Raw genomic sequence first — 71,590 nt, forward strand, 5'->3', positions numbered from 1 at the left:
CGCGAAAGTGCTCTGGTAAATACCAGATATTAACACGTACAATTCAGTGTCTGTACTTTCTGTGTCCCGTGCTTCACACTGATTATCTTATTTAATGTTTACAACAATATTATGAAGAAGATTCTGTCATTCACATTTCTCAGAAAAGCAAACTGAGATTTGGATTTTAAAAATGTGCCACCAAAAGGTCCACTTAGAAGTGGGATTTAAACTCAGGAAATTTGACTCAGCAGCCTATTATTAAATCAAAACTACTTTCTTTCTCTCCTTCCCGGTCCCCACCTCTTTCTTATCTTCTACATATAAATATATATATATAATGTTGAACATGTTTAAATAAGAAACCTCAGACAAACAACCCTGTTGCCGTTAGAACCTAAGGATTAATTTCCTCAAAGAGATTCCCTTTTCTTAAATTGCAGAGAATTTATTTCACATTATAGATTTGTGTGTGTGTATATATACATAGATTTATATGTCTATAAATTATACATAAATTTTTACTACAAGGTGTATTTATTTTTTATGTGTCATCCCCAAAGCCGTATATTAAACTCCTTTATAACAACATTGTATCTCTCCTCCTAGACACACCCCCGATAGCTTGCATTTCTATGCAGAAGTGCAATAACAGTGTGCCTTAATTAGATTCAAAACAAATCAATAAATACGTATCGAGTAACCACAGAAAACACTATTCACCATTTTCTCTTTCATCCAAGGAAATGTAACATACCCAGAAAGATAAAATTCAAGATCATTTCCAACGTTGTTGGTAACTGGAACCATTGATGGAGGCTCACAAATAAATATCCTTATTTTTTAATTAAGTGGTGAGAATATTTTAGACTGATACGGAGGGGGAACATATGCTATTCAACTACAAATACTCCCCCAAACTTGCATGCCCAGCCACGCTCGGCAAGTGTAGTTCTAATAATCCATTGACTTCCATGGGGAAAAAGTGCAGACAGGGATGAAGCTGGTGTTGCCCCCATATGTCATGGTGGCTAAAGATCAAGGGAAATTATAAAAGTAAAAGTAAGGACCTATGTATTCAATATGTAAGTATTGATTATCAGTTGAAGGGAGTCATTGGGATTATCAGGGAAGGGAAGACAAAGAAGACAGGATTCTAGCCTTTTGCAAGCTCACCATCAAACTGGGGAGAAAGCACCCATAGAACAATTCCTCACATCTGCCCGATGCTTTGAACTTTATAAAGCCCCTTCACACGTATTATCTATCTTAGGCACAACAGAGTGAAAGGTGCATTTCTCTGTGGGTAGCGTGAACATGATGGCTCGTGAGACTTTTCCTTCCTTCAATTCCAAGAGAGCCTAGAGAAAGATTTGAGCAGCCTGGATCTGACTGTGACCAGGCGAGGCTTTGTTCCTTGGCTATCTTCTGGCACAAGAGGCAAAACAGAAGGCCGTATGCTATTACACACAGCGGTCTATTAGTCAATGGTCTAGAATCCTCCACCCAAAGCATGGGATCCATCCAAAGCCCTCCAAGCATCAATTAAACTTTTCTTTTTTTTTTTTTTTTTAAAGATTTTATTTATTTATTTGACAGAGATAGAGACAGCCAGCGAGAGAGGGAACACAAGCAGGGGGAGTGGGAGAGGAAGAAGCAGGCTCATAGCGGAGGAGCCTGATGTGGGACTCGATCCCGGAACGCCGGGATCACGCCCTGAGCCGAAGGCAGGCGCTTAACCGCTGTGCCACCCAGGCACCCCAATTAAACTTTTCTTGAGTGTGCGCTACAGCCAGCTATGATGTTGGAAGATGGGGACCCAAAGTGAATAAGACATTCTCCTGCTGTTCAAGGAGCTCAGAGTCCAATGGTAGAGACACACACGTGAACAACGACAATACGGTGTGGTTGGTTGACAGAAGTAGAACAGGAGAGGGTGCCACTCTGCGCTGAGGAGTCAAGAAGCTGGGCAGACAAGGGGACATTTTCACAGGGTCTCGAAGGCTCTACAGGAGATGGCCTGGTAGAGCCGGAGAAAGGCATTCCAGATGGTGACAACAGCATGAATACACAGAATAGTACTAACAAAGCATTCTCAGAGCTCACTCAACAGCTCAGGAGTTAGGAAGGACAAATATCATGATCCCCATTTTATAAAGGTGGAAGGGGAAGACCAGGACATTTCACATTCCTAAGCATTAGTAGCGTTGGGCTATTTACCTCCAAGTCCAGTGCTCCTTTACCTAAGATAGACATGAGCTTCTGAAAACATGGAAGAAATGCTGTTCCCGAGAGGAACATCGTACTGTTTCCAAGTGGGAGCTGGCGATGGAAGGAAGGGCAGTGAATGTTCATGATTTAATGGGGCTTAGTCATGTTCTGCCTGTGGGTAGAGGGCTGCGGGTCTCTGGTTGGTTGTGCCAGCTGCTAGCCTCCAAATCCAGGTGTCATAGAGGAGAGGAGGACCACTTCATCAACAGTGCTTTCATTATCCCCAGAAGGGGCCGCGCTCTGAAATAAAAGTCAGTGTTGACTCCATGACTTTGTTGGTTTGGGCCTCTGTCCAGCCAACAACAAGTCCATGTTATCCATCATTTGCCTCCCCCTGAGCACTTGAAGGCTCTTCTTCAACTTCATTGTTAAACAGCCATGTGCCTTCAATGCTTTCAAGATCTGGACATCTAGCTAGACAAAGGACACACTTTCATACCAGTTAATGCAAAAATGAATCAAGCTCCTTATCAGCTGTGCTGAAGTATGATTGTTAGAACATGAACTCGGTCATGCATGGATAACATCGGAGCTGTTGGATTTTGATACCACTAAATCAGAAATAACTTGTTAAAATGATACTTTGAGGGACGCCTGGGTGGCTCAGTGGGGTAAGCATCTGCCTTCAGCTCAGGTCATGATCCCAGGGTGCTGGGATCGAGTCCCACGTTGGGCTCCTTGCTCAGTGGGGAGTCTGCTTCTCCCTCGGCCTGCTCTGCCTGCCACTGCCTGCTTGTGCTTGCTCTCTCTCTCTGACAAACAAACTCTTTAATAAAAAAAAAATGATCCTTTGAATGGCTAAAATTAACAACTCAGAAAACAACAGACGTTGGTGAGGATGTGGAGAAAGGGAATCCGTCTTGCACTGTTGCTGGGAATGCAAGCTGGTGCAGCCACTTTGGAAAACAGTGTGGAGATTCATCAAAAAGTTGAAAATAAAGCTACCTTATGACCCAGCAACTGCACTACTAGGTATTTATCCAAAGGATACAAACACAGTGACTCGAAGGGGCACATACACCCCAATGTTTATAGCAGCAATGTCCACAATAGCCAAACTATGGAGAGAGCCCAGATGTCCATCAACAGATGAATGGATAAAGAAGATGTGATATATATATATACACACATATATATATATAATGGAATATTACTCAGCCATCAAAAAGAGTGAAATCTTGCCATTTGCAACAACGTGGATGGAACTAGAGGGTATTATGCTAGGCAAAATAAGTCAATCAGAAAAAAATGAATACCATATGACTTCACTCATATGCGGAATTTAAGAAACAAAACAGATGAACACAGGAGAAAGGGAGGAAAAATAAGATGAAAACAGAAAGGGAGGCAAACCATAAGTGACCCTTAACTCTAGGAAACAAACTGAGGGTTACTGGAAGGGAGGTGGGTGGAGGATGGGGTAACTGGGTGATGGGCCTTAAGGAGGGCACTTGAAGTAATGAGCATTGGGTGTTGTATTCAACTGATGAATCACTAAATTCTACCTCTGTGACTACTAATATGGTATATGTTAATTAAATTGAATTTAAATTTTAAAAAGATTTTTAAATGATCCTTTGGCTCAGAGTAATTTCCCACTCCATAAAAGCTAAATCAGAGGTGGTGTTCTTCTCAGTTTGGTACCGCAGGAGGAAAATCCCATAGCCCTTTCCCTCCAAAACCCAAGATTTTTGCTTAAAATTTTACTTTCTGGACACCAGATAATTATAGCAAGGCTCTCTTTCTCTTTGGTTTTGTCCAACTGCGAAACTTGCTCCAAAGCTAAAAGTACTCCCTAAAACATGCCACCGTCACCCGCACAAGTAAGCAGACCCTCCCACATTGCTTCGAGGAGCCCCACCACACAGACTTTACCGGCAATCCCACCAGACCTCTCCCAAAGTGGTCTAAGAGTTTGCTCCTAATATTGGAGAATGAGTTGAAATACCATTTTTAAATTGCTCACCAACTAGGTAATCCATTCTGCGATAGGCAATGCCCGTCAATTATTTCAGACTCCGAACACGAGGCCCGCGGTTTGCATGCTTCCAAGTTAGACTTCCTGCCTTTCAATAAAAAAAAAAAGCAATTCTTGTATTCTCCTAGAGAAGGGTAACATCAAGTTCATACAGCAGCTAGAAACGTGATAAATCCACCAGGGCCGCAGTGATTCCTGCCTAAACTAACAATTCATTTCATTGCTACAGCTCACTGCTGTTGTCATCACTTACGTGTCTCTAATTACCTGACATCTGTTTTATGTTTGAAGTTTACAACACTTGCCCACTTTGGCTGCACTAGTTTACATCTAACACCAAACACATGTTTATGTTTACCACATACCAGTTCTGCATTCTTGGACTTAAAATTATATCAATTTATAATCCCATTAATGGAAAACTTATGAGAAGGGTCCAGCTTCTTTAATAAAACTAGAAAGAACAACCATTTGGATGCTGTTAAGTACAAGCCCATACCCGAGGCTAAATGCTTCAATTAGATGCACCCTGTTCAGATAAGCGGGCTTCGTGAACCGCTCTCTTGGCTGCCGAGTCCAGACTATGGGCCTGGAGCAGACTCGTGATCTTCCACGTTCCCCCGCATGCTGAGGTCCCCGCCGTCAATGAAAAGAGAAAGTGCGATCAAAGAGAATTTGGGTGCGCTTTGTTCAAAATACAGCAAATTTGAACTGGCATCCTTGGAGTTGGCATTTTGAAGGTCAAGTTTGTGAACAAAAAAAAAAAAAAGTTTTCAACTTGGAGAAAGAAAGGGGAGCCGGAGGAGCAGTGCGTTACCAGCTGGCAAGAGCCTCCCCATATATAGCTCCCTAAGACAGGGCTGGATACGTGTTTGGACATCTGTATCTACTGCTGTACGGTTTCCAAAGAAAACTGCAGATAAGAACGTTATTTGGATCTTGGGCCGTTTCGGAAAGGTTTCAGCTCTATTTAAAAAAAAAAAAATACTTTGGGAACCGTAAGAGATTACATTCGGCTCCCACATGCCTCCTTCCACTTAAAGGCGAAACTGCCTTTTCCCTTCCACCTATTTTGTGAATTTCAATCCTTCCGGTAAGGGCTGGACCGAGAGTCTTGCTCTCTTCTGGAGTCCCACGTCTATTAACAGGAAACTTGATCTTCAAAACCAGTAAATAAACAAGAAGCTTGATGACCTTTTGATGATCCTTCTAAGTAGCATTCCTTTAAAACAAAAAATAGCCTTCTATCTAGAATAAACTGGGGAGAGATTACTGGTCTAGCAGTCCGGATGGTAAGAGCAGTAGGGTATCGAGGGAAATACACTAGGCAGGCTGAAGATTACTAAGTATTGCATGTTTTGTCAACACCTCACCTGGACCGGCATCGGGCTGTAGGGAGCTTTCTGCAGGTACATAAGAATTTTAGGGTGGGAGGGAATGAGGGGGACCAGTGTCTCTCTATTGCATTCAGCAGCCTGAGCCCTGGGACGTCACATCAAGGCTCTTGACTCATGCTTGCAAAACAATATCAATTTCTTGCACCTGGGCTCCTTTCCTTACACCCTGGGGATTTAACTACAAACCAGAAGATCCTTTAGGAGCCTAAGGCCCTCTTAGAAATCCTGCTTTGACCCAAGAGACCGTCCTGTTTGATACAAGATGGGATCATTTTATCTTGGCCTGTGCACCGCTCAGCAGGCTCTCGGTTCAGTTCAAGCTCGAGCTTTACGATAGTTTATGAAGGGCGGCCAGGACCCCCGCAGCACCTCAAGAGCACCCTCCCCACTGTCCGCTCCCAGTGCAGGTACACGCACATGCGCACACAGGCATCGTTCTTTCAGAACCAGATCAGCACTCAGCTACCTGCGACACCTGTCAGGGGAAGCCAGCCATAATGAATCGACCCACAGTCGTGGCCTCATCTGCATGGGAGGCTTTCTCTGCTCTTGGCATGACCACCTTTAGAGTCACACTACAAAGCGGGACCCCAAGGAGTACCCTGATGACCTTTCTCGCCGCCAAACTGTATCCTGTTTCGCTGGGCCATTTAGCAAGGCCTTCTCTGTACACTTCCAAGCGACAGCTTGATGGAGGAAAAGCAACGAGGATCTAAGACAGAAGCCTGGTGCTGCCCCAGCTCACCCACCAGCTCAGTCAGCGGCCACGGGGAAGCGCAGTGGCCTTGCCCTTGGGTTCCTAACTGCGAAATGGAGTAGTCCACTAAACCAGCCGTTCCCAGACTCTTGGATTCCACAGCAAATTTTTATTTTTTATTTATTTATTTGTTTTTAAGATTTTATTTATTCATTTGACAGAGATAGAGACAGCCAGCGAGAGAGGGAACACAAGCAGGGGGAGTGGGAGAGGAAGAAGCAGGCTCATAGCAGAGGAGCCTGATGTGGGACTCGCTTCCAGAACGCCGGGATCACACCCTGAGCCGAAGGCAGACGCTTAACGACTGAGCCACCCAGGCACCCCAACCACAGCAAATTTTTAAAAGAAAGTTTTTTGAGGGACACCTGGGTGGCTCAGTCAGTTAAGTGCCTTTGGCTCGGGTCATGACCCTGGGGTCCTGGGATCGATCCCTGCATCAGGCTCTCTGCTCCGTGGGGAGACTGCCTCTCCCTTCCCCCTCCCCCTGCTTGTGCTCTCTCTCTCTCTCTCTGTCAAATAAATAAACAAAATCTTAAAAAAAAAAAAAAAGCTTTTTTGGAAAATATTTTGTTTTATCTCAAAAACATACTTAAAAAAAAATCACATACTTAGAGAAGATAATTTACACCAAAGAGAGAGAAAGAACAAAATCTCAGAGTAAAGACTAGTATTTTAAATGGAATAAAAGTCGTTTTTGGGAAAACCCACATTAGCCTTAATCTGTCCTCTGAAATTGAGAGCAATAGACATTCTAGCCTGGAGCGAACACGAAGATAGCTTCCAGCATAGAATCCTAGGGAAGGGAAAGTGAAAAGCAAACCTTTAGGACAGAATCAGGGCAGCTCCTTTAAAGCTGGGGAGGATGCTTTAGAAGTCAGGAGAATTTCAGGCCCCACATGTCAGCAAAGGTTTTGCAATCCAGTAAGACTTTAAGAAAAGGATTTAAAAACCCATCTGTTTGCCTTGGGGGACTCCGAGCAAGAGCAGTTTCAAGCTGATAGGCTCATGATATGATGCCATATTCATTAGGCAATAAAGGAGACAACAAATGACTATGTTTGAGGATTGCTCTGGTCTCTCATCTATACAGCTTTGAGGAAACTCACTTTATATACCCCAGCTGGAACGGCTCCTCCAAAGCCATTCCCCAGATTGAATAGTTGTTCATTATGTCTTCAGGGAGGGTTGCATCTGTAGTCACGAATCCCCATGAAAATTTGTGGGAAAATATCCCTGCTCTTTCATTACATCTAAAATGTGATCACCCGATATTAAAAAACAAAAGAGCAGTTACATTTTAAAGGTGAACTACAAAACTAAATTGAGAGTTGACTTAATCCCATTTTTATGGGCTGATTAATGTCCCGAGTAACCAGGCTGGGAAGGAAAGTTAATGCTTGTTTCCTTTAATGGAATGCCCCATGCTTCTTGGCTTTAATCAAGACGGCACATCGCTGCCACTGTGGATTCCTACAGAACAAGATTCAGAGCCATTCTTGGAACGTTCTTGTGCCAAATGGACCCCACACTATTTACTCACCAAAATTCCTACCATCTCTGCTTCAATCCGTTAGAGGGGAAAATAAAATAAATCGGAAGTTGGACATTTACTCATAAGAGGCTAGAGAAGAATGTTGGCTAATCGTGTCTATTTGTAATAACTGGAAATCCGAGTTATGTTGAAAAGATATATTAACTCTGCCTCAGTAGTAAGAGTAATAAGCACTTATTGGAGAGCAAAAAAATCGTACCAAGCGCTTAGCGTATTTGTTCCTTAGGTTGCCCTCGGATGGAGCAGATATGAGTCTCAGAGAGGTTCAGGAGTAGACTTAGGCTTGCCTGACTCATGACGCCACGTGCCCCTCCGCGTCCTGGCCTCTCTGACTGCACGGTCTCCAGCTACCCTGGCAGGTGGTCAGCTAACCTTCCTGCCCTTGTGCAAGGGTTTAAAGAAGTCATCCTTCCATTCACTCATTGATTCATCCTTCCATTCACTCATTGATTCAGTCATCTGGACTTCTTCAGAGCTCCTTCAAAAGCAGCAGGGCTAAAGGCAACTTCCTCCACTCTTTCTCCCCCTCCAAACCCTGAGACATGTGATTATTTTATTCCCCATCCCTTGAGTAGATATCTCAGTAACCCAGAAAGTCACAGTCACGCCCATTATGAAAAATATGGATTATCCCCATCGTATTACCAAAACATTTTTATAGCACTTTTCGTGTCAAAGAACTGATGGGAATATCAGTTCGTTTGTTTGACAAATAATGTCAGGCGGATGGTAGAGGGAGGGAAATAAATTATTAAAGGGGAAATTTGGTTTGGGAGAGCAGCATTTATAGAGAGTGTCCAGACCCACAAGCCATAGAAATGGCTCACCCATGCTTGTTATAGAATTCAAAATGGCGACACGTTCCTGATTGTAGACTATTTTGGTTTCCAGTAGCTCCTGGGTTACACTACACTATTAAAAAGGTGCCATCTTCCAACATATCTATCCTTGAATTCTGAATCTTTTTCTCCCCATTCCAGTATCTTCAGTGCACCTGACCCCAGCTCCTTCCTTTATCTTCCAACCCTATTAAAATGTACTTGCAAGAAAGAATAGGACCTATCTGTGTTAAGTATGACTGATAACAAACCAAAACGTTAGCTCTTGCCTTAGAATTTTTATTACTAGGGATTCAATGTCTTATCTAAAGGAATTGTTTCCAAAGATCCGACATTTGCCCACAGGTAAGGAGACTTGAACAGGGGAGAGTAGTAGAGCTTCTGGAATTACAAAACACACAGTCCCTGACTGTGCTTTCCAGTACCGTCCAGTGATTTAGTTGCCTCTAATCAGGGGAGGCCGTCCTGGCGGGAACAAAACCAGAGGGTCTAGGCTTCACCCTCCTCCCAGACTCAGCCTGGCCGCCAACAGAACCTCCAGCAAAGACCTAGCCAGGAACCAGGACGGATGCTTTGTCGAAGCCTCTAACTGCCCCGGAAGTGAAGGCATCCGCTCGAGCTTCAGACGCCCAGCAATCTAGCAGCCAGGTTGGGCAAGATTTGGAGCAAAACCCGACTTGACCACCAGTGCGCCCTGCCATTGCCCTCCCAACTGGTTGTATTAAAACTGTGGAGGATGGGAAGAGGTCACATCAGCATTTTTAAAAATGAATGCTACCCCTTAAAAAGAACAACAGCTAATAATAGCTAGCACGCATTGAATATTTACTAGATGCCAGGCATTGTTCTAAGCATGGATTATCTCATTTAATCCTCACGACAGGTCTTTGATGTTGGCACTATTATTATCCACACTTTATAGATCATAAAACTGAGGCTCAGAAAGGTTGGGGGGCTTTCCCAAAGGCATGCAGTTAGAAGGTGACCATTTGGATTCAAAGGAAACATAACTAAATTCAAGGCCTAGCAATTCTACTAAGTAGCTGTGTGACCTTGGGCCAGTCACTCAACCTCTCTGGGCCCATCAGAAAAAGGCATTGACTAGCTTACCTCTGGCTTTACTTGGCTCTACAGTCTGATGAATCTAAGCTCCTGTGAGAAGTCTCTCCTGCCACCCCTGAGAACTAAAAATTCATTCATTCTCTTGGTAGGAGGTGTGAATCAGATCCTCTTCTTTCAAAGCCCAGTGGAAACCCAGGCATGAAATACATCCTGTAAATGTTCAGTTGTGACCGTTATTACTACTACTGTAATGGGAAACATCAGCACTAATTTCCCCAAGCCACTTCGGGGGTTTGTCTTATCCCTGGATCCTTTTTCATTCACCATTTAGATGACAGCAACGGAAAACGTTTCATTATTCGTGTGCAGGCATCCGGCTTGGAGTTGTCTCCCCACTCCCCAAACTGCCTCTACTCCGTCGGCCCTAGCGATGGACTATTTATCTCCAGGATGACTGCCTTTAAGTCCTAAGTTTGTAAAAAGGAGAAAGATAGCTCCATTCCCTTCAAGCTCACGGTCAATTGTCTGATTCGTTTTCTCATCTGCAACTTTTTCTTCTCTCTTTCTCAGGCAACATTTCTACTTGCAGAGTCTTACCCGTAAAGTTGCCAGACGGCCTTTGGCTACCTGTGAGGCTCCTACGGCCAAATACCTTTCTTTTCTGACTTTGGTACCAAAAGTCTGGAGTAGATTGGACATTATTTTAATGGCCTGGTTTGAGGGTTGTGGGGCGTTTGTTTGTTTGTTTTGTCTTTTTGCCTGAAGGAAGCATCCAAGTAGAAGGGTCTAGAATGTCTCACGTGAAGCAAACGCAGTGGAGTCCATCTGAAGCCCCTCTCCCAGGGAGTGGGGGAACATTCGCACTGCCTGGCCCCCCCGGCTGATTACCACAGAGGTACGACGACTGTAACATCCACACGCACAGGAAAGCACATCCTGGTTCTTTTCTCTGGGGTGAAGCTTTGTCCAAACCTGCTGAAAGGTAAAAATAATGAAAAAGGAGAGAACATTCCAGAACGAGAGCGCCACCCAAAATGATATCCTGCTCCCAGAAAAAGAAAACTTCTGGAGCAATTCACAGAGCAAGAAGAAATGATCCGTGGCCACAAATGAAGACTACCTTCTCAGCCGGCAGGTCAGCCCCCCAGAGCGCGTGCTAGGGAACAGTCAGATTTGCAGAGGAGAGGAAACAATGATTAGTGGGATCCCCGAATCTGAAGTATTAAGTAAGATACAGCCCTTACCAAACTCCAATTTTTCAGGAACAGGTATGACAGAGTCTGTTGGAAGTCTCCAAAAGATTGAAAGATTTGAGTCAGAAGAAGCAATGGAAAACTCAATCTATTGGGTCTTCATGCTCCCAGAATTCTAAAACAGGATACATAAATGTGGCTTCTCTGGAAGAGAACAAGACCAAAAGTCAGAATAAAATCACTGACGTCTGAAACCACTCGAATCAAAACTGCTACAGCTAGAAGCTTGGGCAAGAAGACGGGAGAAGAGTTCCCACAGATCCTCACAGGACATCAACCAGGACTCTTACAGACGGCTGATTAGTTCAGTAAACCAGTTCTAAAAAAAAGAAATGTAAATGTGTTGGGCACTTTTAACCTCCCTCTTGTACTGTTAATTCTGTGTGAAACTGAACCGAATCTGGGCACATGGGTATCCCATTCTGTCAGTCTTCGATTTGTCCAGATCAGCTGGGGTCTCTCCACTGGCCCCTCACCATCTCCACACCAGGCCTGACCAGAGCGAGTTTCCTCTTGGGAGCCCCATCTAGCAGCAGCTCTAATCTGGAATTTATTTTGCCCTCGTGATGGTTCATCGTATGTGACAACTTGGCTGACTCACAGGGAGGCTGGATATTTGGTCAAATAATATTTCTGGGTATGTCTGTGAGGGTGTTTCTGGATGAGACTGCTTGAATCAGTAGACTGGAGTAAAGCAGATTGTCCTCCCCACTGTGTCTTCCTGAATCGTGCAATATTTGCCCATTGGTGTCTAGCTTATTTCACGTAGCGTAATGTTTTCAAGATTCACCCATGTCATAGCAAGTGTCAGAATTTCATTCCTTTTCTAGATGAGTAATATTCTATTGTGTGTATGTGCCGCGTTCCGTTTATCCATTCACCCACTGCCAGATGCTTGGGTTGCTTCCACCAGGGGACTATCGTGAATGTTGTCGCTGTGCACACCAGCATACAGGGGTCTGCTTGGGTCCCTGCTTTCAGTTCTTTGGGGTACATACCGAGGAGTGGAATTGCTGGGTCATATGGTAATTCTATGTTTCACTTTTGGAAGAACCACCAAAATGGTTTCCACAATGGCTGCCCCATTTTACACCCCCACCAGCAATGCGCTAGGACACCAATTTCTCCACATCCTTACCAGCATTGATTTTTCACCTTCTTGTTGTTGTTGCTGCTGTTGTGGTTGTTATCGTTATTGGTAAGAACGGTCATCTGAATGGGTGTGAATACCTCATTATGGTTTTGACTTGCATTTCTCTATTGGCTAGAGTGACATTGAGCCTCTTTTCATGTGCTGATTGGACATTGGGCAAACACTTTTGATTTCTCACTTCTCTGAGGTATTAGGGCACCAGGGTTATGAATTTACTCTGAGAGGTTTTTTTTTAGGTTTGCAGTGAGAACTGGCTGAAAATACCATTCTCCTTGGGCCTGCAGTCTCTAAATAATAATAAAGAAGCACAACACGATACAAAAGGACTGAGAACCTCTATCATGAGTCTTCCCTTGCCATCATTTTATCAGATATATGAATGTATTCTACAAATACGTATGCCCTCCTGCCAGGTACTATTTTAGGTCCTGGAGGTACACAGGGTGATCAAGTCAGAAATTCTTTCCTGGGGCGCCTGGATGGCGCAGTCGTTGGGCGTCTGCCTTCAGCTCAGGGCGTGATCGAGCCCCACATCAGGCTCCTCCGCTATGAGCCTGCTTCTTCCTCTCCCACTCCCCCTGCTTGTGTTCCCTCTCTCGCTGGCTGTCTCTATCTCTGTCAAATAAATTAATAAAATCTTTAAAAAAAAAATAAATTCTTTCCTCATAGAGCTTTTATTCTAGTAAATAGGCCACAGAGATAAAGAAAAACATGTCAGTTACCAAGAGTGGGAAATTAATCCAAAAAAGTGGTTTCCCCCTCTGTGGTATATAGCCTCTGGGATAGCTCAGGGGTCCCTCCCTTCTGAACTCTATCTCCTTGTGGAGTCCCCTTCCCCTGAGTGTGGACTGGAACCCAGTGACTTGCTTCTAACAAATAGAATACAGCAATACGGTGGCTTATTATTTCTGAGATTCCATACAGAAAGGCTATGGCTTCTGTTATGATCATCCCCCCTTGTTCTCTTGTGGGCTCACTCTGAGGGGAGCCAGCTGCCTGTCGTGTGTCCCCTGAGGGAGAGCCCCACGCAGAAAGGAGGTGATGCCTTCAGCCAACAGCCACACGAGTCACCTTGGAAGCAGATCCTCCCCAAATTGAGCCTTGAGTTGACAGCAGCCCTGGCCAACTCCAGGGCCGCAGACCTGTGAGCATCTCTGAACCACAGGCAGCTGTCATTATTCCTGACCTATAGAAGCTGCGACATAATAAATGTTTGTGGCTTTCAGTTGCAAGTTTTGGGGTTACTCGTTACTCAGCAAAAAATACCTAACACATTCCTCAGGCTCTTAAGCTACAGCGCTCTGATGTCTACCTTGAAAACTGGGTCAAAATAAACTATATTCTTACAGCCAGCTAGGAAAGGATCGGAATCATGGAGAAATAGCCAAGGAACAGTCTGGTCTTCCCATGAATCTAGTACCCAGTGCCCTGCTCTGGGACCAGGAAGGAACAAAGCAAAGTTTCCTGCTAATACCCTCTTCTTGAAAGAATCTGGTTGAGGGGCAATGGATTTGGTGCTGTCATCCATGAAGCTATGAATTCCATCACAGAACAAAACCCCTTGGAGTGATGCTTCAAGGTATCTTATAGTCGATGAGACCATGATTTGTGTGACTTCCCTTTCCACTGCCAGGTACGGGCTCCATATCCTCCTTTTTCTCCAGGGCAGGCTCCTTTCCTGTAGCTTCCTACAGGAAAGGATCGGCCCCAGAGAGCAAGGCTTCGTGTCTCCAGGTGCTCCTCCAAAACAGTGTCCTCCAAATTAGGGTCAAGGGTACATAGGGTGGCAGGAAAGGAGACAGGAAGGAAATGCTGTATTTTCTATTTCATTTTATTTTAGCTTAATAGTAAGAAGTTGCTTCACTATTATATACAATATTACGAATTGATGATAGTCATATATATAATTTGTGAACAAATACACATATATTGGAGGATATTCAAGCTTCATGGGCTGATTGGATACACTCTCCATTACTGTCTGAGCAGATGCTGTAAACCGGAAGTTCTCAAAGTGTCGTCCGGTCTGGGGACCCTACAAGTCTCCAAGACCTTTTTGGGGTTCTACAAGGTCAAAACTATTCTCCTATTAAGATGTTGTTTGTATTTTCTTACCCTCATTTTCTCACTAACGTATAATGGAGTATTCCAGAGACTTCGTGATGGAGGCTAGTGCCACAGACTGAATGCAGATGCAGATATGATGGGGCTCCTGGGGGCTCAGTCGATTAAGTGTCTGTCTTCGACTCAGGACATGATCTCAGGGTCTTGGGATCAAGCCCTGCATTGGGGGCCTCGCTCAGGGGGAGACAGCTTCTCCCTCCACCCCTCCCCTTGCTTGCGTGTACACGCGCTCCCTCCCTCTCTGTCAAATAAATAAACAAAATCTTTAAAAAAAAAAAAAGCAAATATGAGAATTTAGCCATCTTCTGTTAATCCATACACTAAAGAGATTTTCAAAAATATACACAACCACGCTTTTCACTAATCTTTTGTTTTGGAAAATGCAGTTACTTTTCATTTAAAATTTAAAATGGGCTATTTATAATAACATGTAATCAGTAATATTATTGTGATTTTTAATAACTTAACACATATTTTCTAAATTTCTCATTTAAGTTTCTAATATGATAAATGTCTATAGATTGATCTCCATTATCTAAAGCTCTTTTTGGTCTTTAATAATCAGGAAAGTTCAGGCTTCTGCTTAAGATACAGAAAGCTGTAAAGAGCATTGCTATGTCACGTCCAACAACAACCACAAAGGTCAGGTAATCTGCAAATTCACAGCTTTTCCTGAACCTGTCAGAAAGCTGGGGTTTCAGGGCCACCAACTAACTGGAAATCTGAGGAAAGAAAGCCTACAGGAGGAGAAAAGGTGGGTACTCGATTGCCTGGGGCGGACGCCACCGGGAACCTACAAGCTGGTGAGGAGAATTCAGCTAAGTGGCTGATGAATCGCTAAAGGCTGAATACGGGTTACTGTGAGGATAGAAACAAGAAGACGCTATACCCACTCACAGGCTCCTCTCCAGACGTCACTCCGTACTCACAAGAAAGACTGCGGGCAAGAGTGGTACCGGCCTGGGGAGGGGACAGTAGCAGCAGAAAGAAAGGACAAAGATCCTTCTTCTCTTTCATAGAAGCTTCACTGCTCCAGAAGGACAGAAAACTGTCATCTTCAGGCACTGGTGAAGACCCATGAAAGTGAGGGCAAGGCAAGAGAAAACACCATTCAGGATAAAACTGTAAATTAGGACTTGAAGGAGCCTTCCTCAGTGTCATAAAGTGCTTTCTTAATCTTTTTTTACTTTTTGAGAGAGAGAGTGTGTGTGCCAGCGAAGGGGGGGGGCTTGCGCAGAGGGAGAGGGAGAGAATTTTAACCAGCCTCTGTGCTGAGCACAGAGCCTGACGCAGGGCTCGATCTCACGACCCTGAGATCATGACCTGAGCTGAAATCAAGAGTCTGACACACCCGACTGAGTCACCCAGGCTTCTTAAAAAGTGCTTTCTTAAAAAAAAACTACAGCTAGGGGTGCCTGGGGGGCTCAGTCGGTTAAGCGTCTGCCTTTGGCTCAGGTCTTGGTCTCAGGGTCCTGGGAATCGATTTCCGCTTCAGGCTCCCTGCTCAGCAGGGAGCCTACTTCCCCCTCTTCCTCTACCCCTCCCCCTGCCTGTGCTCTCTCTCTCTCTCAAATAAATAAATAAAATCTTTTTTAAAAAAGAAAGAGAGAAAGAGAAAGAAAGAAAAGAAAGAAAAAGAAAGAAAGAAAGAAAGAAAGAAAGAAAGAAAGAAAGAAAGAAAGAAAGAAAAAAAGAAAGAAAGAAAAGAAAGAAAAAGAAACTACAGCTCCCAGAGTGCTGGACTGACTCAGTCAGTGCAGCATGTGACTCTTGATCTCAAGGTTGTAAGTTCAAGCCCCACACTGGGTGTTGAGATTACTTTAAAATAAAATCTTAAAAAAATAAAAATAAAAAAATAAAAAACCCTACAGGTACCATCACAGTTAATGGTAAAAGGCGTAATGTTTTTCTTCCCCAAGGTTGGGAACAAACAAGAATGTCTGCTCCCACCACTCCTATCCAACATTATAATGGAAGCCCTAGTCAAGGAAATTGGGCAAGAAAAAGAAAAAAGGTAATACAGACTGGAAAAGAAAAAATAAAACTGCCTCTATTCTCATATGATATGACTGTCTATGTAGAAAATGATAAAGGATCTACCCAAAAAAAACCCCAAAAAACAACAAAAAAACCTACTGGACCAAATATGTGAGGTTAGCAAGGTCACAGAATACAAAGAAAATACTTCAGAAACAATTATATTTCTGAGGGCGCCCAAGTGGCTCAGTTGGTTAAGGGTCAGATTCTTGATTTCAGCTCAGGTCATGATCTCAGGGTCCTGGGATCAAGCCCCTTGGTGGGCACTGCGCTCAGCAGGGAGTCTGTTTGAACTCTCTACCTCTCCCTCCACCTCTCCCCTGCTCACTTGAGCTCTTTTTTTTTTTTTTAAAGATTTTATTTATTTATTTGACATAGAGAGAGACAGCCAGTGAGAGAGGGAACACAAGCAGGGGGAGTGGGAGAGGAAGAAGCAGGCTCCCGGCAGAGGAGCCCGATGTGGGACTCGATCCCAGAACGCCGGGATCACGCCCTGAGCCGAAGGCAGACGCTTAAGGACTGAGCCACCCAGGCGCCCCTCACTTGCGCTCTTGAAAGACAGACAGACAGAAAGAGAGAAAGAAAGAAAGAAAGAAAGAGAGAGAGAGAGAGAGAGAGAGAGAGAAAGAAAGAAAGAAAGAAAGAAAGAAAGAAAGAAAGAAAGAAAAGAAAATCTTATTGAAAATTGCATTTCTATATACTAGCAATGAACACGTGGAAATTGAATTTTTTAAAGTTTGTAGAGCGTCCTAAGACAAATATGTTGCAGAATCATTGCTTTAAAGAATGTCACTAACTAGACACTGTTGCTTCTGACCAGACTCTTCAGGGGGGAGAAATGTTTGGCTCTCCTCCACTTTTTACCATCAACTCCATCCACATTTGGAAGAGCGGGATAAGCTTTCCTTCAAAGCACTATCTCCTTGGTTCTCCAGAGCAGTGCTTCAAACTAACTGTAACGTCAGACCCTTTTTTCCCAAGCGATCACAGACGGTATTTGGTAAAATACAATAAAGATAAGTTACTAGTTGAAATCAAATTTAAAACAAAGATACACAAGATGAAGTCCCGTCTTTCCTTAGATTCTATGGACATTAAATTATTCCATCAAACTGCTTAAAAGTTTCTCGATGCTTGCTCTCAACAAACCAGTAGAGAACAGTTTGTGGACCAGCCGCCACCGCGGACCACACTTCAAGTCACCTTGTCTGAGCGTTTTGCCAGCAGAGACAAGGACAAGGGAAGGAGCAGAAACAACAATGACTAGGAGCTGACAGTGCAGGAGGGGCCGGGGTCTAACAGATGCTGGGAACAGAGCCCTTGTTGGAGACCCTGCATTTCTTGACACCCTGGTCTGAGCTCTCGACACTCTAGATCCCAGATTTAACCGCCCCTTAGAGGCTCACATGTGACCCTGGGGCTTATTTCATTAAATGTTAACCTGTTCCATTTGTTTCCCTTTTCCACACCCACTCTTCTAATATTTCTTTATGTTTTCTTTCTTCCCCCTCATTCTTTTTGTTTCTTTCCATCTCTCCCACTCTCTCTCTCTCAACCGTAGGGTATAGTAAATCGAGAAGAATCGGTCTGCATAGCCCATGAAGACTTCTTTTTTTTTTTAAGATTTTATTTATTTATTTGAGAGACAGAGAACCAGCAAGTTCATGAGCGGGGAGAGGGGCAGAGGGAGAAGCAGACTCCCCGCTGAGCAGGGAGCCCCATGCAGGACTCGATCCCAGGACCCCGGAATCACAACTTGAGACAACGCCGCGCTTAACCAACTGAGCCACCCAGGTGCCCGCACATAAAGACTTTTTGAAAATTATTAAAACTTTCCTCTCGTTCTCTGTCCAGAACAGCTTTTAATGCTTTGATAGAACCAACCAAGATTCTCCCTCTGTGTTTCTCTCCCTCCCTTTCCTCTCTTAGACATTTCTTTGAAGCAGAACTTGGGAAAGTTAAACATTGACCTTTCACGTGCTAGTCATTCTGGTGACCTTTTGTGAGCTGGACTTAACTGGACCATTCCATGTAACTCGATGTCTTAACTTTCTGATTCTAGCATTTTTATCAGTGCCTGACAATTTCCACGACATTGCTGACTTTAGTTCTGAAATATCAAATATTCATTGTTCAGTGAGAAGCTGAGTGTCTCTGGACTGGTTGATTATTCTGGAAATAGACTGTTACTCTTCCATGAATTCAATCGTGTAGAAAATTCCCATTATGCTGGGTTCATTAACTGTTTTCTGAAAGGAAATTCTTTTAGGATAGTGTTATGAATAAAGTGAATGGAGTTGTCAAAGCATAGCCATGAAGAAAGTTGTTTGAGGCTCTCTTGCTGAAAAAGACACTGTCCCAACATAATTACAGTTTCTGAGTATTATTGAAGCTTTAGAAATGTAATTTACATAAAGTTTGACGTTTTACGACTTTCCAAAATATATCCTGGTACTATTCACTGAAATCCCACAAGGATCTCTCTGTTCCTACCGAAAAATCAAAAATCAAAGACTATTAAAAGAGGGAATTAAGCACATCTTTTTTTTTCTATAAGTAGTTCTATGTTTCTAAGAGGAAAATAACTCTAAAATACAATAAAACAAAGTAAGATTTAAAAAAAAGAAAAGGAAAGAAAAGGAAAGAAAAGAGATCTTCCAGAAAGTTTCACTAATATAAACCACAAAAGTTCACCAGACCCTCAAAAAGTTAAAAATAGAACTACTGTATGATCCAGGAATCACACTATTAGGTATTTACCCCAAAAATACAAGAACACTAATTCAAAGGGATACATGCAGCCCTATGTTTATAGCAGAATTATTCACAATAACCAAACTACTAGAAACAGCCCAAGTGTCCACTGATTGATGAATGGATAAAGAAGATGAGAGATATATAAGATATAGCTTATATCTTATAGGAAGATATATCTTCCTTTCTTCCTCCTTCCCAAGAGCCAGAAAAAGGAAAGTTGACAGTGCCCTCTCTTAATCCCCAGAATAAGAGGGTCATTGGAGAGGAGAATACAAAGCCTTTCCCCATCGCTGCCAGAAAACATGTAAATCTTGGGGCCCCTGGCTGGCTCAGCCAGTAGAGCACGCAACTCTTGATCTCTGGGTTGTGAGTTCAAGCCCCACATTGGGCATAAAGATTACCTAAAAAATAAATGTGGAATCTTTCCTCAAGGAATTAAATCTGCGAAGAAGAGAACACATTTCTTCTCAGCCCCAGAAACAAGCAAGGCAGAGAACTTTCTTCTAGCTTCACTGGGAGGGGTGAGGTAGGACTTGGCAGCGATAATGTGGTTTGTGTTTCGGGTGGCGTTGCCTTCCTGAAAGGTAGAGACAAAGCGCCACTATAAAGTTTCCATTCAGAAGTAAGAGTGTTTGAACTTGGTTTTATTTTTGTCACAAGTTGTCAGTATCTGTTGGAGAAAAGATGGCCCAGCAATACGGTCCTGGGCAGAAATCCCTGTTCACAACACTGCCTTGGGCAAGCCACTTAGCTACTTTTTTCCAGCTATGAGGCAGGCAGAAGAACCCCTAAATTTGCAATTATTAAGTACCATTTAAATACCAAACATTTAGGCATAGATCAGTAAGAAATATGAATACTCCTTGCTATTTCTAACCAAGACAAGACACAGTCTACTTACCTTAACATTTCAGCTGGTTGTAGAAATTTTTCAAAAAGAAAAGACAATTTTATTGTTATATAATATTTGTCTCAAGTAGGGGAAAAGTACAAAGATTACGGTTATTTTCTTTTCACTTATTTATTTATAAGTAGGCTGCACACCCAGCATGGAGCCCAATGCAGGGCTTGAACTCTCGACCCCAAGATTGAGACCTAAACTGAGATCGAGGGTCAGAGGCTTAACCAACTAAGCCACTCAGGTGCCCCCAAGATTAAGGTTTTTTGTTTTTGTTGTTTTTGGGTTTTTTTGAGAAAGAGAGAGAGAGAGATTGAGTCGGGGCAGTGAGACCAGCAGACTCCCCCTTGAGCCAGGATCCGGATGCAGGGCTCTATCCCAGGACCCCGAGATCACAACCCCAGCCGAAGTCAGACGCTTAACTGACTGAGCCACCCAGGTACCCCCAAGACTAAGATTATTTTTAAGCAGACTTTTCTCCAAGGTTTTGGGGTTTCTTTGGTTCAGGTGGGGGGAGTAAACTTTATGTTTTATATTGTTCCATTGTATTCAAGACACTAGGGCAATCCACACGTTTGTTTCAAGTTGTACAGAACAATGCTGCTCCTACTTTTATTAATTATACTGTTTGGACTTTTCTCTCTTCTCTCCCTACCCACGCAGCCCAAATTCTAAGCCTGAGGCTTATTGTAAATGTAAATTCAATCACAAACAATAATTCAAACGGCTGGTGATTTTTTATTGGTGGAAGGAAGGACAGATGGTTGTAAGCGTATAATTGTTGAATACACCATTTTCTTTTTTTTTTTTTTAAGATTTTATTTATTTATTTGACAGAGAGACAGCCAGCGAGAGAGGGAACACTAGTAGGGGGAGTGGGAGAGGGAGAAGCAGGCTCCCAGCGGAGGAGCCCGATGTGGGGCTCGATCCCATAACGCCGGGATCACGCCCTGAGCCGAAGGCAGATGCTTAACCACTGAGCCACCCAGGCGCCCCGAATACACCATTTTCTGTCTTCTGAAAGCAAACTTACGGATTAATTACAAATACTAGAGAAAGGAGACATGATTCAAAACCTACATTAAGGGGCGCCTGGGTGGCTCAGTCGTTGAGCGTCTGCGTTCAGCTCGGGTCATGATCCCGGGGTCCTGGAATCGAGTCCCCATGTCGGGCTCCCTGCTCAGCGGGGAGCCTGCTTCTCCCTCTCCCTCTGCCACTCCCCCTGCTTGTGCTCTTTCTCTCTGTCAAATAAATAAATAAATATCATTTAAAAAAACAAAAACAAAAAAGAAAACCTACATTAAAAAACTCACAGAACTAAAAATGTAAAAGAAATAAAAATATGGAAACACATGAGAAAAAACTTATCTTTATTCCAAAATAACGTTTTGGTAGTAGTCCCTGTTTTCTAGTGCTTTTCCCAAGGATATCAAAGGGTCTTGCTGGCCCTGTTCCCATAGCAGAGAGTTGAGGTAGAAGGAAAACCGTGATCTTGTGACTGTCATTTTAAAAATGAAAAAGATGGAGGGGCGCCTGGGTGGCTCAGTCGGTCAAGCATCTGCCTTCTGCTCAGGTCGTGATCTCAGGGTCCTGGGGTTGAGCCCCGCATCGGGCTCCACACTCAGCATAGAGCCCGTTTGGGAATTCACCTCTCTCTCCCTCTCTCAAAAAGTAAATAAATAAAATAAAAATGGAAAGGCTGAAGCTAGAGGTTGGCATGATTTGCTAAATCTCACCAGTCGTTGCGGCATCTTTGAACAAATGGCTCCTTTTTCACAGACCAAAAACTGCCTTCATCATCGTCGTGCAGCCGGGGAACAGAAGCCCGAAGGGTGATGCCAGCGGAGCGACCGCCGTCGCCGCGGCAGACTGCACTAGTCCGCTCCGCCGTGCCAGGCATCCTGCGACAGGCTACACAAGGCCTCGGCCAGAACACACAGGAAGGCTCTGAGGCTTCTCCTCGTGGACAGTCAGAGCTGCCACACTGTCCTCCACCAACCCGAAAACAATGCTGCTTGGGTCCCAGCCTGGCACGGGGTGCGGGGGCCTGGGGGGGGGGGCAAGGCTCCAGCAAAAGCAGCCCAGCGAGCCTTCTGGCGGTGCCGGCCCACGAGGCATGGCCAGAGAGGTGCACTCACCTCAGACGGCCTGTGCTGAGCCCTCAGGCCAGTGAGCCCACAGGCACCAGCCTGAGCAGCTGCCTGCCATGGGCCATCAGTTTGTCCCCAATACCCATGACATGTCTTCCAGCCGTGACCCAGTTGGCCTTTGCTGGGCCTGTCAATTCAGAGTAGCATTGTGCCAGCTTGGAGCGTGCGCTCTTGGAGGAGACTCTGAGGAGCTCCCTCCCTGGCTGCAGGTGTGTGTGCCCAGCCCCAGCTCACAGCCACCAGGAAGCCCACCTTGACCTCTTAGAGAGCATGCCCTCCTCCATCTCTCTAGCCAAATCCAGCAGTGGCCTGGAAAAGCCACTACTCAGCTTCATCAGAGAACCAAACAGCGGATGGTCGTCCATTGTCCTGCCTGCTGCAAGAATTAGGGAAATTATTTCAGATTTCTGAGAAAACTATCGGCCGAGGGCCTTGGAGGGATGGGCCGTACTTCCAGGGTGATGATGAGCTCAGAGCCCCGGGACCGTCAGGGGCCCCAGAGAAATTACCAGTATGTTCTCAATCCTGAGGAGAGTGGCCTCTTCTCTCAACCACCACCCTGGCCCTGAGCACTGCAGTTGGCCTCATACCCCCTAAGTCCATAGTTTCCAACCCAACGCTATGATTGGGTAAGGAATGCCCCCAGGAAAGGCGGGGTAACGCGTGTCTTGGGAGCTTGGTGCGGTGAGTTACAATGCGATCCTTGAGTATGTAGCCTGGGTGTATCTACACAACCAGGGGTCCAGGCCCAGGCAGGCAGGATCCCCCAGGCCCGGTCCAGGACGTCATGGCACAAAGCTGACGCAGAGAGCTGCCCAACGAAAGCCTGAGGCAAGAGCAAGTGTCGCATCAAGTCACTGGAAAACAAACTGGCTGGGCAGAGAGCAAAAGCCAAACAAACAGCTGCCCAAGAGAGAAAGGACACGAAGCCAGAGCAGAACGGGTCAGAACCCAGAGAGGTGGCCTGAGCTGTGGAGAGTCAGAGACAGGTAAGAAAGTTCAAGTCTCCAGGGAGCAGTGGGTGGGGGTATGCCCACGACGCAGGGGGGTCAGAAGAAACAGGGGAAGGGGAAGGACCCAACATGAGCCGGAAGGTTCAAGAGCTGGTGGTCAGCTGGGAGATGTGCTGCACCCCGCCGTGTCTCACTCAGCAAGTGTCCCCAGGAATGTCGGGTAGCAGCTTAGAGATGCTGTGTGCAGGTGTGCGACACACAGATAAACCCCCAGACCTGAAGAAGTCCCACTCATCTGTCACTAGCTCGGGTCACATCCACGCGAGGCTAATTTACAGAAACACGAAAAGATTAGAACCATGCGAGTCACAACATTCTTAGGAAGGAACCGTAAGCGACAAGTTGGCGGGCTTCACAACGGGTACTAGTATCAAAGCTGAATTGCGTTTTTAGGCTCGCCCGTTTCCTGGAAGCACAAATGATCCTGAGAACCACCTTGATGAGCGCAATCCAGAACAAAATTCTAATTCGCCTCTTGCCTTCCGGTGAGGCTGACCTTGGCCAGCCCTTCAGCCCACCCCCGAGGGGGAGGGGACAGTGGGCGGTGCCAAGGGTTCCTACCTCCTGGACTCCACGCGGTGAGCGGTGGCTTGGGCCTGTGTCAGCTAAGTCAGCAGAGCGGACTAACACGCTCGACAGGTGTGCATTTGTTAACAGGATGTGCAAAACCAGGTATTTGTTGTAACAGGGAGCGGATAACACGCCCTCCCTGATTTTGGACGGTGTTGGCGCTAACTGTTCTGTGCGGCGGTGAGGCGCTATCATTGTTCCTAATAAGCAACGTTCTCCTGCAAGGGATGTTGTCGTTTTAATATTTTCACATCAAGATTAAGTACTTTCCTGCAGTCTTGAGCAAAATAGAAGCATGGAAATGTTAAATTGGGCAAATTAAAGACACTCACGAATAAAAAAGATAGAACATGGCTAAATCTTTGAGTCCACCCAGTCTGTAAAGTAGGAGTGGTGACCCCTGGCCACCTGTGTGATGTCTAGACAGTTCAAGGGCTTTTGAAGGAACAGTACCTAGTAGTAATGGCTACTACCATTTACAACTTTGCAAGAACTGCCCTAAATCTTTATTTGCATAACCTCATTTAATCCTCCCAACAACCCCAAACACTGATAATATCATGTAAGTAAATTAACTGAGAGGTTAATTGGCCCAAAGTCACATCACTAGTAACAAGGCACGGCTGAACCTGAACCCAGGTCCCTCTGACGCCAAAACCATACGCACACCCTTAGCAGCTATGGAGACTATAAAAATGTTAGGATGAGCATTTTGAACAAATGCTTCTGACTTAAAAAGGTCATTCAAAGACACAACCCAGGGAGACACTCAGTGGCTAGTCTTTCTTGAGGCCTGGGAGGGAGGTGCTCTTTCCCAGAATAGGTATGAAGATGAAGCCAAAGGAAATGGCCGATGTATTTTTTTCCAGACGAGGTATTTATGTGATGGATATTCTGAAGACAGGGGTGTTTTTTCCCTTCAGTTGTTTGCTGTTTGGGTGGCTCAGCCCTAGCCAGGGGACCTAGAGAAAACTCCAGAACGTGGTGAGCCAGCAGCTTCCCAGCAGGTCACCTCTGTCTGGGTCAGTCCAGGGACCAGCCGCGCACTTCGCTCCTGAAGCCCAACCTGAGTCAATGACCACGCTGGGGACCCTGCTTGACCTAATTCCACGCCGACGGCCTCAAGAAAGAGCTCCTTCCAGCTCCGGTGCCTGAAGAAGAGGTCGGGCTTCCCACGGTGGGATAAACAAATTCAGCATTTCAAAGCAACCTGTTCGCTACTCACCACAATTTACATACAAATGCCAACGAACAACCTCTCATTGTTCAACCAGTCGGGGAAGGTCGTCGGGTTTTACTGCCCACCTGGAGAGTGTTTGTCACCGTCCTGGGCCTCGCAAGATTTCCCTCCGAGCCTGCTTCACAATCATGTCGGCCTGGGAAATGACCCTTGACATTTAGCAATCCCGGATGGACAGACAGCCCCCTCTTTGGACAGCCTCCTCAAGCAGCACCACCTCTGTGCTTTGTCTGCCTGTGAAATTGGGAGCCAGAAGCCAAGAACCCCAGGGGAAACCGAGCTCCGGATCCAACACGATCGATGCTGCCCCAGGTTTTGCCGAGAGGATATGCTTCCTCTTTCCAGCTCAAAAGTTCGCCTTTGAAGGTCGACAACCATGCTGCTTTTAAAGAAAAAGAAATTCTCTTTCTCCCCTCCTCTTATTTTTAACACCCACTCCTGGGTGCCAGTTGACGGTTTGAGTCAGGGCGCATGGAAAATGTAAATATGTGTATGTATACAATATGTTTCAATAAATGAAAGGATTATGGGACACTAGAAACAATGCAAGGGTTATAAGGGTTGGGAAGTCATGAATGATTACACTCCCAGGCACACATAAACACACACCTTTTTAAAATTTACATCTCCTTTAAAGTTACCTATGCGATAAATGATTTTCTTGAGAGAACACTAATAATAAAAGAAACATAGAAATTCTCAAGTATAATATAAACGGATGCATAGGAGCCAGTTGGATTTTGAAGTAGAAGGTAATCCTTTAATGAAGATGCTAGGTGTTTGCAGAGCGGCAGGTAATACACAACTCAGGTAATATACAACTCACGTTTGGTGTGTCCCTGAACGAAGGATGCAGCGCGCTACTTGTTGCTTTCAGTAGAGCCCCTGGTTAGGGATTTAGTTCCAGGAGAATAAAGTTACCCCAAGTTATCCCAGTGTGACCGGGACCAGACAGTTGAAGGTGAAATGGTCAGTCTGCTGATTTTAGGTTCTTCACCTTTTGGACCAACAAAACTCTGGGTGATTTATTTTCAAAATCCTTAGGGAAACACTGTTTGATGAAAACTTTGGACATTTCACGACGCTAAAAGGCAAGTACACCTCTTAGTTTAACGGGGAATGATGATAATCCTTCTAGGTGAGAATTCGTATCCTTGAATTCACCTGGAGAGCGCACCAGATTTTAAAAGTGGGGATACATTTGACCTTAGCAATGCTTCATTAATATCCAGATCCGTTTGAATTGTTTCTCCTCAACTCCCTTCACTGGCAACTTGTTTTCCTTTGGGGTTCCCATACAAAATTATAAATCTTTAAAATAATAGTTTAGAGTAGAGAAACCAAAGAGGAAGACATTTGCTTATTTACGGACAACCTGAATTCAGACGCCTAATGCAAGAGGGCTCAGTCTCCCTTCCCTTCATTGTCTGCTGTCCTTGGATCACAGCAAAGTACAAAGGCTCTACAGGTCCTTGCTCCTCCCCACCAGGATTTCACAGTTGAATCCCTAAATCCAGGTGAGAAATACCCTATTTAGCAAGGCAACTGTGAACGAAAGTCTTGGGTATCAAAATCACATCCACTAAGTTTAGTTTAAAAAAAAAAAAAAAAGCCTCGGCGTGGACTTCCAACACTTGAAAAGTCAGAAACTGCTTTTAGAAGTGTGGTGTTTTTCCACTGTCCTCATCAATTCCCGAGGGAAATTCCAAGGGGAAGAGACCAGGGATAAAGAGCTTTCTGTATTTCTCTTGGTTTTAACTGCTAAAACAATTTTTGTTCCATTAGGTTTGTAATGTGAGATCTTTCAGAGTGAATTTACACAACAGCCTCTGACTTTATTAATTCATCACAACTAACTTAGTCTTCACATGTCTAAAAACAAATTGCTGACTTCCCATAAATTCCAACATCTACTTACACTCTGCCTTGAAAGTTGTTCACTGCAAAATTATTCCAGGATTTCAAAGACTATGTGGCTAGCATGGCATAGACATACGCATGCCACGTATGTACGTATATTTACACACATAGAAATAGTTATCAACTCATCTCTTCAGGATTCTGCTCAGGTTACTCCAACATCAATCTAATCTAGGCAGCCAAACACAATTTGAGAGAGCCTCCAAGAGGCCAGCGGGCTACTGGCCACTAGACAGAGGCATCTCCACTGGGTCTCGAAGAATGACAGATGCCTTGAGATGTTGTCTAACTGCTTATCCAAAGTATCTCCCAAGATTGCTCATCAATGCCTTTCCTGGAATCCCTTTTCATATCCATAGAATGGGGAAAGTTTGTAGAAATATGGCTTGTGGGCCTCCCCTAGAATACACACTTTGAAACTCTCCAAAGCAGATCCATTGGAAAATCGCCACCTTCCTGCAAGAAGTATATCCCCATCTGACTACACTCAGCCCCACCACCTCCTCAGGTCTATCCCCAAACTTCCAGAACAACAGACAAGTGAATTACGCCATCACACCGCAAAATGGTGCAGCGTGAGCAGACTAGCCAGGACGTGCTCAGAGTCTAAACCTGTACTCCAAACGAAGAGTTCTCAAATTCTGAAGGAGCTTTTAATTTGGGTCTCAAAGTCTCAGATCAATGACCTGCCTTTTTAAAGCAGCAGAGTGAGAACGACATGGAAGAAAGAGAGGGAAGAAGAGTGAGCTGGTGTCTGAAGCAGTTCCTTTTCCATTACAACCGTGACCCGCAGAGACACTCACTAAATTAACTCCACCTGGGTGAATTAAAGGGAGTTTAATTCTAACTAGACGACCCCCCCCAACCCCATGTGGAAAAGTTCACAACAGTCCTGAAAGCCGGTTGTGTTACTATTTGTATTTGGGTGGGAGCACCCATGGGGCAGATTGTAATTGGCGGTGGCACTTGTTTAGACGTTTTGATCACAAACCGGTCAAGTGATTCTGAAACAGTCTCCGCCATCTCACTGGGCTCCCTTGATTTTCTCACTGGATTAACCACCAGGAGCAGGTGAAACGCTAGCACTTCGTTCTGTCAAATACCAAAAAAAAAAAAAATAGGTCCACAAAACTGAAGTGTTCCTATCAGCAGCCACATGATTATTCCAAAAGGAAACAATGACAAACCAATATGATTCATAGATGAGAGGCTAAAAGCAATACATTAAAAACAAATATTAAAAATGTTACATGCAGTCTGCCGGTCACCGAAGGGGCTACAAATCTCAGGAATGAAAGATCTGAAATACAAAAAAGTCAAGTGAATATCCACTGTAAAAGTAATAGGGCCAAGCTCTCAAAATTTTTTTTGAAAAATTTTTTTAAAGATTTTATTTATGAGAGAGAGAGAGCAAGAAGGAAAGAGAGAGCACGTGCAGGGGGAGGGGCAGAGGAAGAAGCAGACTCCCTGCTGAGCAGGGTGCCCGATGCAGGGCTCAATCACAGGACCCCGGGATCATGACCTGAGCCGAAGGCAGATACTTAACCAACTGAGCCAAGCTCTCAAATCTTGAGGAGTTAATACTGGGGCCACTGTAGTTCACCCAAGACCTTTGTGCGTATTAATAGAAATAGCTACTATACGGGGCGCCTGGGTAGCACAGTCGTCTGCCTTCGGCTCAGGGCGTGATCCCGGAGTTCAGGGATCCGCTGGGAGCCTGCTTCTTCCTCTCCCACTCCCCTGCTATGTTCCCTCTCTCGCTGGCTGTCTCTCTGTCACATAAATTAAAAAAAAAAAAAAAATTAAAAAAAATAGCTTACTATACCTCCACCTCCACACGATAATCTTATAAAGCATTATCATCGCCCCCATTTTATAGGTAACAAAACTGAGTATTCAAGAGCCTAACTAACTTGCCCAAGTTCACACAGCTAGTAGAGACAAAGGCAGCCCTGGAACCCAGGCCACGCGACTCCAAAGCGCACTTGACCGCTACTCTTGCATGAGTTCGGCCTCATCGCACCGTGTAACTTTTGGAGGACGTTTGACATTACTCGGGCAGAGACAGAGAAGAGGACCAATTAGAGGTTATAAGGAAAAAAAGCTGTCCTGGCCCCAAAAAGGCTAGTTCCAGACTCATGATACTAGATGCCCCTGCTTTCAAGCTTTTAGCCTATAATCAACTCATATTGAAACCAGATTTACGAGCTCTTCAGAGGAGAGCTTTGTGATTTTCTAAAGCAGACATGTTTGGTATTTTAGAAGGTCAAACCCCCTATGGTGCAGTGTTTTTAATAAAATCAGCTCAGCAGAAATTAGAGACACACCAGTCAATTCCTAGGAAGCCTCTGAGCCATTCAAAATAAGGGTGTGTGTGTGTTGGGGGGGATAACATAAAAGACATAACCACGTACAGATCAATTTTTTCGAAAGGGATAGAATGGAAGGGGTGTAGATATAGAAACATCATGGCTAATTTGGTCCCATTTGTCTCTGGTTGAGGCAAATTTCCACTTAGAAAAAAAATCTTACTTTTGGGGGGAGTTCTATGTCAATATTAAACAAGGGCTGTTCCTGTTTAGCCCAGCCTTGTCCTGTTACCTCAAAGTAACAGTAAACATCTCCAGGAGGGAAAAACAAACACAGCAGTCATCACCTTACTTACATCACCGAATCAGGTAGGTAGTTATTTCATGAAGGGCCCTTTATCTCTGCTCTTGGCAGCTTCCACACTCTCACGGGAAAGCAAAAGGAGAACCTATATTTAGTTCTCGGTAAAAATCAAAGTTGACAGACCCGCAATATTTTCGTCGAAAGGCCGAGTTATGCCCAGATCTGCCTTTTAAGACTGGCGGCGAGGGCAGTGTGCAGATACTAAGTGAATAAATATCTCATTTAGTATCTATGAATACAACACATGAAGGGGAAAGGGTTCGTCATTAGGAAAAGACACAGGAAGAGGAATAGCCAGTCTACTACGCAGCTAGCAGTTGAGCACCCCAGACACCCAGTCCGCGGGCGGGGGGCAGGTGCACAGCGCCATCACCCCCCTGAACAGGGGGGTGTAAACAGCCTCATGAATTTACAGAAGAAACAAGAGGCAGGGCAGCGAACACAGAACATGGAAGTGGAGGCTTTTTGCATTCATCTTCCAGTAAATGTCTGTGACGTCAGCACCGGCTGAGACCCCGGCCTTTCCTTGGAGGATGGGGTTTACTGGTTTCCAAGTGATTCAAAATATCGGACTTCAAATCCCTCATTGCCTTATTTAACAAATTGCTGAGTTCTTAGTTAACTGGTATTTGGAAGAAATGGGGTGAATGAGAGTAATAGCAGGGCCCGCAGGGGGAAAGACTAGCTACACGGAGGCTACTTGAGGCATCTCTGAGCTTGCATGACGCTGTACGTGAAAGCAGAATGGATAGGGAGCAAGAAGTCTTTTAATCTTCAAGCCATGAAACTCCTGTAGTTTGATCTGGAGCTGAAAGTGGAGGTGAGGGTCGAAACTCCATCGAGTGGCAATTTCGGTGAATTTTCTTCTCTAGGTGGGCTTGGATAGTTATGTCACAAGTCTCTGGCTCCCTCAAGAAGCAACACACCTTTATAAACTGTAAGTCATGCGTGCAAGAACTGTCATTCTCAGAAAGCACAATACGAATGCCGTCATTTATTAAAATGTGTATTTATTCCATAGTCTACTTTGTATGGGGCTGTGGCCCTATTAATTATTAAATAATCTAGGTACTCGTTTTTAGCCTAGTCATTTCGACTCCAATTCTTCCATGAACTTGGCGACTGCATCTGTCTGAAGGGACCCAAATCGTGCTTATCATAAAATAATCCCCCAAGTATGCACACATACACACAATCCTTTAACACGCGTTAAAAGAAAACCCCATACTCAAATATGCAGACTAGAGGTTCATTTTTAAGCAAAAGTTTCAAATATACAAAAGAATCAGGGGGGAAAAAAAAAAAAGAATCCTACATGGCAAATTCTTCTCACGTTCGGATAACAAAGACCGATTTGGGGAGAAAGTACACAAATGTGGCATGGATTCCAGTCCAGGCTGAGCAGCATTGCCAGACAGAAGGTCCTGCACGAGTGAAAACACTGTTACTTAGTGTATCAGTGGCCGGAGTCAATGTGGGGGGCAGGGGGACCTAGTGTTCTTTAAATCTCAGTTGATACAAATAACCTTCACTACTGAAACCCTTTCTAAACCCGGAGAAGAAGAAAGTGTTAGTGTAACACTGCGAAGAAGGAAGGCTTGAAAACCAGGAGCGTGATACAATCAAGTCTGGCTAACCTGGGATCCAAAATGCTTAATTTGGTCTGAGACAAAGCCAACTGCTAAATTAATCAACAGTACAAGTAGGCAGTGACTAACGACAAGGAGTTTCGTTTAGCAGGTTTGGTTTGGTTTTTCTTTTTTGGTTGGAGGTAGACACATTTCAAAAAGCATTCCCGAGCAACGGGATTAAGCGGATGAAGATTACCTCTGCTCACAAGACAGCTCCAGACGCTGATCCGCCATATCCGACCTGGTATAAAGAAGCGTAAGATTTGTCTTAGGTGAAAGCTAAAAACCAGGATTACTCTAACAAAAACATGTGGGTAGGACACTGAATGATGGGCAGGACACATTTAAGAAATTCTCCACACTGCAAGAAAGCTACAAATATGCGTGTAAGGATAAACAAGATCTTGGTCTTATTTAAAAAACAAAAAACAAAACAAGCCAAATCCTACAGTTGAGACCTTGCTATGAGTGACAACACATCTTCATATGTATAATTAACACGGAGTTTCTTAGGCTTCCCGCTTAGTTTTTAATTTAGGACAAGACACCGCTAAATTTCAGACAAAATATATATATAGATATATATTTTTTTAAATCTTTACAATAAATCAAGATGTTGGAGCTTACACAGAGCACATTTTAGTTTATTAGGTACTCAATTCCAGCTCCCTCAGATGCAAATAACCCTGGTAACAGTGTGTACGCAGTCTTCTCGTTGCTTTTTATAATTTTAAAGCAAATAATACATTTGACTGTATTTAAGAGTCTGTGCAAATAATCCTTCAGAAGAAATATCCAAGATTCTGTCTGCAGAGGTCATTTCGTCTCTCAAAGGTGATTCCGCGAGTTCGTTTTTCTTCAGATAAAGTGCTCCTGTCCAGCCGAACTCCGAGCCTTCAAGCGTCCCAGAACTTCGGTGCGGGGTCAGACCCCGTCATACGAACTCCAGCTTCCCGTGCCCGCTGTACATGCCCCAGTGAACGAGCGAGAGGATCTTCTCGTTGCTGAGGTCCGCTTGTCTCATCTTGTCACAGGTCAGACAGCAGTTCTCGTGGCCGCTCACCGGCACCATGCACTCCAAGTCTAACTTGGCCACCTGCCCCTTTTTGGAATGGTGTCCGTGGAAGCTGTAGTGCAAACGGGACAGCATCTGCTGCCGCTGGTCCTGCAGCCTCTTGTTCTCACTTCGGAGCATCCTCAAGGCCAACATAATCAGCAACACCAGAATCAGGCCGCCAGCGATGGGAACGGCGATCACGGCCGCCCGGAACCACAGCTCTTTGGAGGAAGTCAGCTCCTGCACTTTGGTGATGAGGTTCCTGCTGCCGTCGTGCTGGTAGCGGTTTCCTTGTCCTAGAGCGACACAAATGCGTGAGCAAACTGCGGTCGCCCCTCCCGCAGGGATTCGTGGGCACCCCACGAGAGAGCAGCTTACGCTGAAATCAACAATATTTACAAACTACACGGTGCCCAGCGATGCAAAGATCAGCTTCCAAAAACGGGCTGTTTAGGGCCAGTCCTCACTGAACGGTAAGGGTCTTCTGGGTCTTCAAAATGTGGAAAAACCGGGCAAAACCTATTATGTAGACAGACATCTCACGCTCGGGCAGACATGAAAGCTACTCAATAGAGATTCATCTTTGCATCCAGCCATGCCTCTCCCGCTGGTGTCTCTAATTACATTAACAACAAAATCAATAGCAGACATACAAAGTCGAGGCCGCCGCGCGCCTCTGGAGGAGGCTGGCGCTCTGGGGAGAGGGGGCTTCTACCTACCTGAGGCCTCCCCCTTGGGAGGGGCGAGCACATCATGCAGCCCTCGGTAATTGCACATATCTTCGTGACAGCATTCCAATGTGGGCACGGTGGTGCCAGAGTGGTTTCGTGCCTGTTTGGCTTGGCAGAGGTCTGCTGTGCTTGCGAGAGAGTCCAGGCAGCCATGGGTGAGCGGGGAATTTGTGTTCTGAGGATCGAGAAGTCTGGAGAAGCAGGCGCTCAGCTCGGATTTACACATATAGCCAGTGGCCACGCAGTGGGCCGCATCACAGTAGCATCTGATTTCACCTGGAAACAGTGAGAAGTTGTGTCAACTGCCTTCCGAGACCAGATAGAGCCCTCTACCCGGGCAATCGCTCAACCTCAAGATCAAAGGCACGAACTTCTAGAATATTCAGCTGAGTGCCGGCAGTGGCAGCCCCAGGTGGATTTGGGAGAGCCCGCTGTGCAAGCCAGTGCTTAAATTTCAACCCAGTTAAATGTTAATTTTAGAACCGTATTAATCCCAACTGCAGAGAATCAAAGTTCAATTGCGATTTCTGAGGAGCTCGCGAGTAATTCAGAATAGTACTCCTGGATATGAAGGAAAATAATCATCGCAAGAACTTCTCCTACCGTAAGGTAAATTATACTGTTTATTCATTTTAATCCTACGTGACCGTACAACATAAAAATGCTAGGCTTTTTGATTTTGTCAGTATAAATATTTGATCGGAACTACTGAATTGTTTACTACCTTAAAGGGCTGTGCCAAGATTTAAGAGCTTTAGCTAACACCTTATAAAGTTATTAACTAGAAACACAACAATCTAGAAATTGCTCCGGTCAGGAGGTTTTAAAACTATGAAACTGGGCAGCTATTTGCAACCTCTCTAGAAAAGGCAAACTTTGCCTATAAAGATCTTTTCATGCAGAGGAGCTTTTAGTCAGTATATTGTAAAACAGGAACTAGGCAGTTTACAATTAGTGGTTTGCTTGCCAAAGTCAATTTCTTTCAGCCCAAATGGAAAGTCATAAAACTGGGGGCGGGAGGGGGGTGGGTGAGGAGGGGAGGAGGGTGTAAAACAGCAAAGCTAACTTCTCCTCCCCTTAACCCCCCAGTTTTACATGTAATTCAACATGGGATCTAAAAGGGGAAACATTGAAACTGAAAATCCTCTGCTGGTTGAATGAAAAATCCTTAAGAAAACCTCAAATTTTTCTCCAGGAAGTGATTAAAAGTTTCCTTTATAAAACTTATTTGGGGAGTTGCAAGTCGCTGGTAACATTTTGCTGCAATGCACGCTCTGAGGCTTTTAGCATCAATCTCTGGTTGAAATGATCTGGGTCTCAGAGCTATCACTAGTACTGTATCTGACCCCCGTGACTCTGGTCACTGTCAAGATGCCACAACTAATGCTACTGTAAACGGAACTGAGGCACGCACCTCTTCCCAGCTTCCCAACCTGAGGCTCTGGGTCGTTACTGAAACCCCAGCTCTGAAATTAAACACCAGGGGCTGTGGTTTTATAGACCTCTTCCTACCCTCTCCTTTCTTCCTCCTCCTCCTCTCTGTGAATGTGAATGCCTGAGTAAGGTGTCTCATTTAATCATCTGTCCAAATTCCAGGCCACTCTATGGTATGCTCAGTTTTCATCAGACGCTGCTAATGCTTTCATTCTAGAAAAACCTGACAGCTAATCACAGATCTTTGGCAATCTGAGTTTAACCGTCCAAAGCTGGAGGTCCTGCTCCAGCCTCAATCCGCGAGTTCCCTGTCCCTGTCCCTGTCCCAGTCTGGGCCAAAGTCCCTTCTCCAGGAAGGCCTCCGAGTTGGAACCTTGCTTTTTAGAGGTTCTCTCTCCTCTTTCCAAGCTTACTTGAAGTTTTGCACAAAGCTCACCAGTCTTATGTGGTGATGACTACGTATCCCTCGCCTGACAAATCCCATAGACAAGATTTAAAGTAGAAATAAAACAGATTCAAAGTCCATTTTGATCCTATTCACCTCAGACCGAGTGCAGAAAAAGAGCACTGAATGAAAAAAGAAAAAGAGTGAAATGTTTACGAGAGCCTATTTAAAATACTGTATTTTCAATGACCTAAAACAGTCTAATAAAATTTTGACAGGTAACTACGAAAGTTCTAACAACTTTTTTTTTTAATTGGAGCCACATTTCAACAAGTTGAATGGACTTTTGTATTACTGTATTAAAACTATATTTCTGTCGTTTCATAAAGTTTCTTCCTGTGGCATGCAAAAGGCCCAGAAAGGGGACTGGTATTTGGAAACAGTGAACAATGCTCTTCTGTTCCCCCCCTTTCTTGTTACTGTATGTAGTGATTAAACAAAAATGTCTGCTTTAGTCAAGATGGCTACAGGAGAGACTGCTGGCTTCTTTTAAAGCTTTTGAAGTCCACAGCAGTCAGAAATCTCTGATCCCCTAATTATATCATTATCAGGCACATAGTTTCGGTATCTGTGACTTCATGTCAGCCTCAGTCCCTCCCTGTTCTGCCGGCCTTTGATAGGGCCAGGAGGCTCCCCTCTGCAGGCTACCAGGGCTGTTATTTAGGGTTAATTACACCCTTCCTTCCAAAATAAATAAATACTGTAGCACATCATCCTTGCTGGGCTGGCTTATCCTTTAACCTCATGCCTGCTACATGGCAATTAGAGGAAGGGGGGGTAGTGCAAAAGTTAAATAACGCTTCCCATTAAGAAAAAAAAAATTATCTGTTCACAGAACAGTAGGTAGAGTTCATGGCGGGGGGAGGCGGAGGAATCCTTGAAACCTAGGAGTTTGGGTTATTTCGACCTAAAAGGCGAAAGCCTGCAGGGGGAAAAAGAAACTGACCTTTTTCTTCTCTTTCTTTTTTCTTTCCTTCCTTTTCTTTTCCTTTTTTGGTTTTTGTTTTTGGTGGTAGTGGGTAAACTATGAGCTGAGTGGGAAACGGGACCACTGACAGAACCCACCCCTCCCCGCCCGAGAAGCCACACAGCACACGGAGACACACACACTCGCTGGCTCACAAAGCCGCTCACTCAGAGACACACACGAAGGCACACGCGCGGACGGAGTCACACCTGGGGACGTGCGGGGCCCGCCCGCACTCCGGCCCCGCGCAGCTGCGAGCAGGCTCCGCGGTTCGGCGCGGCCGCCCCCGCCCGCGGGGTGCGGAGGGCGGCTGCTGCCGGCGCACACGACGGCCCCGCTCCCCGGCTGCAAACGTTCAGAAGTTCACCGCGGACAGACTTACAAAAACATTTTGACAACCACTTGCCCCGAGGTCTGACTCCACCTCCACGCGCCGGCTCCGGGACACCCGAGGGGGCGGCCGCGAAGCCACCGCCGCGACTTCTAAGAACAGGCAACTTGTCGCGACCTGCGGGCTCCAGCGCGGGAGGAAACCTCGCCCGCCGCTAACAAAGCCTTGGCAGCCGCCTTCAAAGGCCCGCGGCGCCGGCCGCCCCGGGACCCGCGCGCGCCCCTCCCCGGAGAGCCCGCGCCTCGGCCGGCCGGCGGGCACCCACCTTTGGTGAGCAGCACGGCCATGGCGCAGAGTTCGAGCTGCAGCCAGATGAAGATGTAGCTGGAATGGCGATCCATTGACGCCCCCCACGGCCGCGGCGCCCCCGCCGGCTCCCGGAGCCGCGGCGCAACTGCAGCCTACGGCTCCCGGAGCGCGCAGTGCATGGGGGCTCCCCGGGGCGGCGGGCGCCGTCAGCGACCGGGCGAGGGGCCGGGCCGCGGCCGGAGCATGGAGCGCGGCTGGAGGGGCGCCGAGGAGCCCAGAGGACTTTCGCGGCCCGACTCTGCGGCCACCGTGCTCCCTCGCTCCGTTCGGCGCCGCAGTCCCGGGGGGGCTGTCGGCCTCGCTCCCCCTCAGCCGGCCACTCTGCGAAGGGAGAAGCTCTCCGAGCGCGCGCGGAGACCGTCAACCGCGAGCTCCAGCCTGCGCCCGCCTCGGCCGGCCCGGGTCCGCGCCGTAAATAGCGCCCCGCGCCTGGAGCCGGCCCGACACCGCCCCGCCCCCAGCCCCTCCCCGGCAAGCTCCAGCGCCGTCCGATTGGCCGTCAGGCTCCAGTCAATCATCTCCTCAGCCAGGAGGCGGGCCCAGAGGGGGGCCGGGAGGGACCTGCCCCGCGGCTCCTAGCGGCGCCGGCGTCTGGGGCTGCGGGCGGGGAGTCTGCTGTCTCCCGCGCTCCCCCTCGCGGAGGCCTGCGCGTCCATGACCTTCGCGAGGCGCGGGTCGATCCCGGCCTCCGGGTCTCTGGCACTCGCCTCCGGGACCCTCACGGCTCAGACTTGGGCCGGCGTCCCCCAGCCCGTGACTACTTTTTTGTTGCCCCCGAAACACGCAGGGGACTGAGGGGTCGCTGGCGGAAGCCCTCCCGGGCCACGCTGCGCACTTTACGAACCCCAAGGACAAGTGGCGTTCCCCCCCGGCGTGCGCCATCGGCCCAGGCCCCCTGCCGAGCCCTGCCGGCTCGCGTGTGGCCGAGGAAGGGGTTCTGTTGGGAGCCCGGAAGGGGGTCTGCTTTCAGCCTTCTCCCTCCTCCTCCCCCCCTCAGCGCATCCGCCTCCAGCCGCCCGCCCTGTGATCAATAAAGCCCAGACAGACAGACTGTTGATCAGTGGGAGCCGCTAAGTTCTCCTGGGTAGACAGGGGACGAGTAGCCGGCTAGAGACACTTAACGAAAATTAGCAAATCCAAAAGCACCCGGCGCCAGCGAGACGACCCAGGCCGAGACTGACACTCAATTAAGCACCCCCCAAACAATCGCAGGCAAACACACCGGCTGACCCTGATCAATATCAGCCCCGCTGTGATCTCCTTTCTGAGATACTAATTCATTTATTAGGACTTGCAGGGCTGCCGGCCCCCAACATACCCAAAGTCAGTCCTAGAGGTTTTGCTGTTGTTGTTTTTTAGTTTTTATTTTTTTGGAGGTGAAATTCAACTTAAAATTCTTATCTGAGGGAATACTCTTGTATCCCTTCCTCCCATAAACTGAGATTAACAAAAGTCAACCATTTGAGAAATTTCCTCTTAGGATCAGCCAGCATTTCCCTACCTGATAAAATGTCAAGGGGTGGCGGGGAGAGAAAAAAAAAAAGCATTTAATGCTGGGGTGGGAGACGTAAAGTCAAACACTTTAGGACCGTGGTACAGCGATGAGCTTTGAGGCCAAGAAAAAAATATACATGTCTGGAGGACCAAAAATCAGGGTGAACCTTGTAAATTAAAGTTGTCCCTCCACAGAGGACAGAGGGTACAGTTAATGAAATTGCCTTTAAAAAATGTTTATATGCCGAAAAAAGAAAATAATTTCATAAATTGATGCTCTGCCCATTACTTCACTAGCTCAGAACTGCATCTAAAAGGATGGGAGGGCACACCCAGTGGACGTTTTAAGAGGAAGTTAAACTGGTTGGGGCACCAGGTAAACAGCAGGCATCTCTCAAGTGGTGGGCTGACCCTTGGTCCTGAGCAGGACTTTGATTAGAACTTCCTGACGTCTAATTCTTTGACAAGTTAACAGTTCCAAGGGCTTCATGCAGACAATACTTCCCAGGTAATGACACAGTCTTTCTTAACTCCAGAGAGTCAATTATTAGCTAAAAGGAAACTTTTAGAGTATATTCATTCAACTATCTTGAAGTGCCCACTGTAGGCCGGACTCTGTCTGGGGTTGTGAAGATGTCAGAACCTAAACAGTAAATCACAAACGATGGAGGGGACGATGATCGAGATTTATGCGCACAATGTTATGATGCATAAGGAAAGAAGGGGTAACTAGCCCAGGAAGGTATGGAAGTCTGGAGGGTCTGCTGTAAGCAGTGATGTCCGGCATGACTCCTAAAGAACAAAGAGAATCTCGAGGAGGCCATTACAAGCATAGAGGACCACAGGCACATAGGTGTGACATTTACTGATTGTGTTGGGGGATGTGGGTGGTCAGCAGGGGATGGGGAGATGGGACTGCAAGCAATTCTTTGTTGCTGGAGCATAAAATGTGAAGCGAGGAGCAGGGAGAGATGTTCTAGAAAATAATGATATTTCCTTGTAATGGAGATAAATACTTGTTTAACAGGAGGCAGTCTAGGGGGATGTGTTGATGAAAGTTGTATTGCAGTAAACACTTGCTGAGTGCCTTCCCAGCCCCACTTCGGAGGACCATCTGATTCCTCTGGAGTGGGCATCGGCAGCCTGACTGGGGGCCTCGGTCTCTCTGGCCATAGGTACTCACATGAGCCTAGTTGGGCCGATGAAGTACTCTCTTCTGAATGGTTGGCCAGAGATGGCGGTCAGTCTATACAGGTCAATTCACAGGTGGCATACAAATTCACAGCCCACCTGTCTGCAAAGAAAGAGAAAAATGACAAAGGTGTAAGTCCAAGTGGATTTCCAGTCATTTGGTGTCACTTCAGGTCCTCAGGTTCCTTATTAAAGTTAACTCAGGCACTTTAATAAGTTCCCCATTTTTACTTAAGGTTCTTTTACTTTCAACCCAAAGGATCCGAACTATGATACTTGCATTTTATTGAATTAATTTTGATTTTTATCATTCCAGGGTGTATACTTTTTTGTTCCAAACACAATTCAGAATAAGAACTTACGATCCATTCTTCAGACAATGATTTCAACTCTTTTGTTTTTGTTATTAGTGTAATGGGCAGACTTTTTAAATGGCTAGAAATTAGTTTTAAGAGAAACAAGTCTGCACTTTGTCTAATGGTTTTGGAGCAGACATGGACTTTTCAACTTAAGTGAATGAGAGTGTTTGAATCAATGTGGATAGTCAAAATTGGTTTATGGATAATATGTCAATTATGAGGCCCTATTGATAGTTGAGAGAATAGGTAACAATTTTAATTCAATTTAAGACTCGAGGAAATTGTTTCTCTACTGAATTTTACTTGCGTTTTGTACCTAATTCAGTTATTACTTCCCTACACGTAGGTTGGTAAGTAGAAGAGAAAATAGTAAAAGCTAGTGTCTTTTGGAAATTTAAATTAAAAAAGGAAATCAATGACCAAAATTCTTTTTACTCTTATGAAGGGAATTCTGAATATACAAGCTGGAACCAGCTATCTGTACCTAAGAACAGAATGCTGAATCTAGGCCTAACAAACTGAAATAATTAAACATTATAATAGTTTAATATTATTACCTTCAAAGAGTGTTCTAGATATGTTTTATCCTCAGACGTATATGGACATATATATAATGTGTATAACGTATATAATCACAACACGTCGCTATAACATATTTTTATGGTTGCTCTCCACCGCGGAATAACTTTCTAAATTTAATTTTTTTTTATAAATAGCCAAAAAAAAAAAAAAAAAGGTGGAATTGTGGTTTACGTCCAACCCATTTTGTTAACAAAGATATAAATACCAATCTCCGCTTACTCAGATAAGGCCGTTGTTTCCCAAGTTATATGTGATCCCCGTTTTCAGCAATGCCTCTCTCTTCACAATGCAGATGAAAAATAAGTCTCAGTACATTGTGTTCGGAGAGAAATAGTTGCGTTCAAGTCCCTGGCTAGCGTACACACAACTCTTACAGTCTAGGGATAGAATCTAACATTTCTGCCTGTTATACAAATCTTCTACGAACTAACAATCCACAGAGGTTAGATAACACTTCGAATTCCCAGTAGCAGCTTTTTAAAAAAGTCATTTGTTCTCAGTAGAAGTTAGGAGTTCAGGATTGAAATTTACTTTCATTGGAATAAAGTCAAAGTGAGAGATTAGCCCAGCCTAAAGGAATGGCTATCTAGTGAAGTGAGCGTTTTTTTTAGAGGTGGTGGTGGGGGGGAGTTGTTTTTTCTTTTTTCCAAAAGGAACTGACTGCAGAGTCCTGGAGGTAGTGTGATAGGACCTAGAAAAAAGACTGAAGGTCACATTCCACAACGCCCACCCTCCCACAAGCTAGCAAAAATGCTATGGGGTCTTACAAATAAATCCTGCAGTATCTGTTGGCTTGAGGTTTCCTTGAGAAATTTTAAAGCAACTTGGGGCACCTGGGTAGCTCATTCGTTAAGCGACCGACTCTTGATTTCAGCTCAGGTTGGGATCTCTGGGTTGTGGGATCAAGTCCCGGGACAGGATCCTCACTCCGTATGATGTCTGCTTGACATTCTCTCCCTCCTCTCCCTCTGCCTCTCCCCCCTCTCAAATAAATAAATAAATCTTTAAAAAAAATTTTTTTAAAAACAACTAAGTTTAGAATACAGAAAGAAATGTCTCTGGTTAAAAAACATTGCGTTATGAACTTAACAATGAGTATTATTTATAATCTAATAGCATCACATATATTCTGCCTGATCCTTGACCATCAGCCATAGCCTTTGTTCTATTCAGTTATGTTAATATAATTAAGCCAGTAGAACTTTTAGACATTCTTCAATAACCTGCTAGTTTTGCCTACCTGATGGCAAATAACCAGTTTGATTCCTTTTGTCCTTTTAACTAAAATAGTAAATCAATCCTTTAAAGCGGAGAAATTACTTTAAACAAATCCTTACTTAGAGGAACATCCGTGACCCAGAATGCTATTCGGTAATGCAAGGAACAGTATTTTTGAGTTCTGTCTCCTTAGCTGACAATACTTTCCCTGGGGGGCGCCTGGCTGGCTCAGTCGGTGCAGCGTGCCACTCTTGATCTCAGGGTTACGAGTTCGAGCCCCACATTGGGTCCTGAGATTACTTAAAAAATAAAATCTTTAAAAATATATAAATAAAATAAAATTTGCACATTTATAGTACACTGTTGAGTTAGACTTTTTTAATTAAAAGAAAGAGAGACCCACTCAAGATAAGTTAATTTAGGAGGGGTTTCTTGTACAGATACAATAGGCTTTTTGTAAGGATACAGCTAATCGGGAATCAAGAAGCATTACTTATCTTGCTGGGAAGCCAGCCTCCCTGGAACCGGAAATGAGAAGATCGGGGTCTCCTGTCCTAAGGGTTGTCTCTTTTCACTTCTCTCGCCAAGAGCCGGCATCGTGTCCTTAGCTCTAGTTTTTGCTCTGTCATAACTTCTGCTTGCTTTCATCCGGTCATAAGCCCCCCTTACGTAGCGGCGACACTCAAGAGATAGATGGTTTGCCTTCCGTCCCCATGGCAAGCTACCTCGACCCTCTGGCTTCCCGATTCCCGATTCCTAAGTGAGTCTGACATGCAGGTTACATAGGCTTCTGCTCAGCTTGTGGTCTGTTCAGCTAGGGTAGCGTTCCCGGCTGATCTAAACTCTGGCTGCTACCCTGCACCAAGGTTGTGGGCCAGGAAGACCAGGAAGGGTGGGCAGGCCAGCGGCATAAAGCATAATATAGATATACTCTTACTATATACATATGGGCTACACATGCGCAAAGTTTAAGTCGCCTATGAAATAGTATTGGTGAGTTCCTTTAAATTATTAATTTAGTGTGAATTTCTCACTTGACCGTTTGCTGTAATCAAAAATAAACTTCTTGGGACCAAATGAAGACAGCTCAGCTACACAGACCAAAGACTCAGAACCTTTCCAGAGCCAGGACAGCAGGCCCACTTGGAACTTTTGGATTACTTTGAATATACAACAATCTTGAATATCCTGTCTTTTTAGTTGACTACAGCAACGAAAAGAGCTTTTTTTTTTAAAAAAAAAGATTTTATTTATTTATTTATTTATTTATTTGAGAGAGAGAGCACAAGCCAGGGGAAGGGGCAGAGGAAGAGGGAGAAGCAGACTCCCTGCTGAGCCGAGAGCCCAACGTGGGGCTCGATCCCAGGACCCCCGAGATCATGACCTGAGCCAAAGGCAGACGCTTAACCGACTGAGCCACCCAGGCGAAAAAAGCTTTTTTATCAATTTCCTGAGAAAGATGGGTATTTGGGATGACTAATTACATAGCTTTCCCCACACATGTAGTTTGGATATTGGAGGCCGGGGTGCCTACATACCTGTGAGCAAATGACATTGCTCAGCAGTCTATATGTAATACGTAAACAAAATTCATCAGCTTTCAACCAAAAAGCCAAAATAGTCGCTTGTTTCTTTAGAGTCCCCAACCTTCACTGCCCCATGCCCTGTCACTTAGCTATTCCTCATAAAAATCACAGGAATAAAAAAAAAGAGTTTTCTAAAGAAACGGCATTGTTAACATGGTGACTATACTTCCCTTTTCATTCTGGCTATTCAAAGAGATTATAAATAAAGACCAGAAAATACCTCTATTATGCTTTCTATTCCCTTTGATGACTTTCACAATGTCATCCAGAAAAAATTTTCTTTTTTAAGGAATTAAAGTCAACAAGGGAATTCTGAATGGAAACCCTTGAACTTAGTCAATGAGGAAACAACAATCCACTAGGAAATGAGAACTGAATTTGTATCCATGCTCCACCACTCGGGGTGTTGTCCCCAGCAAATCCATTGTCCCCGGGTGCCCCTCTTTCCCCTCCCATAGAACGAGGACCAGCCTACTGGGTGGCCTGGCTGTCTCAGAGATTGCTAAGGGGGTAACATGAGATAGGCATGTTAACGGTGAACCCCTACAGAAATGTTAAATGGTTTTGCTTAGAAACAGTGAGCTTATCCAAATCTGTTTTTGAATCATCTGCACAGATTTATGGTAGCTTCAGGACTCTTCACCTGGTTCAGGATTTTCTTCTCCCCAGCGCTGATCATTTGAAGTGGAAATAATGCCACTGCCAACCCAGTCTTGGCAGGGTGATGATATCTCTCTAAACACGGCGTGAATCTTGCCAACACAGGTTAGCTCCCATGCTGGGTGGATAGTCCAAGAATCAGCCGAGACAAATTGGTTGGCTAACTTATCATTATGCAAGAAATGGAGCTGCTCAGTAAAGGAAGAGCCAGAATTCATGCCCCTCATCTTCTGGGAAACCCAAGAAGTTTCTCCTACCCCGTGAAGGGCTTCTTTAAAAGATTACCCATCTCCGGTTCCATAGTATTTTTCAAAGAAGTGTGATGTTGGTTACTCAAGGTCAGCAAGAAGCATTTCCCAATAAACTCCTGATTGATTATGGATGTATTTGCCATGAACTGTACTCATGAGCCATACTCCTTTTTTATGGGTCAATAAGACGACTGAAGAGGCTCCTGCCCTCACAGTTCTTACAATCCTGCCCTCCTTCTTTTAGGTGACTGCCTAATTTTAACAAAGGTTTGTAGAAAGGGCAGGCAGGCCAGGCATTGGGGAGGGGAAGGGTTGAAATTCCTTTATTCCTAATCCTTCAAGTCATCCTGTGAAGACACCGACAGTTCTTCAGGAAATAGGTGAGTTCCGGCCCTGATTGTTGCAGGTAATGCGAAGAAAAAGGTCTGTGGTTTTATTTATTTATCTATCTATCTATCTATCTGGGGTAATGTACAGCCAAAGCCTCTTTCAGGTCTAAAATCTTTTTGTTTCCAACAGTCAGCCAAAGTCCAGCAAGAGTCAGGAGACAGAGAGAGAGATGGGGATGGGTGGTCGACAAGGAGGAATCCTCCATATTGACAGATCCGGGAAGTTTCGGGAAAGTTAACTCCAGGCTCCACACGTTGTTACTGGATCCCGGCTTATGGGACTGGAAGCAGAGAAGTACCTGGACGTACTAGTTTAAGGATAAAGTGGACGCAGAGGCAAGCCCGTTTCAGTTCCCGTTGAAAATAGAGTAGCAGAAGCAGCTCCACGCCAGACCAATCAATGGGATATTAGTATCGGTTCTAGGGAGCAACCGATCCCCCTTCCCCTCCCCCCACCCCCCGGCAAGAAGAACGTCCGGAAAGAGAAGATGGAGAGAGGGGAGGGCGAGGCTGGGAGTGGCGGACAAAGGCGGACGGCTGGGGCCGAGAGCGAGAGAGCGAGGCGGAGAGACAATGAGACCGAGCGAGAGATCCCTCGGGGGAAAGCAAACGCTGCAGAGAGGCACCAATTATTATAATTGAAGGTAATGGTGCCGAGGCGCCAAGGAGCTCCGCTCTGTTTTACATCATTCGGCCCCGACCCAGACGCACCCGCACCGGCGCTCGGCTCCTCCCGCGCCGAGTCCACGCCCTCGGGGGGCTCCCTGCGCCCCGCCCCGCCCCGCCCCGCCCCGCCCCGCCCGCGCCGCTCGGCCGCTCCCCCGCGGCGCCGCGCTCAAGTTCAGGTGCGGGCCGCCCGGCCGCGCTCACCTGCCTGACTCACCTGCCCGGCTCGCCCCAGCCCTTCTCGGCCTCGCCCCGCCGCCTCCCTCACTCGTGACTAGTCTCCCGACACTGGTCCCAGAGCAGAACAAGGGGGCAGACCCTTCCGGTGTGGCCAGATCCCCCCACCCCGAGCCAGAAACAACGCTGTCCTTGTCCTTGTGCCCTGGCGTGTCTTTTCAGGCTGCAGTTCTGTCTTACCCCACCATCACCGCCATCACCCCGTTCCCCCTTCCCCCTTAACTCGGGAAACGTAAGTGGGGTCTTCAAAATAAGCCACGTGGGAAACAAAACAGATAAACATAGGGGAAAGGACCAGTGTTTGATTTGGGCCAAACATCATGACATCTCTCTAGAGCTGTATTGTCACGGATCAGATATGACCCGTAGAGTAATCTCTAAGAGCATTTCCGGGTTCTGCGAAAGACAGCCTCAAAAATGAAATCAGGGTCAAAAAGAGCAAGTGACATTACCTTCTCTATCAAGTCAAAGTTACTACTTTTCAAGAAATGCTTTAAGAAGGCCTCCAAAAAGCAGCCATGTCCAATCTATACTTTAGAATCTTTGTTTCTCCAAAACAGATGTGAATAGTAACACAAGTATTTGACAGGGTGACTTGGTGCTCATACATGTTTAAGTCCAGCTCAAAACGATGACATGTTCTCCTGGAGACTGCACTGATTGGACCATTTGGGACTGCTGAGCTCAATGCAGAGTATAGCACCTTGAAAGGTCTTTGATGAAATAGAGCGATCGGGTAGGTAATGGTACTTAATACCACATTTACCATTACAGGTGAAGGAAAGACTTTCAGTGATTTAAAAAAAGAAAGAAAAAGAAAAGAAAAAGGCTTGCTTGTATAATTGCACAACACGGGCCAGTGGGTGCCAGCTACATACGCCAGCTGAAAGTTGTCAGGCAGATGTAAAATAAGGAAGAATTTCCTGGCAATAATGCTGCCTGGAGGCAGAACAGGCAGCCTGGGGAGGCTGTGGTTCCCAAGCACTTAGGTGAAATCCAGGGATGGGTATGTGAAATAATTGTTGGAACAGGTGACCCTTTAAAGTCCCTTTCAACACTGAGATACTGTAATTACAGCAACAGTTTCTGGTTATTATTCCCCCTTAATATTAAAGACGACAGTGCTGTGTCATTTTCCGAAGTAGGAAAAATGCCGGGCACTGGAACTCACCTAAGGAGTAAGGACCTAGGAGTCAGGCCACCCTGTGCTGTTCAAGACCGTGGATGTCCAGCTGAGGGGGTGAGTGAGGGCTGAGGTTCAGCTGTGACTCTCAGAACCGGCCGTGAACCCTGGAGCTGCCGTGACTGCCTGACAGGGGTGCTTCTTTCTAATTTACAAAATGAGCCTAGTATGGGCCAGTCACAGTCCTGTGACCCAGCCCTTCCTAACCTCGCAGGACTGGTTTACAGGCAGGAAATTCTAGCTGGGGCTGCAAAGGGCAGGTGACCCATCTGAAGACCGCTGATAAGAGGGGTCTTAATTGGGGCGCCTGGGTAGTGCAGTCGTTAGGCGTCTGCCTTCAGCTCAGGGCGTGATCCTGGCGTTGGGGATCGAGCCCCACATCAGGCTCCTCCGCTGGGAGCCTGCTTCTTCTCCCATTCCCCTGCTGTGTTCCCTCTCTCGCTGGCTGTCTCTCTGTCACATAAATAAATAAAATCTTAAAAAAAAAAAAGAGGGGTCTTAATTCCAGTCTGGGAATCCATACAAGATTAAGGAGAACATCTCAAAACCATTTTAAACTGATACAGATTCTCCCAGCCCCGGACAGCATGTCACCAAAAGGCATTGTATATCCCTTTCCTGACAAGGGTCTCAACAATGCCCCCTGCCCCATCTTCTTTCAGTCAACAACTGGACAGACTGAACTTTCAATGGGAATAAAGACAAATTCTGCTTGGCATGCCCTAATGACCTTCCTCCCAAGTTACTTCACCTCATATCACCATTCCTGACCAAAAAAAAAAAAAAGAAAAAGTAGAGAAGGGAGAGAAAAAGAGGAAGAGAACCCATGTAGGGCTCCTGTCTTGTTTTTTTTAAGGTTTTGTTTATTTATTCAAGTTGTCTTTACACCCAACGTGGAGCTCGAACTCACAACGCCGAGATCAAGAGTTACACACTCTTCTGACTGAATCAGCCACGTGCCCCTCCTGTCTTTCTTCATGATGTAATTGTAGTTTATTTTGCCAGCTTTTGCTAGCACATTATTTTAAGTTCCTTGATAAGTGCTCCCGGAGGTGTGCCTGGAACTGGACCCCAAAACCAGGAAGAGAATCAGCATAACGCAGCCTAGTATCTCTGCTGCTCTCAAAGCCCTGTCTTCCCCCAAACCCTGCACCTCCCCAGATGTCCTACACCTCACAAGGTCCTGAAGCAAGAGTAGCAGCGCTGGGAATAGGGCCTCTGCTCCGAATCACGAGACCCTCTCTTTAAGCACGCATTTGCATTCTTACACGTGTATCACTAAAGTTACTTAAAATAATGCATTCTTCTCTGCAGAAAAATTATGTTAAAAAAAAAAAACCCACCAGGCTAACCCTTTTCCCCCTAGCCAACACTAGAACATTCACATCTATTATCACTTTTCTTTTTCAGAGAACGTAGCGTATTCGTCTTTGCAGCCCAAAGCCACCTCCTCGGTTGGTGGACATCCCCGTGGAAGGGAGCTGACCTGTGGTATGTCTTTCTCGCCCTCATGTGGTGAGAGGGAAGTAGCACCCAGCTGGGAAGCCGGCAGCTGGGCTTTGCTCTTGGTACAAGGAGCGAGGTTATCGCAGGGAAAATTTAGAGTCAATATTTTAATGACCGGGTCTCAAAGTTGGGCAGTGACATCAGGAAGAGGGCTGTGAGCCCTGTTCCCAGAATCTTCTTAGGGCTTTGGACAATAAGGAACAAGCTTCTCTCTGTGTAGAAGGCCCAGAGAAGGTTCTGGTAGCAGGTCCAGGTATGCCGTTAAGTACAACAGTGACCATTGTTCGACACAAAACACCCTTGCCTGAGAGTGTCTATGTCACCCACCAGCAAGCCAGGACTCTTCCCAAGGAGGAGCTCATATTCTCAAAGATCCCGGTTTATTTCTTGGTTTTTAGTATTTTCGAATGGAAACGTGTTAACTGAACAGAACCACCGCAGAGCATTACCCCTAATCCCTAAAGTCTAAATGTGTGCATTGTTTCTACAAATCCACAGACTATTTGGGGCCGGCTTCAACTTTAAAAAGCAAACAAACAGAAAACCTCCCCAAGGATGAGTCAGACAGAGATCCCCTCCTTTCCTGATCCACATAACCCCGAAAGACGGGTGACTGACATTTCCCCCAGAACCACGCACGCCACTATTGTATGGACGTTGTCTGGAGCTCCCCTCACCCCCAACCTCCTCCCGCCATGGAACGTGAAAATCTAACTCTCCTTGGGGTCAAGATCAAAGCCAAGAGACTAACAGGATAATTCCGCCTCCAGCTCCCCATGAGTTGCCAGTCTAGACTGGTCAAATTAATCAAACTGTTCTTCTGTGTACTAAGAGCTACGTGAGGCCACGTCAGCCACTTTTTAAATTAAATCATGGGAATAATCACTTCCGTCTCTGATTTCACAGCTAAGGAAATTGAGAGGACGTGCGATGGCTCTCCAGGGGTCACACCGGTGGCGCTGAGACTCTGAGCGCAGGGCATTCACCTTCTGGCCCATTGGGAAGGTGGGAAGGTGTGGTGGGCCCTCACAGTCGGTTCCTCCTTGAACAAAGATACGGGAAGAAATCGTTAGTGTTCTGAGCGACGGTTCCTCAGAAATACTTTGGCAACATTATAAGGTAAAATTACCTCTTGACGCATGGAGCAATTTGAGGGAGAAAGAAAAAAGGAGAAGAGAGAGAGACACCCACATTTTACTGCTGAGAACAAGGGCTGTTTATGAGTGGGTCGAATCCCTGCCACTCCCAAACCTCTCTGGGTTCCTGTGAGCCCAAAGTAAGGACTGCTGGGAACGAGTTTTGGGGTCATTCTTGGATGGCAGTCTTTGTTACAGGAACCAACCTGCCCAGGCAGCTGTCAGTGACTGTTTGCCCTGATGCCTGATTTTATCTGCAGGCTCCTTCTGCTCAGACCGTGGCCTTCCCCTGCGGAAATGTGCTATGGGAATTCCCTGACCCTGACCCTGACCCTCAGTGCTCATTAGGCACAGGAGCAAAAACAAGGAGGAATCTCAGCCTTCACAGCAACCACAATGTTCACACCAAGCAGGGAAGTGGCAGAGACACCTCAGGGCTCCTGAAGTCCATACCCGATGTCTGTTTTGAGGACAATGGATGGGAGACCCACCAATCTTGAAGAACCTGGAGAGAACTTCAGCTTCCAGACCGAGAACAAGGAAAGTAGCCGTGACTTCCCTGGGAGCCCTGCCCTCTAGGCTAGAGGCACGTGGGTCTAACCAAGTCCCGCTTCTCCACCTGACCTTGCCCCTCCGTGCTGTACCCCCTTCTTCGAGTAGCAACTGCATGGTATTTGTGACCTGGATGCAAGAGAGCAGTGGGATGGAGGACTGAGGCATGAGTCATCTTGACGCCCACTCTCGGCCTGGTTTGCGGTCAGATCTTATTTGACCCCGTGGGGCTCCGGAATCCTCAGCCACGGGATGAATCAACCTGAAAAATGGCTTCTCAAGTCCCTCCCGGCTCTAGAATTCTAAGCCTGCTTTGTACTGCCTGCTCGTACTGGGCAGGATGAATAATGGGCTGTTAAAGGGGCCCTTGTTCTTGGTTTCTGCAGAGGCTCCAAGACCTAGTTCAGTGGTTCTCCAACGTGAGCTAGCGTCAGAATCATCCGGAAGGCTCGTTAAAACAGATGAATGGGCTCCTCCCCCAGAGTGCCTGATTCAGGAGTTCTGCCGTGGGGCCTGAGAATCTGCATTTCTACTGAGTTCCCAGGTGGCACTGACGCTGCGGATGGGAGACCATACTTCGAGAATCTCTGGCTTCGCGCTGTCCAAGAGCATCGAGGACCCAGGCTCCAGATGACACGCCGACGGATGGCCCGGAGAGATAAATCCGCTCCGCCAACCAGGAGGGGGGCTCCTCCAGACAGACACCTACCCCAGCCCTGCCGAGGGGCCCCTGAATAACCTGTCACCTGTCTCCTACGCTTCGTCTCGGGGAGAAGGGTGTCGTGGTAACTGATGTTTAGACGCTGCTCTACGGTTTTCAAAGAGCTGTGCTTCACTTCATTTGTTCCTCCCGACAAACCTACGCTACGCTAAAGGAAGACGTCACCATCCGCAGTTTCCGAGGCCAAACCTGCGGTAGCAAAACCTGCGGTTGCAAGTGGTCACGTGCTTGATCAGTATCACACAGCCAAAAAGCCGTGGGGGGAGGGGCACTCAGGACAACAGTTCACCCAAAGCTTTCGAGCCTTCTGTGCTCTTCGTACTTTGCAGAGCTGGCCGGAGTGTATTCTTCCGGGTAATGGGAACACCGTTTCTAACCAAATAATCATTTCCTTGAAACGCTGATTAGGTATGGACTTAACACATGCAAAGCCATATTATTCAGAAAGCCATTTTCTCGTGCCCCACTGTCCTAACGCAATAGAACCCTGAGCTAGAAGCCCTTACTTTTGCACTAGAGTGTGGCTTCCCAACCGCCCAGTGAATCAGTGAGTGAATTTGCATTGCATTTCCGTCATCTGCGTTAGAAGGACCAAATATTCTTCTGCACAGCCCGATGTCCTAGACAAGGACCCCCTGGATAAGACTGTCTAAAGGCAACTTTCAATACTTGGCTCTCAGGTGTGATTTGTAAAGTCTCTGATCACTTTCTCAATTCCTTTCTGGCTTCAGGTAATGCAGTTAACAGCAAGTCCTTGGAGACTGTTGGCAGACCGGGAATATAAAGTGATCACTGCAAGTGGATTGAATGAGGCCAGTCTCCTCCGTAGGCAGCCCGTCATCGTCAACAGTGATGAACTTCTGAAATAGCGTGATTGAAGTGCTGTCAGGCTCGCTCTCCGTCACCCCTTCTGGGAGCCCTGCCCGAGAAGAGTCTTTCCTCCTGAACATTCCAGGGCAGCTCTAGGGAATTCGGCTCTACTTACTGGGATAAAGGAGAAAAAAAAAAAATCACCGATCACGTTAGATGTTTCCACTGGAGGCCAAGCGGACCCTTACGGTGATTCTACTGCACTTGTTTTATTGTGAAACAGTGACTCTTGGAATTGAGCTTTTGCAAGAGAGATTAAAAACCTTGCTCGTTTACCCTGAGAGCCTCAGCCCAGAGCAGGGTCCTGCACCCCTTGTCAGTGATGCTGAGAGGTGGGGCTGGGACGCGGGGAGTCCAGACTGACCAGTGGGGAGCCCCCAACCACCACGGCTCTGAGTTGGGCTTTCTGGTCTTAAAACCAAAACCTTGGCCAGAATCTACATGTTGCCCAGGTTATATGACCTAAGAAGTGATGCCAAAATATGTTCCCCGCCTAAATGCCTCGTCCACTCCCCTCCCATTTCCTCACTTACCAAACAGAGGTCTCGGTGATCGTTCCTACCTCCTAGTAGCGTTGTGAGGATTAACTAAAATATCACCTGAGACACCGTTTTGTTTTGTTTTGTTTTAAGATTTTATTTATCTATTTGACAGAGAAAGAGACAGCCAGCGAGAGAGGGAACACAAGCAGGGGGAGTGGGAGAGGAAGAAGCAGGCTCATAGTGGAAGAGCCTGATGTGGGGCTCGATCCCATAACGCCAGGATCACGCCCTGAGCCGAAGGCAGACGCTTAACGACTGCGCCACCCAGGCGCCCCGCGACACCGTTTTGTAAGCTGTGAAGATTCATTCCTAGTATTCTCAGGGACCGATGTCTGCGGATAGAACGTGAACAGGAGAATGAGGACGAGGGAAGAACACTTGGGAAAACACTGTATACGGACTTCTCCTCGTAATTACACCGAAAGGCTGCCATAGTGCTGGAAGAGTCCAGCTGCCCAAACATGGTTCTGTTGCTGGGACTCGTTTGTTCCAGAGGCAACTTTTTAATATTACTTGCTTTTTTTTTTTTTTTTTAAGTAATCTCCATGCCAACATGGGGCTTAAACTCACAACCCCAAGAACACAGTGTGCTTACTCTTTATTTTTTTTTCAATTTTTATTTTTTCATTTTTAAACAATTTCTTATTTAACTGTCAGAGAAAGAGAGAGCAGCAGAGGGAGAGGGAGAAGCAGGCTTCCCGCTGAGCAAGGAGCCCAGTGCAGGACTCGATCCCAGGACCCCAGGATCATGACCTGAGCCGAAGGCAGACAGACGCTTCACCCACTGAGCCACCCAGGCATCCCTAGTACTGCTTACTCTTTACACTGAGATGTTCAGACTCCCTGCTCACGTTCCCTGGGTTGCTGACAAAGAACACACCGATAATGCCAAATGCTGCCCGCGGGTAGGATGCAAGGGTCCTGGGGTGCAGGCCCCACTCCCGCTGCAGGACAATCCTTCCACACCCTCAGTCCATCAGCACTGAAGAGCTGAGATGGGGGGACAGCAGGGTTGGAGAGTGATTTTCCCTAAGGCATTTCTATCCTATCAGATGAGGCCCACCACACAAACGGTCTATTTGGCAAAACATAGGGACACTTGCTGTCCTACCCAGAACTGACCTTTGAACACGTGAGAAAATGAATAAACACAAAGGAGTTAGGTTATCACAAAGTTCATTTTCTTTTAAAGTAACAAAAGTCACAATGTGTGTGTCGACGTCTGATACCCTCTGCGCTCCTTCCCGCTGCGACGGGCTCCTCGCTAATAACATCGTGAGCTCAGGCTGGAATGTCAACTGGAACCTCGCACTTGTGGCACAACCAGCTCTAACTCAGTTTAAGCATACTTGTTTTATTTGATTGAGTGTTCCAATTTACTATGCACTTCCTGAGGCCCTTGGGTTAAAACAACATCATCTAATGCAATGAAAACCAGCAAAAAAATATATTCTTTCTTTCCAATAGCACCAGGCCAATTGAATCTACCCAAGTCTTACTTAAACAGTGTTAATCAGCCTAAAGACTAAATGGTTTTCTCTCCTTTCTTTGTGGCCACGCGTTCAACTCACAAGCCCCCCACTTCTGATGGCATATAAACATACATAATTTTAGGAATAACCAAGTGCCTCTGGAAGCTAAAACGTAGTGTTAATAGTAAATGCCTAAGGAGGTTCCCGAATCATTTTGAGGCACACTAGACCAAAGAGAAAAAAGTTCAGCCTCAATAATTAATTCTAATTCTGTGACTCCTGCCAGGAGCGTGGGGTGTAAGAACTTTATAAAATTCTTGAAGACGTAAAACCAGAAAAGTGGCCAGGCAGAAGTTGGGATTTGATTTGAGGTTTAAAGCAAGGATGGGACTTGGTTGACCCAAAGGAGAAAAGAGGACACGCCGGCAGACGGAGCCACCCAGGGGAAGGCTGGCGTGCACAGGTGAGCACGCACGCGTGCACTCAACAAATGGGAAGAACTCACGCGCTGTGTGCCAGGAACAGGCTGGCTCTAGGGTGCCCGGGAGCACAAATAGCTCCTGGGACTGAAATGCTCGAGAAGGGAGACAGACAACGAAAACCAGCCAGGTAACAGATAGGGGTGCCAGGTGGTAGTTAGTACTACGGACAACGATAGAGTGGGGAGGGAAGGTCGGGGGTCCTGAGTCATGGAGCTGGGCTTTAAAATCAAGTGCCCAGGGGCACCTGGGGGGCTCAGTCGGTTAAGCAGCTGCCTTCGGCTCGGGTCATGATCCTGGGGTCCTGGGATCGAGCCCTGCATCGTGCTCCCTGCGCAGCGGGGAGTCTGCTTCTCCCTCACCTTCTGCTGCTCCCCCTGCTTGTGCTCTCTCGCTCTCTCTGTCAAATAAATAAATAAATAAATAAAGTCTTTAGGGGCACCTGGGTGGCACAGTGGTTAAGCGTCTGCCTTCGGCTCAGGGCGTGATCCCGGCGTTATGGGATCGAGCCCCACATCAGGCTCTTCCACTATGAGCCTGCTTCTCCCTCTCCTACTCCCCCTGCTTGTGTTCCCTCTCTCCCTGGCTGTCTCTATCTCTGTTGAATAAATAAATAAAATCTTAAAGAAAGTTAAAAAAAAAGTAAATAAATAAATAAGCAAATAAATAAAAAAATAAAAGGACAGATGTAGAAACAGTAGGTAAGCATATATATAGTGCAAGCATGCCTCAGAGATATTGTGGGTTCAGTTCCAGACCAACCACAATAAAGCGAATATTTATCACAATAAAGTGCGTATAATGAATTGTTTTGTTTCTCAGAGCATATGAAAGTTATGTTTACAGTATTCTGTGGTCTGTGAAGTATGCAATAGCATTGTGTCTAAAAAACAATCTTCATACCTTAATTTAAAAATACTTTGTTGATGGGGCGCCTAGGTGACTCGGTCATTGGGCATCTGCCTTCAGCTCAGGCCATGATCCCAGGGTCCTGGGATCGGGCCCCGCATCGGGCTCCCTGCTCAGCGGGAAGCCTGCTTCTCCCTCTCCCACTCCCCCTGCTTGTGTTCCCTCTCTCACTGTCTCTCTCTGTCAAATAAATAAGTAAAATCTTTTTTAAAAAATAGTTGATTGCTAAAAAATGCTAACCATCATCTAAGCTTTCAGGGAGTCACAATCACTGATCACAGACCATCATAACAATTATAATAATAATGAAATAATTTACAATATCATGAGAATTACCAAAATGTGACACAGAGACATGAAGTGAGCAAATGCTGTTGGAAAAATGATGCCATAGACGGGCTCAACGCAGGGTGACCACAAACCTTTAATTTGTAAAAAAAAAAAAAAAAAAAAAAAAAAGGCAATATGTGCGAAGCACAATAAAACAAGGTATGCCTGTATAACCCTGGTATTAAAATTTCATGGGGTGAGGGTAGGGTCGATTAGGAAAAATGTCTAAAAAGGCATTTCCCTTTTGCCCCTGGTGGGGGCACTAATGAAAACAAGTTGAAATACACTGAATTACAGGAACAGGAAAGGTGGCTAGAATGGAGGGAACAAGGGAAACAAGGAAGAAAAGGACAGAAAAATAACAGCGAGGAGTCTTCTACGTCATTAGAAACCCTTTGGCTTTTACTCTAAGAAAATGAGAGTCATTGAAGGCTTTTCACAGAGGAGTGAAATGACTTATCTTGGCTTTAAAAAGAACACTTCTGGGGCGCCTGGGTGGCTCAGTCGGCTAAGCGCCTGACTCTTGATTTCAGTTCAGGTCATGATCTCAGGCTGAGATTCTCCCTCTCCCCCCCACCCCCTTTCCTTCTCTAAAAAACAATAAATAATTCTTTTAAAAAAGAAAAAAATCCTGGCCACTGTGTTGAAAACAGACTGTAGTGAGACAAGTTGGAGGTTGTCGCTAGGGCACAGGTAGGACATGGTGGCCCTTGGTCTAGGATGGTGGAGGTAGAGGTGGTGAGAAGTAGTGGATTCTGGATATATCTTGATGATAAGACTGACAGGATATGCATGTATTGAATGTGAGGTGTGAACGAAGGAGAAGACCCAAGTAAGTTTTGGCTGGAAGAACGGGAAGGAGAGAGTTGCCACTGTGTCAGCGGGGGCCCATCGGGAGCTTGGGTCTGAGAGGTCTGTCGTATACCCAGATACAGATGTTGAGTAGGGGACTGAATTTAGGAGTCTGGATTTCAGGGGAGAGACCCAGACTGGAGAAATAAATATACATGAGACGTGGCAGTGATATTAAAAAGGGAGAAGGGGGTGCCTGGCTGGCTCAGTCAGTGGAATACATGAAACTTGGTCTCCAGGTTGTGAGATTGAGCCCCACGTTGGGTGAAGAGATTGCTTAAAAATAAAAAATCTTAAAAAAAAAAAAAGGAGGAGTGGGGAGGAAAAAAGAGGAGCAAAGAGAAAAATAGAGTAGGGGCGCCTGGGTGGTTCAGTTGGTTAAGCATCTGCCTTCAGCTCAGGTCATGATCCCAGGGTCCTGGGATCGAGCCCTGCATCCGGGAGCCTGCTTCTTCCTCTCCCTCTGCCTGCTGCTTTGCCTGCTTGTGCTCTCTCTCTGTCAATAGATAGATAAATACATAAATACATAAATAAATAAATAAATAAGTAAAATCTTTAAAAAAAAAAAGAAAGAATAGAGTAGACCAAGAGAAAAGTAATACAATAGTAGACCCAAACCCTAACATATCAATAATCACATTATTCTAAATAAAGGCAAGCTTTGTCAGAGATTTTACATGTATATATTAACATATATTATATACGGTAGGGATATATGTGTGTGTGTGTCTGTGTTATTAACGACATAGAAATACAGTTTATTTTTTTTCAAGTTTGTATTTAAGTAACCTTTACACCCAATTTGGGGCTCAAACTCAAGACCCCCAAATCAAGAGTCACATGCTTCCCACGACTGAGCCAGGGAGGGGCCCCTCCCAATGCAGTTTCAATATGCAAACACATATTAGCACAAAGCAAATGGGTGGAAAAGACACGTTATGCAAATAGTAAGTGGAAGAAGGCTGGAGTGGCTGTCACCCTCTTAAATAAACTCTAAAGGAGGAGATGCTGCCGTAAGGTTCTGAAAACGGGAACGATTTGCTCCCCCAGCTCCGGTCTAGCTACGTCACAGTTTCTTGTTTTTAGGTCCAAGCCTGATACATTTCTCTAGATAAATAAACCCTCCCAAGACCTGATCCTCGAGTTCTGCTTGAATGGACCTCATCTGACGTCAACGGGAGGTCTGCCAGAGCGAGGACTTCACAACTGAGGCCCGACTTAGTGTTCCTCAGGCGTCTACGAGCCTCTGGGATGCGCCTATGCTTCTGGAACAGAGCCAGGGCCTCAACAACTGTGCTGCTCGTGTGTCACCAGTAAGAATTCTTGGCCAAGCCACAAAGAGTACCTAATTCCAGTATCAACACAAAAGTAGTATTTCTCCCTTGTCCTCTGAATGACAGGTGTCAGTGTTGGGATTCATTCTGGCACCGCACACACTGGGACACCCCTTTCTCAGCAGCTTGTTGTCTCCACATGCTCTTCCTTTCCGTGAACCCATTTCCTTGCTAACTCAGATCATGGACTCTCCTCCCCAGGCTAGAGGGAGGCCCCTCCGTTCAACAGGCCACCCTGTCCCAAGGAGGTCATACTTCCCTCTACGTCCCCTCTTGGGCATGGAAAGTCTCCCTTTCATCAGACGTACACATTTTACAGAATTTTAAAATGCCATTTCCTGTGGAATCATCCTTAGTTAAGACAAAGAACGATGGAGCACCGCCCTCCAACGATACCCCTCCGTGTATGTGAAGACCATTGTGAGATGTGGCCTGACCCTCGTCATTACAGTAATCATTCCAGTCCCTTGCCGAAGTTAGGCACCACTGCCTCTGTCCCCTCACCTCTCTTCCAGCTCTGGGCATCGCTCCCTTCTGGCAAAGTTCAATGCTGTATGCCATTCTGGCTGGTAAGGATCTGACCTGCACGGAAAACTGGCGACCCTCGGCTAAACGGTCAGCCCTGCCTTCCTCAGAACGATTGTGCACTCCTGGTGTGTGGGCTGCTGCTCGTTCTCCCCGTGCCACCTGCCTTGGTGAGTCTGGTTCTCTGGAGCGATGAGGGGCAGAACTGGTGGCAAAGGTTGGGAGATGGGGAGCAGGGGAAGAGGGAAGTCAAGTGCATCGCGAACAGCATGAATTCCATCTGTTTTCCTTCTTGGCATCAGATGGGGTGAGAAGTTCTCAGTAGCTCGCCACCTCAGTGCCTTCTCTGCCAGCCATAGATGACTGGACCTTAACTTTTGTGTGAAAAACTCCCTGCATCATATCCACCCAGAAACGGCCTCTTCTACTCACAGGATAGGTGAGAAGCCAGCACCCCAACTGCAGAGATAGTTTTGGGGCCATAACTTCAGTGGCAGGTGGAATCTCCAGAGCGATGGACAGGAGCTAGAAGGGATGAAGCAGGACGGAAGGCTTGGGGGGAGGACTGCCTCGGCCAGTCTCATCCACATCCCCTCGGCCCCAGCCACTCTGCACAAGGACTACGCACCTGCCGGTACCCCCGGCCCATGGCTGAGGCTTTTCACCCACCAACGTTTGCAGCAACAGGGGCCCGTGCAGGGGAACTTGCCCCCCAGAGCCAGGAAAAGCCAAGGGAGGCCCCCTCCCTCATTCCACCACCCCCACTCCATCAGGGAGCACCGCAGGACCACTGAAGGGGTGCCCCGCCCCAGAAGAATCAGTGCTAGAGGTAAGTTTCTGGGAAAGTCTGCTTCCTATAGAAAGGAAGAAACACAAAGCCCTGAGTTCAGAAGAGGTCCCCAGAACATTCTATGCTTTCAGGTTATAAAAATGTCATCAGTTTTCATACTGAGGTGCTAATTGCTTGAATGATCACCCTACCGGTTAATGCAAACACGTTAGTAGGAGAAGGAGGGAGCAGAGCGGACGGAGAGCAGACAGGAGAGAGGGAGCTGGGGCAGGTGTCAGAGTCCCTTCCCAGCCTCCGCGTGCTCTGCCCCACAGCTCCCGTCTTACTCTTCTGGCCTTGTTATGGGCACAGATGGGCTTCCATATCCAGAAGCCGCACATGACTCACCCCCTTGGCCCGCAACCCCTCTAGAAGAGGGCTTTCCCCCAGGAATCCCCCCCCTTTTTTCCCTCAGCGCCCCTCTGACCCTTCTAAAAACGTTGTCTTGGTTCAACTGGAAAAACAATCAGCTAGCTGGCCTCTAACTTAAGTCACTGGGGCAGAAAATGCAAAGAACAATTTTACTTGATCTCGTTATTAAACTAATGAATTCCATTGGAAGCAAGGACAAGATGAGCTTGATTCAGACCTTTTACAATCAGCGGAGAGGGTGTCTGCTCACACCAGCAGTCTGATGGGTTAGGAAGCGTCAGTCTGGCCTGGTACCCAGGGTCCCACCAGGCCAGCAGCAGCCGGTACCCCTATAATGGCCGTATAAACTATCATCCAAACCGAACACTCTAGAACGTGGAAAGTCGGGGTTACCTGAGGTGCCAAGACAACTATGAACCAAGCTGCCCCAGACAAACCCGATGTGTGGTCACCCTCCCCAGGATGCTGATGACTTTCAGGCTGAAATGGGGGGAACCCTGGGTCCACGGCGCAGAGAAGGGCTGTGGTCAGCCTCCGAAGAAGCACGGTCCCTCCTGTTCTGGCCTCCTCGGGAATTCTGGAGGAAGAAAAGCCATCAACGAGCTGGACTCCGTAGGGGCTATAGGCTCTAACAGCAAGGGGCTGATTAAGGGCTCCCAAGAACAAAGTAGGTTTTTATTTTATCTTATTTGACAAACCTTGCTTTGAGGTTTGGCAGGTACCTGGGAACCCCTGTCCGCACACCAGGACGGAAATCCCTGCTGCCCCCCTTACACCTCGAAATGCCCTCAGTTCTCGGGGGCCTGGAGACACAGATGAGGCAGCTTCTGGGGTCGTTCCTGGAACGGCCTTGCTGCCTGCCCTCACCTGCACAAGGCAGGACCCCTGCCTGGACCCTCACCCAGTCACCTCCTAGAGGACAGACTCTCGCGTCTTCTCTGAGCCACTTGAGGGCCACCGAAACTAGGTGGTAGAAATGGGGTCCTTCTACTGGATCGACGGGCCCCTTCTTGGATGCTGCCTCCCTTGCTTCTCCCCCCACCGCCACCCCCGTGCAGTCTAGTCTCAACACACAGCCCTTTAAAATGGAAGTCGTGTCACACCACTGTGCGGACCCAAACCCTTCCATGGGCCCATTTCAAAAGACAAACCCGATGTGTGGTCAGGTATGGGCCCAGTAAAAGCCAAAGTTCTCAAGTGGGTAGAAAGGCCCACAAATCGGGACCCCGATACAGATCCAGACTCATTTCCTGCGGGTCCCCACGCTTCTCACTCTGCCCACCACACACGTTGCACCTGCTGTTCCTCTTCTTGATGCCCCAGATACGGCCACAGCTGGCCCATTTCCTCGCAATCTTGTCGTCCACGTCACCTCTCGACCATCAACCCGGCCCACTCTATCGAAGATGGCAGTCCGTTCAGCCACCACCAACGCCTCTGGATTTTCTTACTGTTTCTGCTTTTTCTTCATTCTTATCACCTGTCACCTTCTAACTCACCCGAGAATTCCCTCCTCTGTTATGTTTACCATCTACCGTCTGGCTCCCCGGGGAAGCATACCTGCTCCGTGGGGGCGGGGGGGGGCAATGATTTGTTCACCGACGTACCCCAGGTGCCCAGGCCGTTTTCTGGCACACGAGCAGGTGCTCAGTATGTGTTTCCAGCATCGGCCAAAGGACAGCTCTCTTTACCAAGAGACGTCACAGCATGTCACTGGGGCACCAAAGCCACCCCGCTCCAATGACTCCCAGGGTCCCCCGTGAACACACCCGTTCCTGCTGACTCAGGTCTGTCTGAATCTCCAGATGCTACATAACTGAGGCTAAACTGGCATCCCTGGTTCAAGTCAAAGGTGGAAGAAAATAGATGAGGCCAGGAGAACGTCCTGGCTGTAGTCTCTTCACTGTGGCTCCACGTCAGAGAAAGCCTAGTACTGGGGGGGGGAGGGGTGTCTGGTGCAGGCACTGGGGGGGGGCGCTCAAAGCCCTGGATTAAACTCCCCCCTTCCCCCCTCCCCCCGGCCCCACCCCCTTGCCGCCTGGGCAAGCCAATGACTTCCACCCCCAGGTTGTCCCGTCGGTTATACGACGATTTTGCGCAATGACCTAATACACGGCAGGTACCTGATAAGTGATTGAGCTTCAGTATCTGCCTTTAAAAAATTTTTTTGATTTATTTTTATTTTAGAAGAGGGGGGGAGAGAGGGAGAATCTCAAGCAGACTCCACAAGGAGCCCCATGTGGGGCTCGATGCCAGGACCCCGACCATGAGCTGCGCCAAAATCAAGAGTCGGACGCTTCACGGACTGAGCCACCAGGTGCCCCTTCAGTATCTGCCTTTTAGCCCCAGAGGCGTGGCTGTGTTTGCCACTACGAGTCGGTTCAGCATGTCCAAGGCTCATTACTGAGGTCTGGGCACCACCGGCCGGGGGGCAGCGGCCCCGTGTGAGTGACGCCTCACAGGCCTGGATGTGTGAGCCAAACTGGCCTGGGAGGGAGAGCTGGAAGGGAGAGAAAGGTCGTGCGCGAAGCAGTCCCTTGTATAAAAAGAACCGGCTAGTTAGTTACGCGGGTTCCCTCCACGCTTTCTCCCTCGGAAAGCTAGACGGCGTCACTGAAGGTCCGATACAGAGTAAAACACACAGGCTCACATTCCCGGGTCGAGCCGAACATCCTCGAGGATTAACTGCTAAGTCTATCTCGTGTTCTTCTTCCTTTTGGGAAGGCTTTTCCATTTTCTTCCTCATCAGGTTAAAAAAACAAAACCACCCAAGCTTTATTTTCAGAGCAGCCACTGGTGCTGCTCGCAGCTCTGCAAAGAGCTAGTTACTAGTGTTGAGCTCACTAACTAGCCTCCCTCTTTAGAAAAGAGAGGAAGGCTGTTTCTGGCAGATTCGGTTTTCCCCCTGAATTCTGCTTCCTTTTATCCCCTCTGTGATCTGAGTCAAAAGGCAAAGATCAGAACTAAGCAGGCTCGTACCAACACCGCCAGCCTCCTGATGTGTCCTTTCCCTCCTTTTAATTTCCTCCCAGCTCCATAGAAACACAAACCTCACTATTTTAATAATGTTTGCTTTTCACCAAATTATATAAATCATAAATACCATTTACTTAATACCTTCTATGTGCCAAACACTGGACGAGGTGCTTTACTCCGAGAGGTGATTTGCCCAAAGTCTCACAGCTAGAAATCAACAGAGTTGAGATTCGAACACAGGTCCACCTGCTGTTCTTCTCACTGCCAGTCCTGGCTGACAGTTAGTGGAGACTAATGCCATCTTGCTCTGTACTAGAAACCTAGCATGAAGAGAAAGCCCAGGCAGCCACGGTCCAGCTGAGTTTAAGCTTGTCCCCAATGTCCTCTTATGGCACTGGCCTGCCTCAGTTTCTCTGCCATCCAACCCAGACCCTATTGAAAAGAGAGCCCTGCCCTAAACGACACTGGGAGCTTCTTGCAAGTCAGGCCCTAGTGTAGGCCAGGTTTGAACCAGACCTCAGTCTCCTTGCCCATGATCTAGGCATTTTTCCTGGTTTATCCAGGTCCCCACCCCACAGGACCAGTCCCGCTCTTGGCTTCTGGTTGGTGTCTTCCCATAGATCTGAATCACTGTCCACCTGGGCTATCATCCACCTGGACCCTTGGCCACGTCCAGCCACCTGCCAATGGCACACTCATCAGATGGGCCCCTTTTCCCCAGGTACCCTTCTCCTCCTCCCAACTAGCCAGTTTCTTTCTCTTCCAAACCAGTCTATGGAACGTCATACCAGCACATTCTGCACTCAAGCCCATTTGCATGGTGAGAGTGGGTGGTTAGTGGACCTACGCCGACTATAAGGCTTTGGATTTTTCAGAGGGGCTGGAAGAGGGCAGGCAGACAGCTTTCTACAAAGCCCAGCACATTCTTTTTGCAGGTCCAGTGTGGCTCCAACAATTTACTCTTTGTTCTTTCCCTATGTCTTAGGAGCTCATCTCCAAGTGTATATCTGAGCACTTTGTGCATGGGGTCATCAGAACAGTGACCTCAAGGATGTTTTCCAGCTCCAAAAACTCACCCTCTATGATCTGAACACCAAATGATAAGCCTGCAGCCAAAGAAGTAGCTACCAACACCCAAGGAACTGCGCAGCACGGGCACTCGGAAGGTTCACAGCTGAGTCGTAGTGGGCACTAAACAGTAAACAAACAAGACGGACGCCGTCTCTGCCCTTGGGGAGCTCATCACGCAAGTCATGAGAGGGAAGCCACAAACACAGAGAAAATAGAATGAGATAGCCTTTCCTGAGGCCCCCGGATGAATTATTGTAAACTTAGAGAGTGATAAACGCCATGAAGAAAGTACCCAGAGGGGTGGCATAATGAGCGACTCAGAAGGGAAGGCTCCTTGAGAAGGTGCCATTGAGGAGCTGGGCAGGGAGAAGGATCAGCAGCCTGAGAATCTGGAAGGGACCAATTCCAGGCAGAGGAAACAGCTAGAGAGAGCAGAGCGGATTTGGGGTAAGAAGTGGCAAATGCACGGAGAGAGAGGCGGGCACCCCCAGCCCCAGCAGAAAGCCAGAAGAAAGGTGGTGAGGTCGGGATCCATAGGCTGGGAAGTGGGGTTGAGGTGGACAGGAGCGTGAGCGGGTGCGGAGGACTCTGGGACCAGCGTGCGGGCTGGGATGAGCCACCCAGCGACCTTGGAGTCCTTTCCACTCCACTGTCTGGGCGAAGCTGACTTGCACACATGGGGCAAAGCAGTTGGTGAGGGCGCTCAGAAGGGGGCTCGGTTAAGCAGCAGAGGGCTTGAATGTCTCCAGCCAGTTTGTTCCAGGTGGTTTCGTGCCACTGTTTTGTGAACCCCAATTCAGGACCTTTGTCCGTCGGGTCACTTATATTTACAGGATAGGCTCTATGTGGCTTGGGGTGTGCCGTCCTGCTTCTGAACCCATGGGCGCTGCCCACCTACCTAACCCTGAAGAAGAATCCTCCGTCCACCCAACACACAGTAGCTCTGGAAAACCGGTTGGCCAGAGCAGAGGCAGAAGTGGTTTTCAAGAGGATAAAGCCAACAACGACTTGGCCAACATGGTGCGTGTCCTTGCTTCGTGTCCCACTCTGTGCTAAGGGCTTTCCGAGTTTAGTCACGTTAACCCTTCCCCGCAGTCCTACAAAGGATGAAACAAAACCAAGTCTTCTCTGGGTCAAGTTGATTGCAGCAAGTCAACTCCGAAGGGACAGAACCTGGGTTTGAATTCAGTAGGTCAGACTCCTGTGACAATGCTCTATATAGCCCCCCAAAGAAGTGTGTTCATTAAAATAGTTCTCTGGTCATTTTGCCCCTTCCTGTCTCTTCGGGGTCTGCTCGCAGTTCTAACATTTACTTTGAAACCGTAACCATTCTTTTGCTCCATCCCTAAAGTTTCTTGGGGAGCCAGCTCACCGGTAGATCTGGCTGAATGTAGCCCAACACCGCCACCTAGTGTCAGCGGCAGGATCACCCAGGCCCACCAAGAGCCCAAAGGCCACACAACCCAGAAACCTACTGGTTCTGACTCAGCTTCCAACACCTGTGTCTTTGTTTTGTTTTTCCGACTACAAAAGAACACGCTCATTGTAACACTTTCAAGTATACTTGTGACGAACGACTCTAAAAGCTTTCTTACGTAGTGGAAAGCCAGCCAAGTCAGCCCTGCTTTGACCTCCAAATGGGTATTTCCCTGATTTTCCTTAACCCCAAATGCCATCAAATTGTACCTGTTCTTGTGATAACAGTGTTATGCTTATGTAGGATAATAGCCTCACTCTTAGGAGGGTCACTCTAAAGTATGTAAAGTATGAGTGCCACAATGTGTGCAACTGGCTCTTAAATGGTTCGGGGGCAGAAGAAGAGAGGCTGGGGGTGGGAATGAATCTAGACAGCGGTATTCAAGATGTTCGTTGTACAGTTCTTTCAACTTTATGTATGTTTGGTCACCCAAATAAAAAGCCACAGGCGTCACTGGGATGTGTGAGGAGAGAGGGTAGGCATGGTTCAAATGTTACTATCCAAGCTTAGAAATGTGGCCCATGTGTGTCCTTCCCCGTGAGTAGAACTTCTAAGGACCGGGTATTGCTTATGGGCCAATCGAATCATGTGGGCCTGGATTCCAGCCTACAACCTCAAGGGTAGTGTCAAACCTTCCTGGACATAAGTAATTTTCCTCTACTTGATAAACACAGTGGTTCCAACCAAACAAAATATAGTAAATCTGATACATACTATGGTCAATGAAGAGGAGCAAAATTTGCTACCCCAAAATATGTCACTGTGGCCCGAGGATTTTTTTGAGCTAAAGGTGATCAAAACCCAGCAGGTCTAGCTAGATCTCTTTAGCTCCCCTGAGCTACCTAAATTTACATTGGAAAGGAGGCCCGTAGCAGGAAGAGAGCCATTATCAGAGATATCTCTTTACCTAAGAAACCTATCTGCACAACAGGGCCACCTTTGTTTTCCGGACATCTCCCTTTCCTGTGAATGGCCTTTCTTCCCTTTATGTCCTTGGACTCCCACCCCTTTCCTTAGCTCAGGATGTTATATAAGCCTCCATTACCGGGCTGCCTTTTGAGGATCATATCTTTATGCGGCTCCCATAAATACAAAATTAAAATTTGTTTTTCTCCTGTTAATCTGTCTCTTATCAACTTAATAAAGTGACTGGCTGAAGAACTCAGAAAAGAAGAGGGAAAATGTTTTCTTCCCTACAATAACATATGTGATTACACGGAAGAAGAGGGAATGCAGAGAAAAGGGTCCTTGTGATGAGTGGCTGCTGAGACATTGTCACAGGCCCGCAGCAAGGGCTTGGAGTTTGCTCTGGGGTTGAAATTGGCCCGTCTATGAGCGGTTCCTCTCTTTCCAGTTGTTACACAGGGGAGCTCTATTCCCAGATGTTTCTCCTCATAGGCTTTCACTTTAGGCCCTCAATAACTGCTGATACTACTTTGCCATTTTTATGCAAAACCAGGAAATGCTGGATCCTAGCAAAAGGAATCAAAAGCAAAATGGAAAAGAACAATGGATTAAGAGACTGAATTAAGGTCTCCAAAGTGTAAATTGATACCTCTTCCTGTGGCGGCTGGGACAGAGGGGACCGGGTGCCTGTGCAGGGAGAATGTAAAGAGCCTGACCAAGCTGATGGGTCATGTGACCTGGAGATGGCCATTGCTTCTGAAGGCAGTCACTCCGGTCACCTGACAAACTCCTGTGGTGAACATATATTTAGCTAAAGTAAATGCAGACTTTTGCAACTAATTGGATATACCGCTGGGGGATACAAAGGTGGGGAAAGGCTATATTGTAAGCATGCCTCTCTCTTCTGATTTACACCCTTTTTCTCACAGGCATGCTGTGAGATTTCTCTAAGGGAATTTACATTGTCTTCAAAACCGGAAAGTGTTTTACATTTTAAAGGAGGACCCCTAAGGAAGAATATTTGGAGGTCATCCATTGCAGGGCATAGCCTCTTCACTTCCTCGGTGAGTCTGGTCCTGGTTGAAAAAGGATGTGGCTGAGTGCACCTGCCTACACTCCTCCCTTTTGGTCATGCCTACCTCAAGTACGTGGAAGATTGTGGCCTGAGGTTTTGTCTACACTTTTTTTTTTTTTTTTTTAAGATTTTATTTATTTATTTGACAGAGAGAGACAGCCAGCGAGAGAGGGAACACAAGCAGGGGGAGTGGGAGAGGAAGAAGCAGGCACATAGCGGAGGAGCCTGATGTGGGGCTCGATCCCATAATGCCTGGATCACGCCCTGAGCCGAAGGCAGACGCTTAACCGCTGTGCCACCCAGGCGCCCCTGTCTACACTTTCATTAACTAAACATTTTAGCGTGATGGTCCTAGCAGGATACGTAGGCTTGTGTTGATAAATATTGAACAGCAGTTTTGGGGAAGTGAGACCCTGATTTGAGGCTTAGCCCATTGCCGTGTATAAATGTTCCCACCATGGCCAATTTCGAGCTGCCAACGTGAGGTCACTAAACAGAGTTGGGAATGAGTGTGCACAAACACCCAATCTACACTCTTGAGCTTGACTCCTGCGCAGCCCTGAAAACCAGAGTAGAAAATGCCGAGTATGTGGAATCATATTAAATGAAAATAAGTTTTTCTTCCTTTGCCCGCAAGTCATCCTCTTCAAAGTCAGCCACTATTACTGGTTCTTCACGTATATGCTGGAAATGTATTTTATGTCTGTGCCTCTCTCTATATGTGCATACCTTCGTGTGTCTGTGTTTTAAGTAATTGTCCAGACTCATACTCTACTTACTATTTTATGTCTTGCATCTTTCACTTCATAAAAATCTTAGACATCTTTCTTTAGGAGTGCTGTTGAAAAATAAAATTCAACTCAGCACATTTGAAAGATCTTATTGGCTTTAGTCAATGATTCATAAGTCAGGGAGCATCCAATCTAGCAAATAGAAAGGAGCTTTGAATTGCTGGACAAAACGAAAGAATTTTATAGGCCGCCGGGGGCAGGAACAAGGAAGTTATTCTAGCAAAAAGTAGACTGGCTGTGCCAAGGTCACTTTCCTTTAGGGGACGGCAGGGGTCTATCAGGCAGCTGACTTCACTACTGCTCATCAGGGGGATCCTGACTAGCTGGTTTAAGATGCCATTTCTGGGGGCACCTGGGTGGCTCAGTCGTTAAGCGTCTGCCTTCGGCTCAGGGCGTGATCCCGGCGTTCTGGGATCGAGGCCCACGTCAGGCTCCTCTGCTAGAAGCCTGCTTCTTCCTCTCCCACTCCCCCTGCTTGTGTTCCCTCTCTCGCTGGCTGTCTCTATCTCCATCGAATAAATAAATAAAATCTTAAAAAAAAAAAAAAAGATGCCATTTCTGGGAGAGGTTGAAACGATAATTAAGTTAATTCTTGATTCAGAGCTTATCTAAGTGACTCCCTTTTGGATCTGTTGTCCTGCTTGTAACAGTTACATACAGATCTGCAACAGCCCGTATAACGGCTGCACAGCATTCCCTCGTGTGGCGGTCCCAATCAATATTAAGTACAAGATCCCTGTCGACAGGTTGTTTATTTCTCTTTTTTATTGTTCTAACATAAACAATGCTGCAATCATCATTCTTGCACGTATCTTGGTCTATTTGTGTGAACGTATCCATGTTGCCGTGAACTTGCTGGATCTCGTGGCATGTGCATTGAAAGATTTAAAGACGCTACCAAATGTGTTCCTGTTCCCCATGTATTTATCAATATCGTGGATTTTGTCAAATTTTACGATTTTTGTAAACCTAATAGTTGGAAATTGATGTCTTTTTGCTTTAATCTGCATTTCATTCCGTCACCCGTTCGACAGGTATTTATTGCCAGCACTCTGATGTATTGAAAACGGCGGTAAGTAGGGCCGTGAACCACATTCTCATAGAGTTTATGAGCTATTTATACTTCTGCTTCTGGGAACTGCCTGTTTTATCTCCTGCTGCATTTTTCTTGGTTTGTTCCTAGTCCTTTTTCAGATTTGTAGTTACTCTTTGTGAGGACCTCTCCGATTTTTCATGCGTTGCCAGTTTTTCCTCGGTTGTCTGTTTTTTATGTTGGGTTTGTTTCGGATTTTTAAACTTTGTTTTTCCACTAGCGAAGTTTGTGTTCCTATGTAGTAAAAATAACTTATGGCATCTGCGTGTTGTCTCTGGCTCAGAAATACCTTCCCCACCCAAGATTATCAATAAATCAACCCATGATTTCTTCTACGGTTTTTACATTTAAATGTTTGATTCATCAACAAAAAAGATTCAGATCCAGAGTTATAGCTTTTAAAATTCCTGGGCCAGTTCTTCCCAGTTTTGAGTATTTACTATTTCCATACCAATTTGAAATGTTCCTTTTTATCACATCCTAAGTGCATATTTATATTTTTCATCTTTTCTGGGCTGCTATTATGTTCTGCCACCTTCTCTGCTAGAGTTCACAAGTTGTGGACTTTATGTAGTGTTATGGTGTATAGTATGTAAAACATGATAGTAATATGTTTTCGTATATGTTTAAGATACGTCCCATTAGGCTTTTGTTGTTGTTCAATCCCACAAATGTCTTATTATTCCCTCTATCAGTTAGGATGTTTCTACCTTTAAGTCACAGAACACCCAACCAAAAGTCAGGAAACCTTATTTTCTCACATGACAAGGATAGAAGATGAGCTATTTCTCAGCTCACGTGGCATCAAGAATATAGGCAGGCACTTTCCATCTTGTTCTGCCATTTTCAGGTAGTGTCACAAAAAGGCTGCAGAGTTCCTGCCATCGCAGCAGACACGACATTTAGCAAAGAAAGATGTTTTATCCCATGCTTGGGAGGTTCCCCCCCTGGGTTTTAAAAATATTTTATTTTGGAAAAATTTTATCATTTACAAAAGTAGACAGAGTTATATAATAAATCCCTGCTTCTGTTGCCCAGTTTCAGCAATTTTCAACTCATGTTTAATCTTTTTCATCTATAGCTAGCCACTACCATTTCCTACCAGATTACTTATTATTTATAAATCTTTGCCATCATTTAATCCTATTCATAAATATTTTAGTATGCATAATCCAAAAGTAATAATTCTTCTTTAAAAAAGGGCCCAAATGTCATAAGCATAGCTAAAAATATTAACATTGTTAAATATTATCAAATACAACTAGTACTCAAGTTTCCCTGTCTTTTAAGTATTGTTTTTTCCTTTCTTTCTAATGTTTTAAATTTGATTTATTTAAGCAAACAAAAAAACAGTTCACCCATTTCTCCCACCCAGAACCCCCTGCCTCTGGAAACCACCATACGTTCCTTAAGCTATCTTCATATTTTTTCATTTTCTTTTCTTTTGACAGCTCCACTGCCTTGTCTTCTTGTTGACTGATTCTTATGCTCCACCTATCTGCTGTTGAACAACGGTGTATTTTTCAGTGTAGTTACTGTATTCTTCAGCTCTGTGACTTCTATTTGGAACTTTCTTCTATTTCCCATCTCTTCACTGAAGTTCTCACTGGGTTCGTCCATTCATCTCCTCAGTTTTCTGAGCATCTTTATGACATTGACATTGAACCTGTTATCAGGTAAATTACTTATCTCCATTTTATTAAGGTTCTTTTTTTCCCCTCCTGAGGTCTTATCTTGTTCTTTCATTTGGAGTACATTCCTCTGTTTTTCATTTTGCTTGACTCTCTGTGCTGGTTTCCATATGGTAGATGAAGCGAACAATTCTCTCAGTCTTGAGGCAGTGGCTTCACATAGGACATGAACCTTGTCGTTCGAATAATCCTGCCTCAGCTTCTGGTTGTCTTGCAAACCTCCATGCTCGTCCAGGCAGACAACAATATTTTAATAGCTCCAGTGGCTGAGGATGTGCCCACACCTGTCAGTGTCCCCAAAGGGAAAAACTCAGCACCTGGATTCAGGGTGACTAGAAGCCAGACCCTCAGACATCAGCTATTAAAGATATGCCAATAGATACAGTCCTGTGGGGCTGCCAGCATCGGCCGTGCTGGCCAGCAGAGCCAGGAGATCTGGAGGGGTCCCCTGAATGGCACTCACAGAAATCAGGGTGCCAGACAAGTGTGTATACTTTCTTCTGGGTGATACCTGAGACCCGGAACAGAACAGAGGGAGAGCGCCAAGATGGCTTCCGCAGACCGTGTTTCCTCAGAGTAGCTTCGTAGGCCTCCACAGGTATACCAAACTACGGGCTGCTCCCCAGGCTGAAGCTCCGGGACAAGTAAGGAGGCCTCCCTCACAGGAAGTCTGGGGAACGCGCCTCTGTCCGCGGTCGGCACAGCATCCTGAGGGTGATAGGCTGGCAAGAACTGTCTCTCTGGTTGCACCGTCTCATGGGACCCAGGAGTCCAAGCCCCACTTTGGCCCCTGGAGCCAGGCAATCAAGGGGTGTCTCCTGGGCAGCAGCCACAAAAAATGGGAAACAGAAACAGAAGCCAAGGCACCAGCCATTTTTAAAGCCTTCCTCCGGAAGACACTGGCACTCTGGAGTGTGGCGGAGGGTGAGCATGAGGACAGGCCTGCCCTCTCGGGTCCCTGGAAAGGATTATAGTCGGTCCCCAGATTCGTGCCTAATCAGAAGGCCACCACAGCCACAGTCATGATGGTCAGCTAACAGGCCTCGTTCACAGAAACAGTGAGCTCTTGGGCCTGTTGCCTCTGCTGTGCCCTGGAAGCTGGTGAAGAACTTTTCTCCATTGATCACAGTCCTGGGGGACCCATGAGCATAAGCCCCACCAGCCGCTAGAGCCAGTAGACATAGAGGTGTCCCCTGGGAGCAGTCACAAAAATTGGGGCACCAGACATGTCAAGAGCTTGTCTCCAAAAACACTGGAGTGCAGCAAAGGGAGAGTTTAAAGATGGTACCAGCCTCCATCCCCAAGTGTTCTAGCAGGTTCCTGGATGTGTGTGTTAAATTAGATACCTGCCCCTCAGGCTGACTTTAATAGAAGCAAGTGGGCCTCCTTTACTTTAAGTATGGGTGAGATTGACTGCTTCTGGGCTAGGTCCTGGGGCAGGTGAGTCCAAGAGCGCAAGCCTTTTAAGGACAGCTGTCCAGATCACTTGACGCAGGACTCAGGACACAGATGCTTTGGGGGCTCATCTTTCAACTATATGTCCCAAAAGTTGGGATGACCAATGTGGGGTCCAAACGCCTTGTCCCTCAAGGAGAAGCTCTGGATTCTGAGTTCCCTGCATTGTGGAATGCTACACCAACTGTGGGATTTACAGAGAGATTGGTCCCAGCCTCTGCT

General features: G+C 46.4%; 1 protein-coding gene and 1 long non-coding RNA gene across 2 annotated transcripts; one reads left to right on the plus strand and one right to left on the minus strand.

Moving 5' to 3' along the window:
- Positions 1-30,613: 30,613 nt before the first annotated feature.
- On the minus strand, positions 30,614-37,148 carry BAMBI (BMP and activin membrane bound inhibitor). The gene is made up of 3 exons (XM_045812819.2): positions 36,545-37,148; positions 33,031-33,318; positions 30,614-32,607 (listed from the first exon to the last, which is right to left on the minus strand). Exons 1-3 carry the CDS (start codon positions 36,618-36,620, stop codon positions 32,189-32,191), a joined length of 783 nt encoding a protein of 260 aa, XP_045668775.1. The 5' UTR covers positions 36,621-37,148; the 3' UTR covers positions 30,614-32,188.
- Positions 33,453-56,081, plus strand: LOC148107364 (uncharacterized). The gene is made up of 2 exons (XR_015722398.1): positions 33,453-33,651; positions 35,938-56,081. It is a non-coding gene; the product is annotated as an uncharacterized LOC148107364 (long non-coding RNA).
- The last annotated feature ends 15,509 nt before the right edge of the window (positions 56,082-71,590 follow it).

The sequence above is a fragment of the Ursus americanus genome, chromosome 31 (genome assembly GCF_024610735.1).
Source record: "Ursus americanus isolate L20-20 chromosome 31, mUrsAme1.1.p, whole genome shotgun sequence".
NCBI classification, from domain to species: Eukaryota; Metazoa; Chordata; class Mammalia; order Carnivora; family Ursidae; genus Ursus; species Ursus americanus.

What these genes read in the sequence shown, in the direction of transcription:
- BAMBI (XM_045812819.2), bottom strand. Translation starts at nt 36,620, where the DNA reads ATGGATCGCCATTCCAGCTACATCTTCATCTGGCTGCAGCTCGAACTC. An exon ending in GGCCGTGCTGCTCACCAAAG is followed by an intron (nt 33,319 to 36,544) that starts GTGGGTGCCCGC and finishes CACTGTTTCCAG; the next exon opens with GTGAAATCAGATGCTACTGT. An exon ending in TCCCAAGGGGGAGGCCTCAG is followed by an intron (nt 32,608 to 33,030) that starts GTAGGTAGAAGC and finishes GTGTCGCTCTAG; the next exon opens with GACAAGGAAACCGCTACCAG.